The 60,948-nt window shown below is 35.8% G+C and overlaps 2 protein-coding genes across 2 annotated transcripts; both read left to right on the forward strand.

The window, feature by feature from the left end:
• The first annotated feature begins 5,229 nt into the window (after positions 1-5,229).
• On the forward strand, positions 5,230-6,936 carry PGK2 (phosphoglycerate kinase 2). The gene has a single exon (XM_032864569.1). It carries the CDS (start codon positions 5,269-5,271, stop codon positions 6,520-6,522), a length of 1,254 nt encoding a protein of 417 aa, XP_032720460.1. The 5' UTR covers positions 5,230-5,268; the 3' UTR covers positions 6,523-6,936.
• Positions 6,937-32,037: 25,101 nt separating this feature from the next.
• LOC116871747 (cysteine-rich secretory protein 2-like) lies at positions 32,038-59,416 on the forward strand. Its single transcript, XM_032864570.1, has 9 exons — positions 32,038-32,092; positions 32,227-32,263; positions 39,159-39,229; positions 43,599-43,715; positions 44,486-44,573; positions 50,540-50,685; positions 51,142-51,239; positions 54,169-54,257; positions 59,025-59,416. The coding sequence occupies exons 1-9, from the start codon at positions 32,081-32,083 to the stop codon at positions 59,150-59,152; spliced, it is 786 nt and encodes a 261-aa protein (XP_032720461.1). The 5' UTR covers positions 32,038-32,080; the 3' UTR covers positions 59,153-59,416.
• The last annotated feature ends 1,532 nt before the right edge of the window (positions 59,417-60,948 follow it).

Consider the following 60,948-nt stretch of genomic DNA (forward strand, 5'->3'; position numbering starts at 1 on the left):
CCTAGAGAAGCAGTTCAGTACCTGAGCTGGCCATTGCTGCTGTTTAATGTGTCAAGGACCAGAGATGAATACTCTTTCCTGGGTTTTCCTAAGCTGCTTTAATTTCTTTGGTGTGGAAGTTCAGATAAGGTTTGGGTTTTTTGTTTTTGTTTTTGTTTTAAGATTTTATTTATTTACTTATTTAACAGAGAGAGCAAGAGAGCACACAAGCAGGGGAAACAGTAGAGGGAGAGGAAGAAGTCGTCTCCCTGCTGAACAGGGAGCCAAATATGGGACTTGATACCAGGATCCCAGGATCAAGACCTGAGCAGAAGGCAGATGTTTAACCAACTGAACCACCCAGGTGCCCCAAGGGTTGAGGTATTTTTGAGAAGAGAGACATAAAACACAATGCAAAAGAAGGCAGGCACGACCATCAGGTGGACCCCCTGGACTTGATTTCCACATATTTTGGGCCATTCTGAACTGAGGCTCATGGCCACTCTACTACTCTAAGTACCTGTGATGCAGGAGGGGGCTGCGTTTAGAGTAAATGGGTGAGAAACAGGTATGCAGCTGTAGACCTGGGGGACACTGTGGAGACACTGAGCAGTAAATTAGCAATGTGAACCTTCTTTTGTCCTAGGGCAAGACAGATCACTCCTGAATACCATGCTTGATCAAGAGCCTACACCATGAATGAATGGCTAAATGAACAAATGTTTATCCCAAGGTCCTTGGGTGTTGAACACCTCTGTGGCTCCCTACGAGTCACGGTCCCTGTTACAACCAATAGGCTTCTCTGATTTGCTTTCACCCTTCTCTATCAGCTTTCAGCAGCGTAGACTAAAATTTTAGCTCATTTGGTTTCAAAGTTTGCACATCATTTCCTACTGTTAGCTTTTCACCAAACCTGAGCCCCCCACATTCACTCACCTTTAAGAGAAAACATTGCCGGCAAAAATACTATTGAATTTGCCTCTTTTTATAGGATGCTGCTTATATGATCAGAGATACATTTTAAAAAGGAAATAACCTGGAACAGTATTTACAAGTTTGGGAGAGCATGATAATCCCTATTTCCTTTTTTCAGAGACTATTTGTGGAGGAAATATGAAATTGTCATATTATTCAGTTTCAAGGTCAAACGTAATTAAAAGCTCATGTTATAAGTCTAAATATTTCCAGAAAAAGGAATGGACATCATCGGATGAGAACATAGCAACTAACTATTATAAACGGGTAACTTGTGTGCTGGAAAATATATACATTGTTTAAGTGATACAGCATGAGTGACAAAAAGGTGGGAACAACTAAAAGTCTGCCATCTTAATGCGCATGTACTCTTGGCCCACTGAGTTCCTCTCTTTACATATTTGATTTTCTAGGAGGTCACAAAACCATAAAATATCAGTCTTATTTGTAAATTACATTTGTGATATTTATAAATAATACAAATAATAACCTCTACTCTGTTCATAGTACAGAGATTCCCATAAAGTATACCACATTTATCACTTTAAAATTACGTGGCATTTATGCTCAGTGGCATAATATATATTCACATAATTGTGCAACCATCACCTCTAGAAATTATTAGTTTTCCAAGCTCAAACTGTACTCAGAAGACCATTAACTCCTCATTTCCCTGGGCTCCTGGAAATCACATTCTACTTTCTGTATTTATCAGTTTGACTATGCTTCGTACCTCATACAAATGGAAACACACAGTGCTTTTCTATTTGTGACTAGTTTATTTCACACAGCAAATATCTTCAAATCTGTGTTCATCCATGTTGTAGCATGTGTCACAATTCCCTTCCTTTTTATTTCATTATATGTACATACAACATTTTATTTATTCACTTACCTATCAATGGACACTGAGATTGCTTCCATATTTTAGCTATTGTGAATAATGCTACTATAAAAATAGATACAAATATCACTTTGAGATCTTATTTCCAATTATCTTGGATATTTACCCAGAAGAAGAATTACTGGATCACATAGTAGTATATGTTTAATTTTTAGAATACTGTTTTCTTCAGGAGGTGTTTCATTTTGTGTTCCCACCAACACGGTGCAAAAGTTCCATTTACTCTACGTTGATGCCAACACTTCTCCCTCCCTGCCTCTCCCTCCCTCCCTCCCTTCTTTCCTCCCTTCTCTCCCTCTTTCTCCCTTTTATCCTTTCTTCCTTTGGTAGTTCCCCACCTCAGGGGCAAGTGTGGCACTTCATTATAGTTTTGATGCACATTCCCCTAAGGATTAGTGATGTTGAGCATCTTTTTAGGTGCTTATTGACAAAGTGGGTATTCAAGTCCTTTGACTATTTTTGTAAGGTTCTTTTTCTGTTGTTGAGTTTTAGGAGTTCTATTTATATTCTGAATATTTAGGTAAATAGCAGATACATGATTTGAAAATACTGTCTATTTTGTGGGTTACATTTTTACTGTGTTACTGTGTGATAATGTCTTTTGATGAACAAACTTTAATTTTTGTGAAGTCTAGTTTACTTTTCTTCCTTTTTTGTCTATGACTTTGGTGTCGGATCCAAGAAATTATTACCAATTCAGTATCATGATACTTTTGCCCTTATGTTTTCTACTAAGAGTTTTATGGTTTTAAGTTTTTCATTTAGGCCTTTGACCCATTTTGTGGTATTTTTGTGTAGTGTTAGATAAGGATCTAACTTGATTCTCTTGTATGTGGATAGTCTATTTTCCCAGTACATTTATTGAAAAAATTGTCTTTTTCCACATTTAATGGTCTTGATATTCTTATAAAAAATTACTTGATCATACATGTGAGGGTTTATTTCTGGGATCTCTATTCTAATCCATTGGCCTATATGTCTCTCTTTATGCTAGTACCACAGTGTTTAGATAACTATAGCTTTGTGGTAAGTTTGAAAGGAAGTGCAATTCCTACAACTTTATTCTTTTCAAAAATTGTTTTGGCTCTCTGGGGTCCCTCACAATTCCATGTGAATTTAAGGACAGGTTTTTCTTCTTCTGCAAAAACATTCTTGGTATTTTTATACGGATTGCTTTGAGTTTGTAGATAAATTTGGATAGCATTGACATTTTAACAATATTAAAATTTCTAAACTAAGAACACAAAATGTGTTTCTGTTTACATTTATTTATGTCTTTTTAAATTTCTTTCAGCAATGTTTTGTAGTTTTTATTTTATAGGTCTTTGACCTTTTTGGTTAAGTTAATTCTCAAGTATTTTATTCTTATTGATACTATTATAAGTGCAATTACTTTGCAATTTCCTTTTCAGATTATTTATTATTAGTGTATAAAATACAACAGATTTTTGAATGTTGACTTTATATCTTGCCACTTTGCTGAATTCATTTTTTTTTGTTTGATTGAATGGGGTTTTTGGTGCATTATTTAAGGTTTTCTGCATCAAAATGGCATCCTCTATAAAGAGAGGATGATAATTTTTCCTTTCCAATTTGGTAAGTTTTATTTCTTTTTATTGCCTAATTTCTCTAGTTAGAGCTTCCAGTACTACCTTTAATAAAGTGTTATGACAGATATTAGAGAAAAAGCATTCAGTCTTTCATCATTGAGTATGTTTGCTGTGAATTTTTCACATATCACTTTTATAATATTCAGGTGGTTTTCCATCTTTTCCTAGTTTGTTGCATGCTTTTATCATGAAACAGTGATGAATTTTGTCAAATGCTTTTTCTGAATCAACTGAGATAATCATGTTTTTTTTTTCCCTCTTTATGTTAATCTGGTGTATTACATTGATTGATTTTCATATATTGAACCATTCTTGTGTTCCAGGAATAAGTCCCACTTGATCATGGTGTTTAATTCTTGTAATATGCTGCTGAATTCTGTTTGCTAGTATTTGGTTGAGGGTTTTTGCTTCAATATTCATGAGAGATATTGATGTACAGTTTTCTATTTTAAAATTGCCTTCGTCTGATTTTAGTATCAGAGTAATACTGACATTCTAAAATGAGTTAGGAAGTGCTCCCTTCTCTTCATTTTTTTTTTTTAAGTTAGAGAAAAATTCATACTAGTTCTCTTCCAAAGGTTTGGTAGAATGCACCAGTAAAGCCATCAAATCCAGGGCTTTTCTTTATCAGGAAATTTTTGATTACTGATTCTAGCACCTTACTAGTTATAAATCATTGATTTTTTTTTTTTAATTTCTTCATGATTCTCTCTTGGTATGGTTTGTATTTCTAGGAATTTGTCCATTTCACCTAAAATTATTTATAGTGTTCTCTTCTAATCATTTTTCTTTCTATAAAATCAGTAGTCATGTCCTTACTTTCATTTATCTTAGTAATTTGAGTCCTTTTTTTCCCTTTGGCCATTTAGATAAAGGTTTGTCAATTTTGTTATCTTTTCAAAGGATAACTTCTTTTTTTTATTTTGTCCATTGTTTTTTCTATCCTAAATTTCATTTATGTCTGTCTTAATCTTTATTATTTCCTTTCTTCTGCAACCTATGAATTTAGTTTGTTTTTATCTAGTCCCTTGTTAGATTAATTTGATTACTTTGAAATCTTAAAGTTAACTTATTTAACTTATTTAACATATTTAACATTGCATTTTTGTGTCCCATAAATTTAATTGTATTATATGTCTTTTCATTAGCATTTTCTAATTTCTCAGTGGTCTGACAATAGAGTAAGGTAATAAAAACAGATCATTCCTGCTTACCCTAGATTATATTTAAGACAAAGGCTGACACTAAGGCTGACATATAAAAACAGAAGCATACCACATTGCCTTGAATAAACAAGGAGTCATAGAACCATCTCTTTATTGGTACTATAGTTTTTGTATCTCAATATAATTAAGATTTGACCTGGGTGAAGATTTTTTGTTTCGTTTCACTTCATTTTGTTTTAATAATAAGAGGAAGTGTCAAAAAAAATGTGGCAATAGAGAACCTGCAGGAGCCTTCGCCCTCAGAAACATTCTTATTCCACGGTTTCTTCACTTCCCAGCTCTCACTCTAAGCCAGGTACCACTACTCAGGGGTCACGCTCAGCACTGGCAGTTTGAATCTGCAAGGGCCACACGTTCCAAATCCAAATGGACAAGACCATTAACCAATCACAGAGCCAGGTTTCCTTTTCCGGAGTTCAATGATGTCTGCCCTATGGAAGACAGTGATGAGAAGAAAGGGGCGGGCCAAGGGGAAAGACGTTGGAAAGCACCACCTATCCAACCTCCCATCAGCAGTAAAGTGATTCTTCAGCATTGGGATCTAGCTTTCAGTTTCTGTCTTTATATTGTCAAGATGTCTCTTTCTAAGAAGTTAACTTTGGACAAGCTAGATGTTAAAGGCAAGCGAGTCATCATGAGAGTAGATTTTAATGTCCCCATGAAGAAGAACCAGATTACAAATAACCAGAGAATCAAAGCTTCCATCCCAAGCATCAAGTACTGTCTAGATAATGGAGCCAGGTCAGTAGTTCTTATGAGTCATCTAGGTCGACCTGATGGTGTTCCCATGCCAGATAAATACTCACTAGAGCCTGTTGCTGCTGAGCTCAAATCCTTACTGGGCAAGGATGTTCTGTTTCTAAAGGACTGTGTGGGCCCAGAAGTGGAGAAAGCCTGTGCCAACCCAGCTGCTGGTTCAGTTATCCTACTGGAGAACCTGCGCTTTCATGTGGAGGAAGAAGGAAAAGGCCAAGATCCTTCTGGAAATAAGCTTAAAGCTGAACCAGATAAAATAAAAGCCTTCCGAGCATCACTCTCCAAACTAGGGGATGTCTATGTCAATGATGCTTTTGGCACTGCTCACCGGGCCCACAGTTCTATGGTGGGAGTGGATCTGCCCCAGAAGGCATCTGGATTCCTGATGAAAAAAGAGCTGGAATATTTTGCCAAAGCCTTGGAAAATCCAGAAAGACCCTTTCTGGCTATACTTGGTGGAGCCAAAGTAGCAGACAAAATCCAACTTATCCAAAATATGCTGGATAAGGTCAATGAGATGATAATTGGCGGTGGAATGGCTTTTACCTTCCTTAAGGTACTAAACAACATGGAGATTGGTGCATCCCTCTTTGATGAAGAGGGGGCCAAAATTGTCAAAGATATCATGGCGAAAGCCAGTGAGAAAGGTGTGAACATTACCTTTCCTGTTGACTTTGTCACTGCTGACAAATTTGAGGAGAATGCTAAAGTTGGCCACGCCACTGTAGCATCAGGCATACCTGCTGGCTGGATGGCTTTGGACTGTGGTCCTGAGACCAATAAGAAAAATGTTCAAGTTGTGGCCCAAGCCAAGCTAATTGTGTGGAATGGTCCTGTAGGCGTATTTGAATGGGATGCCTTTGCTAAGGGAACAAAAGCTCTTATGGATGAAATTGTGAAAGCCACTTCTAGGGGCTGCATCACTATTATAGGAGGTGGTGACACTGCTACCTGCTGTGCCAAATGGAACACTGAAGATAAAGTCAGCCATGTGAGCACTGGAGGAGGTGCTAGTCTGGAACTCCTGGAAGGTAAAGTCCTTCCTGGAGTGGAAGCCCTCAGCAACCTATAGCTGACAATTTTCTTTTCCACTATTTCCTGTCCGTAGGCTTTAATTCAACTTAGTGCTCTACATTACATCTTGACTTTTGTTAGAGTTTATGCCTACCAAGGCCTAGACAATGACTAAGGGATTAGTTATCAGGAACTCTTATCATCAATACAACAATGCAACTCATTTTAGTTCTGTCATGCATTTGCCTGCTCTCTTCAAGATCTCAGTTGAACTTGTGATTCATAGGTAGGATATACTCTTACATTGCATATTAAAGTGAGTTGAATAAGCTTAATCTCTCTTTTATATTTTACTCCAGATTTGTTATTGTTTTACTACTTGAAACATGGAAAATAAGACAAAACCCAAGTTGTTGGGGAAGGTTGGGATAGAAGCTAACAAACTTTTAAACAATAAAAGTGCTCAAATAAATCAAAAAAATATTTACATTTAAGAATTCCTGGGTAACAAAGCTCTGCTAAAAGGTCATTTCTTACTAAATAAGGAAGAAGAAAAATTAGAGGTATTTATCAAAGTCAAGAATTTAAAAAAGTGGAAAGAAACTAAACCCAAGAAAGGAATTATGTCTGTGTGTGTGTGGATACACAAGAGAATATACATATGTGTCTGTGAGAATATACATATGTGTCTGTAAGAATGGGAGCTACATATCAAATCTGGTTTTTAAATAAAGAAATTATTTTATTTTTAAAGCAGATATTGTTTAATAAATAGGTAATACAACTACTGAATCTTAAAACTGGGTTTTAAAGATAAACAAAAAAATGTAAATAGTCATAAAAAAGAAATATAAAAATTCTTTTATATTAGAAGATAGAATAAGAAAATACTCAGAAATGTAGAAGAAATTAAAATACTTATTGGAACATATTTTGTCTAGTTCTGTAGATAAAAAGCTGCCATAGGCAATGCCGTTAATTTAAGAGCAAAAATGCACAACTAAAAATTACAATAGAGTCTGTTACTAAAAGAAAGTGGAGGGGTCACAAAGACTGAGGGGACAGTAATGGCTTCCGATAGACGGTCACTCTGGCCCCCCCAGTACCCATGTACAAGTATCCATATATCATTCCTAGATAAAGAAAACACCATTTCTCCAAGAGGTATCATCAAAATCCAGTTACTGCATCCCACTCAAAATTGGGTATCTCTGGGTGATGCATAATCTTTCCATGTGGTGCAGTGAAGAGCCCAACAGTCTAGTGAACAGAAAAGTGCAGTCATTTATTTCTCTCCTACCTCTGACAACCATATGCAACATACAATGGTGGGAAAGAAATAGAAAAGCAGCAATTAAAAACCCTGACCTAAAAAAGTCATTAGTTCGTTGCAGTTGTGAAATAAATGATACTGGCTCAGAATTTCAAAAGCCCCTTGAACCAGCAGTGAAAGAACTTCCGTGGTCAGACTGGTTTTGTTCTCTGGGAGGAAGTTTATTATTCATTGTCCTCTTTGGCCCCATGTTTTGTCACCTGGGAAATTTTCCTTGTTTCCTCATCTTCCCCACCATCTGCCAAAACAGTTGTTGGGGAGTTGGACCATATTGGGCTACTGCACAGCTTTCTTGGCTTCCTCTCTGCTGGGGCAGTTTAAGAAATCAAGGATTTCTTCATATATCACACAGTTGAAAACCTCTGAAGGCCAAGCTACTGTCTTTTCAACTTTCTGAAGAATCAAGATCCCTGTGTAGAAGAAGCTCACTCAAAAATGTCTTCTAGTGATGTTTCTTCATCCTCTGACTCTTGCTTATAATTAATTGGTGGCTTTGTTGGGCTTACTTTCCTTTTCTTCATTTTCTTATGACCTTCTAAAAAAGTAGGCAGGAGTGGGAAGGCAACACCTATAACTTGATTATTTATCTGTGACCTCCTCATATTTTTGGCTGATGAGTCTGAATGGGAGGCTTTTGAGTAAAACTATGATAATCTTTCTTTTGTGGTTTGTGAGATTAAGAGAGTTAATTTTTCCAACTCTGAGAAAACTCAGGTGCCTGGTGTATTGGCTAACCTAAAATAGGTTTCAGGCAACAAGGAGATTGTCCAGTATTTCCTGGATATGCTCACTTTTTTAATTGTGGTATTTTGCTTAAAACAGCATGTAACATCCCAAACATACTGATATTTTGCCTCTTTCTAAACACTTTCCCCATAGCTTTAGGCTCTATAGGAATGTGTTCTGCCTACTACAGTACCATAGACAGCAGTTTTACCAAATGCCACAGTAGAAAATTATCAGCACCTTCCAGCTTTCCATGCCACTTTACCCATTTCCTTCCACCTGACATCTAAGCAAATGCCATGTTTTTTGAGTTTTTTTTTTTTTTAAGGCATCTCACAGGTAACAATTTCTACATTAGTTAGTCTCTAGACTAGTGGTCTTCACCAGGGACAACTTTTTTTTTTTTTAAAGATTTTATTTATTTATTTGACAGGCAGAGATCACAAGTAGGCAGAGAAGCAGGCAGAGAGAGAGGAGGAAGCAGGCTCTCTGCTGAGCAAAAAGCCTGATGTGGGGCTCAATCCCAGGATCATGAGATCATGACCTGAGCTGAAGGCAGAGGCTTTAACCCACTGAGCCACCCAGGCGCCCCCATCAGGGATAATTTTTACTTATACAGGGCATTTGCCAAAGAATGGAAACATCTTTGTTAATCACAGCTGAGATGAGAAGAGGTACTATAGGTATCTTGTAGCTATGGATAAGGGTGCTACTAAACAATCTATGACACATAGCACAACCTTCACAACAAGGTACCATCTAGCCCAAAATATTAACAAAAATGTGTCTTTCTTTCTTATGTGACATTCCAGGGTCATTATGGGAAAGTAGCCACATCTTGAGTTTATCCAAGGACTCAGGCTAGCAAAATGGCTCTGTTATCAAGACACCCAGCTTCCATCTCTACAAGCAGGAAGATCAATTCAATCGTTGATATTTTCCAGGCAACTGGGTAGAGAAAGAGGAATCCAGAGCAAGCACCATGTCTTTGAGAAAGAGAACTGGAAGTTCTTATGGCCTGAACTTAGCCAAATGATCATATCTAGCTCATAGGAAACAAGAGCAATGCATTCTTTGACTGAGTGATTATGGGCTTAGTTAAACTATTAACTGGGGTGCCTGGGTGGCTCAGTAGGTTAAGCCTCTGCCTTCAGCTCAGGTCATGATCTCAGGACCCTGGGATTGAGCCCCGAATTGGGCTCTCTGCTCAGCAGGGAGCCTGCTTCCCCCTCTCTTTCTGCCTGTCTTTCTGCCTACTTGTGATCTCTGTCTGTCAAATAAATAAATAAAATCTTAAAAAAAAAAAAACTATTACTAACAAGACAATAAAGGTGAATTTAAGACAGCATCAAACAGAAAGACCTATTAAAAATCTTAAAAGGCACCAAAAGATCTTGGAGATCATGTTTTTGTACATGATTTTTTTTAAAGATTTTATTTATTTATTTGAGTGAGAGAGAGATCACGAGTGGTATGAGGGGCAGGGGGAAAAGCAGACTCTCCATTGAGCAAGGAGCTTGATTCAGGGCTTCATCACATGACTCTGGGATCATGACCTGAGTTAAAGGCAGACCCTTACCCGACTGAGCCACCCAGGTACCCCTTTTGTACCTGATTTAACCTAAGATAAAGAAGAACATTTAGAGAATAAGTACACATCATGGGGAAACAATTATAAAAGAAATTAAAATGAGTTAAGAAGACAATAATATGAGATTGAAAATAAGCAGACAAAAGGTTAAAAAAAAAAGAGGTGACAAATTCAAGTACTGCTAGTACAGAATATCAGATGGTGTTAGAACAGTTAAATAAAATAATTGAAACTGTAGGAGGGAAAAGAATCAGTGCCTTGAAAAACCTGAACTCGGTAAAGACCTACAAGGTAAAAAATAATTGCTTGTGTGTGTGTGAATATATATACACATACTTACATATCACATACATACACATATGACACACACACACACACACACACACACAGACCCAAATATTTTGGGGGTGACGAGGTGGCTCAGTTGGTTAAACATCTGACTCTTGATTTCAGCTCAGGTCATGATCTCAGGGTTGTGAGATTGAGCCCCCATGCTTGGGATCCTCTCCCTCTCCCTTTGCGCCTTCCCCTCATACTCTCTCTCAAAAAATAAATAAATTATATATATTTATATATATATATATATATATAGTTATAATTGAAATTTTATTTTATTAATTTTATTTTATTGTTTAAACTTATTTTTATTTTTTAAAGTTTTTATTCAAATTCCAGATAGTTAACATGCAGTGTAATATTAGTTTCAGGTATAAAAATTTAGTGACTCAACACTTCCATACATCACCCAGTGCTCATCAGAGCAAGTACATTCTTTAATCTCCATCACCTATTTCACCTATTTTTATAGTCACATTTTGTAATTATGTACCTTAAAAATACTTAAAAGTTTTCTACTTATTAAAACCAATTCAAAGTAGAAACTTAAAATTAAGGTGTTACCACAAGATGGTGGTCTATTTAAAGAAGCATGCATACATTTATAGGTCTATAATTAGATAAACAACTAATTGCCCAGAAAATCTTCAGTTCTTAGACCAAGCCATCAGCAAATAAAGCCTCTAGGTATGCTATGGAAAGATGATATGTCCCATCAGGAGGAAAAAGGCAATATAGATTTGTAGTGAAGAATGCCCAGTAGTGGGTTCTCAGAAGCTTGGGATTAAAAATACATCAGGTAGACTAGAGGCCTCAGATGTTTGCTGTTAGAGCAATGTGTGTGCTCAGTGTGTGCTTCCCAGTCAGCAGCAGCAACACCCAGAAACTTGTTAGAAAACTTCTTAGAAATGCAGATTACTGGGGTTTCCTTAAAACCTACTGAATCACAACTGCTGGGGGTTGTTGTCTGCTTTGAGAAGTTCTTCAAAGTGTTTCTTTCAGTTAAAATTTGAGAACCATTGGTATAGAACAAAGATCACTTTAAAAGGAAACAGAAAAATGGGCAAAAGATGTGGACGTTTTACTATAAAGGGAAAAAGAAATGACCAATAAACATGTGAAGGCATTAAAAAAAAAAAGGAAACAGGAATTGTTCTAAGGATAATCATGTCACTATCTAGCTTTAACTATGGCAAATCATTTTCACTTATCTGGACTTTTTCATTTGAAAAATGATATCTATATATAATCTGAGATTATTTCTAGTTCCCAAATTATGTCTCTAAAACCCTGATTGGTATACTTGAGACTATAGGCTACAATTTTTATCTAAGGCTCTTGCCAAATAGGGAAAAGTGGCTAAGAAGCTAATAGACCAATGACATAGAGGTCTAAATTAAAAGAAAACAAACAAACAAACAAAAAAACAAAAAACAAGAACACCAGAACACCAGAACACCAGAACTTTGGCTCTCTGGCTATCCATTCCTTTTGCAATTTGACTCTTACTTCCTATATATGAAAGCCGATGTCCCCAAAACTACAGTGTCTGAGAACTTAAAAATATATAAATAGAATAAGATAGAATGAAATAGATTCAATTACTTTTTACCTTATTAGATTCATTTAGATAAAAGGAAGGTAAATCTGAAGTTTGTGTCTATAGGAGAAAATTGATACTTCAGGAAGAGCTGCACATTTAAGGGTCTGGTTTGTTTTTGTTTGTTTCTTTGAAGCTATCATGTGATTGCTAGTGCAGATAGCAAAAAAAAAATAATAATCATAGTATATTCTTGTACAGTTTAAATTGGTCATTGATCGTTTTTTCAATCAAGAAAATTTTATGTACAATTAAGAAGAAAGTGGATGTATCTGGCTAGGGCCAGATATTACCCTACAAGAAGCTTTACTTCAATATCCCCCAATCCACACAATCAGACGAATGGATCACACCTCTGGGGTGTTTTCTTCTTCATTCAAACTTCTTGATTTACTCTTTTACATTATTGGAATTCTTTGCTTACACATCCATTTCCTCCAGATCTTGAAGGTCAGAGACTACATCTTACTCAAGGCTCTATTCCAGGGTCAGCTCAGTATTTAGCACAAAGCACATAGGAGGTTTCTCTTGGTGATGCTGAGCTTTGTAAATTGAAAGTGTAATTCACATGATATTCAAAGACAAATTATAAAGTAGAAGTTGCACAATGAGAACATAAATGTCCCGATGTGAACAGCTGTGCAGCAGGAACTCTGTTCTCACAACCAGGAAGTTTCTTTTCCTGTCAAAAGAAACTCAATATTCCATTTAACATAACACATTACAGAAAAGAAAGCAAGCTAGTCAGGATACAAGGTAGTCAAGATATGAGTTTATTAAAGAAAACACAGAAAGTAGAATTTCTATATAACAAGTAGGAAGTCTTTATGGAAAGTCACAGGAATTTGATAATGCATATTCTGCAAGCTTTAACAGGGGGAAGACAGACACATTCTTAACTCCTTGTCTACAAAATGGAAATTATATTAAGATAGATCAGGGGTGTGTGTGTGTGTGTGTGTGTGTGTGTGTGCATGTGAAGACTACAGGAGATCGTCTTTCTACAGTGATTGTCTCTCTATAGTGCTCGTCAGTGTTTGACAAAAGTTCTAAACACTTCTATCATTAACAGTAGAAAGGTTAAAATCTATACTGCCAGTAATCTATACTGCCACTTTTAGGATTAAGAACATTTCAGGAGATCAGAGTTCCATTGGAAAGAAGTATTAATATATATAATATATAATAATATAATAATATATAATAAAATAATATGAATATAAATATAAAATATTTAAATATAAAAATAAAATATGAAATAAATATAAATATGGATATAAAATAAAATAATAATATATATGGTTTCAAGGAAACCATATATATTAAATAAATTCAGTCTGGTGCCATAAAACATATCAAGCCCTTTGTTCACCTGTAGTCCTGCACTATCCTTGGCAATGTTTGGACTGCATATGCTCTGGAGTACACTGAAGTCTACTCTCCTTGAGCACCAGGCATCTGCTTAGTGTTTAACACCTGCTTGGACTGTCAAATTTCTAACACATCCTATTCCCTCATAATGAAAAGGGCCACTATATCACTACTGAAGTTCTGACATACACTATCTTTTTTTTTTCTTTTTGGTTTTAGTTCTTTTACCTGATACCTTGAAGGTGTAGTACAACTTCCATTGATCTATAGCCAAGGGAAGAGCAAGGACTACTATAGTTTAGTAGAGAGCTGCTTATGTGATATCTTGCTGTACATTACCCCTTTTTTTTTTTACCTGGTTCTGCATGTATTCCAAATAATTTCTTTGAAGAGGAGACTATGTCTTATTGATTTGGGCATCTGCAACACATAAAACCTTATCTGATACACTGTAGGAGCTCAACAAGTTCTTATTAAATGAACCAATAATTAAATGACAAATTATAACTGCCCTTCCTTTTCACATGGGTTAGTAATAGACTCAATTTATTGAGAACTTACTTTAACCCCTGGACTAAGCACTTCATCAGGGGTAAGTCATTTAATCCTTAGAACTATACCACCAGGTAAAGTCATCCCATTAACAAGTAAAAAATGTTAAGCTGCGAGAGAATGAGCATCTTATCTAGGGTTGAGTACTGGAGACTATAGCCTGTGCTCTAACCATTAGGGGGCACCATCCCATAGGATCCTTATTTAAAAAAAAATATATATATATATTTATTAATTTTTTTAAAAAAAGATTTATTTATTTGAGAGATGTGGGAAGGAGCAGAGGGAGAGAGAAAATCCTGAAGTGGACTCCCCACTGAGCATGGAGCCTGACCTGGGGCTCTGTCCCAGAACCCTGAGATCATGACCTAAACCAAAATCAAGAGTCAGGTGCTCAACTAACCAAGCCACCCGGGTGCCCCTCATAGGGTCTTTTCTCATTCAGGCAGGCTAAAACAATGATCCACAAAGATTTTTAGAGATGTGAGAGAAAAAATTAAGAAGCTATATTCTTGAAACTAATATTGTGTATCAACTATACCTCAATAAAAAATAAAAATAAAGCATAAAAAATAAGTCATATATATAGATACAGATATATGTATCTATATTTTTCTATCTATATTTTGTTTTTCAATATTTCCTATTGGTTTTGATAATAACTGATCATTTTTGTTCATATGGCTCCATTGAGAGAGGTTTTATTTTTTGTTCCAGGGGAAAAAATTACCTTTTGAGATTGCCTTTACCTTTATAATTTTTTGAGAATGGAGGCTTCCACTGTCTGTGAAAAATAAATTTCTCATTAAAATATTCACAGACTAGGCCCCTTGAGGTTAATAATTTCTTTTAAACATCACCACATAAGTGTGAGCAAGGTTTTTAATGTAGAAATACCTGAAACTAATGTAACATTGTGTAGCAAGTATACTTCAGGAAAAAGTGGATTTTTTACAGTATTTATAATATTTAATGCTTGAGTGTAGAAATTCAAGAAAATATAAAATTATCTCTACACCTTCCTTTTGGTGCCTTAATTAAAGAAGGCTTTCCCTGATACCTATAATTTAGATTACCCTTTGGCAGAGTCCTTAGAGGTTCTCCATCTTGAAACAATTCACCATTCAAGACGGGCAAGAGACACTTTGCAGAAACTTAAGGAAGGCAAATTAACACAAAGTTTCAATCAACACAAAATCAGCAAGAATCTGTAGATACAGTCTCAGAAAGATCATTTTTAGGAAAGAGTACACATCTGGCATTGGAGGATTCCCATAAAACTACATGGATCTACACTTCTCTCAAAACTATTCATCTAGTCCTGTTATATTTACTGCATTTTGGAAAACACCATTGTCAGTGGTCCAAACTGATCTATTTCTATTTCATACATGTGATTATATCCACATGTGCATCAGAGAATGTTAACAAACCACTCATTTAGCTTCAAGAATTTAGATTCAGAAATGAATGCAGAATGGGAGAGAAAAAAAACTACTTAGCAAACAGAACAATCTTAGACTTAGTGCTTAGTGAGGAAACTGAAGATCTATAGGACATGAGAAATTAGAATTGTTCCCTCCAAACTGACATAAACTATGCCTATGAATTTTTTGGAGTGCTAAAATGTCCAAAATAAATAACTAGTTGTCCTCTAGGAGTGTGTCCTGTGGCTCTAAGAAGTTCATGATGATTGAGATTTCCTAGGTTGGAAAGAACATTATAACTAGTACAGGCTTGATTACATGTTTAGGAGGACTAAGAATTTAAAATCTAAAGGTGATACTCAGCAGAAAATCTTGCCAACAAGACAGAAATAATTTGAAAGGAGGTGATCAAGAGTTATTATTTTGCAGGAGATACTCCAAAGAGAAATCCACACTTCCACTAACCTACTTGGAGCAGGGTCAAACTGAGAAGGTAAGCCAAACGTAGTTAAATATACTGAGATTCTGCAGACAGAGCCAAGACTACAGTGGGAACAAGATAAAAAATAACTGAGAGGCTTGAATGATACTAAAAATGAATTTAGAGCATTTAGAGCATTTACTCCTAACGTGTCAATATTTGGGTTGTGAACATCTTGGAGGCACCCAGTGGTGTTTCAGAACTCATTCATGCAATCACTTATAATAACATAAGCAATTGTTTCTTAGTTTATATTCCAAACTCTTGATACATGCTTACCCATTACACTATAATGACAGTATTACATGTGTATAAAGTCATTAATGTTGGTGTCATTTCATCTCATTTCTTAGGTATGGAGATACTCTCTATTTTAGCAGTGGACTCCAAGTAGAACTAACTAAAGAAAACACTGTCTTTCTTCCTGAGTCAACCACACTATTTAAGTACTAGTATAATGCTTTTATAGGACCACAGTATTACACACATCTGAAAACATGTTTATGCTAAACTAGGAAGTACCATTTATGCCTCCTTTCCTTCTTTCTGTATGATTTGCATTATATAACTGAGGCTGGAATTCACTAGATGGTATAGTATAATGTCAATTATATAGTTTGAGGCAACGTTTCTGTCTGCAGAAATGCAGAAAAGTATGTGTTTGCACCTCCCACATTTCTATCTAAACAGGAACAAAATATTCTAGAAGAGTAATGCCAGTAGTTCTTTAGAAGATATACCAAACTTGGAAAGTCCCAAAGTAATGGCAAAATTCAGCCAGGTTCACTAAACACATGGGTAAGGCCAGAAAAATTTATAAAAGTGTATTTTTTGCAGAATATGACATACTATTTTACCTCGTCAATAATTAATGATTATGGTTCAAAGAATCACAAGGCTTCCAAGCTCAAAGACATTTTCTACAACTGGGACAAGAATGAGACTAAAGAGAGAATCAAATCAGACAATTATTTGTCTAGATCTTCAGATTGACATATATAAAGAACAGTTTGTGTCATTTATTTCCACAAAGAATTTTCAATAACTGGAAATTATCCTTTTCTAAAAGTAGAATAATTAATATCATGAAGAACATCATATCCTGAAGACAAATCTTCATTATTTTTCTTTTGTGTTTTACCACCAGTTCTTAAAATATTTTCATTTGAATAAAAACAAATTATGCAAATAACATTTTTTTCTGATTTTAAAAATAATGCATAGTTTCTTTATCATGTGCAATGACTACTGTATGCTAATAATATGCTACCAATTAAATAATGTTCAGGAAAGCTCAGGGTTTAAAAGCGAAATATGTAAGGAAATTAATAGACTATCTGTGAGTTAGGCAGCCCTTAGCTGAATCTCTGATTCTACTGTCTACACAGGACCAGAATGAACAAGAAAACTGGGAGATACTTGAACCTTTGTCCCATACCACCTCTTTTAAAATTTTAAAATCATTAGCCCCTGTCAACTTTCTAATAATACAATACAGGCTGTCTTGGTAGAGTTAGAGATCATACTCAATCTTATTTGGATACCATCTCAAGCAAAGTGTCACACAAATTCTCCATAGCCTCATGAATTACTGTTTATTTTTCTAACCTATCCTATGGTCCCCATTACCTCTTCAAGAATAAAGTTTGCAAGGTTGTTTAAAACACCAGAGACTCTGTGAAATGTGTAAACCTGGCAATTCACAGACCTGTACCCTTGGGGCTAATAATACATTATATGTTAATTAAAAAAAAAAAAAAACCCACCAGAGACTGAGAGTGTGCCTGGACATGTGCTGGGATCCCAAGAAAACAGGTAAAAGTACTGGGATTCCTCAATTCCATTCCATAGGTAAAGGGTTGGACAACAACCCAAAGCAGAGAATGGGAACTGGGCCCATACAGGAACTGGTTTGGCTTGAGCACTCTTCCAAAATGGCACTGAAGAGCATTCCAGGCACAGGAAGGAGCCTTAGAATTTTCACTTCAAAACAGAGTGGTCCTCTGAGACTTATGTCATAGCACAGTTATTTTAACAATGCATTTACAAATAATGCTGAGTTCACGTATAAGAAATTCTTACTTTTAATTTCTTCAGTTTGCCAGTCTTTAATTTGTCTTGCTACATAATCATAAATTCATTAAGTTTATTTACCTCTTTCTTTGATCATAAACTGATATATCAGGTTCCTCATTAACTATCCCAACTTTATTTTGTTCTGGTGTCCATCTATACAACTGTTCTTTCATTTCGTATAGTCTTTGTACTGAATGGCTGATGATGTTCTTATTCTTTTAACTCCAAATGTATCCTCAAAAGAGGCTGAGATCATCTGACAATTTCATTAAGCCTTCTGGTATAGCCACACATCAAAATTTTTGTATTAAAATATGTGTAATTTATTATGAATAATTGTATTTTCCTGTTACATTATACATGGGCATTATTAATAACAATCTCCTAAAAAATTATGCCTAGAAATATGGTTGATACTATTTTTAGACATGGGCTGGCAGGGTTCCTGTCCCATGGATATATTTTAATTGGGTCTCAAGGGTGCTCCTGTGGTATAGAGTAACACCCTTGAAAATATCTAAGTCTCCCAGAAGTGTGGGCCCCAGTACTTATTACTCCCCTATGGGCTGCTCTCCAATGCTCAGCCCCATACATGGGGTATAGGTTCCCCCTAAAGAAACACAACTGAACCCATAGGGTGCCTCACGCTCCATGGCAAGGCCTTAGTTCCAGGTGAGCTGCCTGGTGAATAGATAGCTCCCACCTGTCAGTGTAGTATTTTTTTTTTTTTACATGATCAAATGATATTGGGCCAATAGAATGGTGTTTACATGCTGATTTTAGGTGAGCTGAATGGTTTATGTAGAAAGGGGTCCCACACAAAGTATTTTCTCAGGGCTTCACATACTCTAGGGAAACCCTCCCTGAATATGTTATTCCCTGAATTCCTTTTAAAATAATAAAGGAGATGTTAAAAAAAAAGATTTTGTGATAAAAGAGAAGCATTGGGAACAAAGAGAACAAACTTCTAGTTATAAAATAAGTAAGTAAAGGAGATATAATGTACAAAAAAAATAAACAAAATGGGAGCATTGTGTCCAATAGGGTTAAGATCCATTGTATCAGACTATGCATTACTGAAATTTCTGTAGGAAGGTTTTGCCTCTTATTTGTTCAGTCTTTTTTTTCCCAACCCCCAAAGTGGTCAAATTGTGCATTTATTTTTTCTTATCTTATTTTATTTCTTTTCAGTATTCCAGAATTCGCTGTTTATGCACCACACCCAGTGCTCCATGCAATACGTGCCCTCCATAATTCCCACCACCAGGCTCACTGAACCCCCACCCTCTTCCCCTCCAAAACCCTCAGTTTGTTTCTTAGAGTCCAGTCTCTCATGGTTTATCTCCCCCTCCTATTTCTCCCAACTTACTTCTCTTTACCATCTCCCAATGTCCCCTGTGTTTTTCCTTATCCTCCACAAATAAGTGAAACCATATGATAATGACTCTCTCTGCTTGACTTATTTCACTCAGCAGAATCTCCTCCAGTCCAGTCCATGTTGATACAAAAATTGGGTATTCATCCTTTCAGATGGAGGCATAATACTCCATTGTATATATTGACTATATCTTCTTTATCCATTCGTCTGTTGAAGGGCATCTTGGTTCTTTCCACAGTTTGGTGACTGTGGCCATAGCTGCTATGAACATTGGGGTACAGATGGCCCTTCTTTTCACTACATCAGTATCTTTGGGGCAAATACCCAGTAGTGCAATTGCAGGATCATAGGGAGCTCTATTTTTAATTTCTTAAGGACTCTCCACACTGTTTTCCAAAGTGGCTGCACCAACTTGCATTCCCACCAACAGCGTAAGAAGGTTCCCCTTTCTCCACATCCTCTCCAACACTTGTTTACTGTCTTGTTAATTTTGGCCATTCTAACTGGTGTAAGGTGGTGTCTCAATGTGGTTTTGACTTGAATCTCCCTGATGGCTAATGATGATGAACATTTTTTCATATGTCCGTTAGCCATTTGTATGTCTTCTTTGGAGAAGTGTCTGTTTATACATTCTGCCCATTTTTGGACGTGATTGTTTGTTTTGTGTGTGTTGAGTTTGAGGAGTTCTTTATAGATCTTGGATATCAGCCCTTGGTCTTATTAAAGATATCAGGGAAAGTCAGAGCATGAGGAAGAAAGTTTCTGAGTATAAAGTCTCTAAGGAAAACATAATCACTGTTCTTCCCTTCATACCAGGAATCCTAGCAATTCCCTTGCAAATAGAGCCAAATCATGAAATGGGCCAAGAATTCTTTTTACAAGGTACAGGATCGGCATCTGCCAGTGTACTCTATTCTCCTGGTTGAAGACCTAAATATTCAAAATGTAATTATATATTAGTGAAATCCATGAGCAAGATCTGCTTTGGAGCAATGTGAAGAGAAAAAAGCAAACATAACCCGAGTAAAACAAATTATGAAAAGTTACAAACCCACACTGTATAGAATACTTCCAAGTGCAGAAAATTTCTTGTCTCTGTGTAAAGTGACAAGAAGGACTGTGCTTACTCATGTTAAGAAATGGGTTAGAAATCAGATGATAGGTGGCTCCTGGGTAGCTCAATTGGTTAAGCAGCTGCCTTCTGCTCAGGTCATGATCTCAGGGTCCTGAGATGAAGTTCTGTATCAGACTCCCTGCTTAGTGGGGAGTCTGCTTCTCCCTCTCACTCTCCCTCTGTGCCCCCCCAAGTAAATAAATAAATCAGATGATAGTTAATGCCCTTTTTTAAAATGCCTTTTTAATCACTGAAATATGATTTTACTTAAGTTCTGATGTATTTCACAGTGAGACCTTATTCTTTTGCAACTTATAATTGCAAAACAAATCCAGGATCAGTTAGATGCATTCTAACACTTCTGGTTTAGGGCTGGCTGCAACCTCAGAAGAAAAGTGCCAAGAGCCAAGCCATGTTCAACCAAGTGTCCAAAGATTAAAAACAAAGAACTCTTCTTTCATACAATTAATGATGGAAGTCCTGAAAAATTAATCACAGATAAAACTGTCACATATATTGTACTTTTAGTGTTTTCTCAAGAGGAAGGAAAATCTTTATTAAACATATACAATTATACTTATAACAATGATGACAATAATCATAAGAGTTTTCATGTCTTAAACTATGTTCTGAAAAAGATTTACATCTATAGACTAGTTTAATTCTCACAACCACTCCATGAAATATGTACATAATTAACCCCAGTTATAGAAAAAAAAAAAAACAACTAAAGCATGGAGTTAGCAGTTGGTGGTCGAACTGAGAAGAGGCTACACCAGAGTTGCATGGAACGCGGAACATTTGGTGTTCTGCAGCAGGAAAGGAATTTGGATATCCATCTATGAAAATGTGCAGCTGTGATAATTGCCATTCACCTAATGTTGCTGATATTTTACCTATAGATCACACAACTTAAGTCAGGGGACTCCAATATGTCACAGAAGACAAACCATTAAATTTGGAGATGAGAGTATACTTCAACCTCCAACTTCTTCTATTTGTTACTGTATGATATTGAAACTTTATTTTACTTTTCCGAGCCTCCATTTTTTATGAAATAGAGAGAACAACACTTTTCCATCATGGAGGTTCAAAAATTCAGATGATGTATTATGTAGGGTGCTTTGTGAACTGTTAAGTGCTAAAGAAATGTGGAAAATCAATATGTATTTCTGACCTTCTCATCTCATCCACACATTTCCAGTACTTTCAACATCTTTTCGTTTTCTCAAATATGACATTTTTAATACCAGATTTCACTAGTCACTTATCCAACAAATTTATATTCAGCCTGTATGTGCAGAAGAGTCTACAGGAGTCAATAAAGACCTTTCTAAAAAACTAATATTTGAGCTAAAAGCTGAAAGACATGAGGCAGCTAGTCATGAAGCTATGACTAGGGGTTAGGACCAGGCCAGAGCAATCCAGGCAGAGAGCCCAGAAGGCATAAAGTGTCTAGAGTGGAAATGAACTTTTATCCTGAAGTGTTAGGAAGTCTCATGTGGCTGGAGCATCATCGTGAGAGGGAGTGTGATTTTCATGGGAATCACATGTGCTATTAGTAGAAAAGAAGCCTTCTGAGTTCAGGGCTAATGGAGGGAAAGTCTAAAAAAAAAAATTGGATTAGGCAATAAAATGAAGAGGAGCAATGGGTGATTTAAAAGTTGTCTCAGAACTAATCTTGAGAAACATGGCTAGAAAAGTCATGTTCTACTCAATCTTTCCCTAGGCTTGGGGTGGGGATGGAGGTAGTATCCTTCAAGCAGTAAAAGCACATGGATAAATAACTAAGAATAGTTGGAGACCCAACTCAAGGCAGAGAGAAATCTAGAATACAAGAGAACAGCATGTGGTAATTATATCTATAAACTTGTCCAGCAGGCAGAACAGAAGTGTCCTTACCCCAGGTAAGAAGGAAATTTGTCTAGGACAGTATCCCTTGAGTAAATAACATAATCTGAATCCACTCAAAGAGATTAGTATTAATTATTCATATGAGTAGACCTATAATTATAGTTTGTTTTCTAATCCCAGTCTAGGATCCCATTGGCCTAAAAACTTTTGCTTTTGCTTAAGATGAAATGGAATGAGCATAGGTCATTACAATTTTGTATAACTAGGGAGAAAAAATAAAATTTTGGACTAGAATTTATTTAACCTGATCAAGAGTGGATTGCTTTCACTCTGAGTATTCTAGAGACAATTTCTAACCTCAGAAAGGTAGAAATAATAATATAGACAACTGCCATTATTCTATAAGCTTCATATTAAAAGCAGATGAGGTATTTTCCTGAATGAGAGAATCAGAAATTTGGTTTCATAGTCATAAGAACCGGATTCTGCTGAGTCACAGGTGATCTTTAAACACCAGTGAATTATTAAAACTAGCATAGAAAGGTCACATGGCAAAGAGCAAGGAACTGTGCCAGGGGTAGCAAATCCACATAGGTCACTAAATGGATTTCTTTATTCCTTGGGCCTTAATTTAGAGGGATTAACATTTGACAAAGAACCATTTGCTTAAGGAACAATAAACCAGCAGGCCCAAGCAGCCATCAGTTGACCTTTGAGTGAACGTAATGAACTCAGAGAGTTCATTATGAGTGCACAGAAAGATTAGTTAATACTTAGCACGGATTTGCATCCTTCTGGGACACAGATGATGACATTGTATGGTCTTGGAACCAAGCCCCAGGGAAGAACAAACTTTCAATTGTTACAAATCCAAGTCTACTGTGAGGAGGTAAAGCTTTTGGATTTACTGGTCCAAGTAGTATGGCTCTAAACTCCTCAAACTGATGTACAATGTTTTGAGATAATTCTCTTCCTTCTCTGCCATTTGCTTACTAACCCAGTGTTGCCATTCTCCACTCACTTATGTCCTCATTTCTCTTCCTGTGCTTTGCTTTTGTTGGTGGCCTCATTGGGAACATGAATCACCCTCATCTCCAACCCTCCATATCCCTTACTCCTTCAAAGTTCAGCTCAAAATGCATCAAATTCATGAAAACCTCACTGACAAATCTTAACCAAGTTTTTTTAAAAAAAAAGTGTTATTCTTTCCAACAATTATTCTTTATTTATTATTTTTTTTATTTTTTTGTCAATATATGGTGACATATACTACATGCAGTAAAAGAGCTAAGAACTGGAGACAAATATATTTCAAAATCCAAGGGTCAAGATTATTACTGTTTAGAAAGGAAATGAACATTTATATAAAAAGCCACATTTAAAAAAATTATTGAGTTAGAGATATGTACAAAATAAGATGGGAGCATAGGAAACATATTGAAATATGCCTACAGGAGACCTACTGAAGACCATCACACACACAAAAAATTAAGTTAGGATACAAACAATAAGTAAGAGTTTGGGAAGAATCTAAGTAGGGAAGGAGAGTGGTTCACAAAGCAGGTACACAAGCATGAAGACATGGGAGAAGATGTGGCTTTTCAGAGCAGTGAAGCAGACTGGAAGAAGTTGGACCCTCGAGCATATGAGGTATGAAGGAGCCAAATCATGAAGAACTGTATATCATGAAAAGATTGTTCTAAGTGTATCACACAGACACTGACCCATTAGAGCTCTTTGAGTCCATAACAGGGGACCTGGATCCAAGAGGACATTGCCATGCCATGCCAGGCCTGGCCTTGTTTATCACCAGATTGTGGGAATGTCCACATGGGCTCTGAAGGCAGATGTTAAGAAATTTCTGCAGTGGAGCAAGGAGCACTTGAAAGGGTAAGAGGAGTGGCAATTTGCTAACTGGTATTTCAAGTTTTCATTTACAATGGCTAAATAAGGGTTCCGTTTAACACTGTATAATTTCTTGTTCATGTCAATATTATTATGGCATGTATTTTATTTTTTAGTCTGTTTATTATTATAGTTTAAATCGTATAGAAACATAAACAAATTCCAAGCATGATAATAAAATGATCATTTATGCATCATTATTGTGACATCAGATGGGAAGACAGAATGGAAGAAAGATAAACATGGAGAGCAAGAGCAGTTATAAGGCCAACATCATGATCTAGAAGCTAAATGAAGGTTTGATCTAGAAGCTAAATGAGGGCTTGATCTAGAACAGTGGTACTGGGAATGCAGTTGATGAGCTGGGAGTAGCAATAATTTGGAGGGAAAATCTGCTGTTCTAACTCGATATGGGCCAGCATAATATGGAGCTAACAGTCTAGGATACATTTCAAAATTTTTAGTCTGTCCTGGATTTTATATTCAAAACATGTGCCTTAGTATTCCGCTCTTACTAGAACAATAGTACTTCTTGGTCTAAGAAGTCCCTGATATACATAGCTTGCCCTGAACAATAATTTTTAATATTGTCCTCTTTTAGCTTCAAAGTATCATAAATTATATGGCCATTCTAACCAGCTTTAGAAAACTTTTCAAGTGACTCCCTGTATGTATCGCCTTTGAAAGAGTTCCTAAAATGTAAGAATCACTTAGGAAGCTTATCAAAAATGCTGAAATATGAACTCCTCTTCCAGAGATTCTGATTCTGTATGTTGAGGATGAAATAAAGTAAAACAAAACATACAACAGTACACAAATGTATAAGCTTTTTTCAAAAAAAAAAAAAAATCAGTGTCCTTGTTAATTGTGATTCTATCATTAGGAATACTGGATGAATATGTCCAAATGGATTGTCTACTATCTTTTCTCTTTTACCCCGCAGAAGATGGAATAATTTATACCTACAATAGGTGCTCACTGCATCATATATTGCTTTTATTGCTTAGGTATTTGTGCATGTATTGAACAAAATAACCAAGAATTGAAGTGTCCCTGGGGAAATAATTATGACCTGACCATTTGTGTCATGCCACATAGAAAGCTTCAAGGACATTGTAATTATTCTCTTCTTGCAGCTTGGGAAGTTAAGTGAGGACAACAGAAAGAATGACAAGATGGAGAGGGGGGAACTCAAGGAGATGAAGAGATTTAGTGAGTAATGTGTGAATTGCAGACAATTACACATGCATTTTTTTTTTTTAGCCGACTTATAGAAACTGGCTAAAAAACAAAATCCTCCTTGAGAAACTGAAATTACTTTTGTATAATTGTCATGGTAATCTACATGGCTATGACTGTTCATTAAACTGCACCACTACCTGTGGTGACTAGTACCATTGAAAAGAACACAAGATGTCAGGTCACCTGAGGACATTCTGAACATGACCGCTCTTCCTCAGGAAATGTAATGAAGTGACATGTGTCAGAGTCAAAGGACCCAGGCAGGGAAAAAGCAGAATGTGGACTGTCCTTGACTGAAATGATGGAGGAGGCTCTAATGACACCAAGGCAGTGTCAGAGTTTTCAGAAATATTCCAGAGGACCCTGGGAACTATTACTTATTGCAGTGGAAAACCCTCTATCCTAACCAAGCTCTCTGCTTTGAATGACTTGGATATGACATTTAAGAAGGAAAGGATGAGCATAAATGTGGTGTTTTTCAAGCAGAAGTAGCTAAAAGAGCAAACTGTCATGTCAGGATTGTACACATTTTAATATGTACAAAAAGAATGACCTGTGGACAAAAGATTACTGTCTATGGGGGTGCCTTTCACCTTCGAGGGAAAAAATTAATTATCTGTAATTTTAATCTGATGGACTAGTTTCTTATTGTGTAACACTGCCCAATGACATCTACCTTTTCTAATCTGAAATTATAGTTTTTTGAAATACCTACTTTCACACATCTTTTTTCTTAGTGTAATAACCTGAGAGATTAAGAATACTATTCATAGTACAATTCATAGATAAGTGACTTAATAGGCAAAATAAAAAAAAAAAAGCATGGTTTTAAATCCAAACATTTTGACCCAATCACCCCTCAGTGCATCTTTGTCATCCATGCTCCACTACTCTGTCCCCAATGGATGATGAACAGTTGTGCTCTCTTTTAAGGGACTTTCAAACATAAAGGATGTCAAGCATCTATAAGTTAATATATTAGATACTATAGAGGCCCACTTAGCTTTTCTAAGCACTTCTGAAATCTCAAAATACAAAAAGTTTACTATGAAATTAGTAATGTATAATCACGAAAGTCTTTTTAAATTGTTTGGCTGCTATGACCTATGAATTTTTATGAAAAGAAGTATGTGGGGAGCCTGGGTGGCTCAGTGGGTTAAAGCTTCTGCCTTCGGCTCAGGTCATGATCCCAGGGTCCTGGGATCGGGCCCCACGTCCGGCTCTCTGCTCGGCCGGGAGCCTGCTTCTTCCTCTCTCTCTGTCTGCCTCTCTGCCTACTTGTGATCTCCATCTGTCAAATGAATAAATAAAATCTAAAAAAAAAAAAAGAAGTATGCACTCAGCAATGGGAAGCCCATATATGCTAATGAAGAGGATAGAGGATGAACAAGCTATTTTCCTTTCCCCCCTCACTCTCTTAGTCTTCCTGTACACCAGAAAAACCTTCCCTGGTATTTAGGTTGTTTATTTATCTTCCTCAACATCTTCTAAGACAAAGGAAAGAGTCACTACAGAAGATTATTTGCAACATGTCTTTATTTATGAAATAATGTTAATTTTAAAATGCACCTATATCTATGGCCCTCAGTTTCTTAGCAAGGACACAGAGATGATCATTCATTTTCTTAATGGTCTCTAATAGAATTGGGCCGTAAACACTTGAACTTCTTACTAAATTATACTGATTCTTTCCTATGACATCTAAAAGAAGAAATTGTTCTTTTAAATACCCCTGCATTAACTGTTCAACCAAATGAAATGCATTTATGGAAATATTTTATGTGTTCAGTAAATATTTTATGGGGTCAGCAAATATCACAGTTGAAAGAAGATAAAAATGTTTATTTGTTAAGTATTACATGTCAGGGATTGTCTTAAAAGTTTTATGTACAATAATTTTTTTAATCATCAAAGCAGCCTATCATATGAAAATCTACATTTTACAGAAGAGAAAAACTGTGGCTTGGAGAAGATTTCTTTTTTTTTTTTTTTAAGATTTTATTTATTTATTTGACAGATGTAGATCACAAGTAGGCAGAGAGGCAGACAGAGAGAGAGATGGGGAAGCAGGCTCCCTGCTGAGCAGAGAGCCTGCCGCGGGGCTCAATCTCAGGACCTGAGATGATGACCAGAGCCAAAGGCAGAGGCTTTAACCCACTGGGCCACCCAGGTGCCCCTGGAGAAGATTTCTTAAAGATGACAGTTTCCAAAGATTCTGCTTTTAGTCAGTAAACTATAGGTAGTTGTTTACTGGGAAGTGAAAGTCATAGAGAGTTGGGCCAGGAGAGGTCAGCTTTCAGGTAGGAATCCTATTCATCTTTCCAGTGATTAGTTAGTTTCTGTGATCAGCATAGAAATGACAATACAGTTGTCATTGTGACTAAGATGAAAGGAGGGCTGGTCAAGGATGGAGGGAAGCACTGCTTTATTTATTTTATGTTACAGCCAATCCAGTTAGAGCATACTGAGTAAAACCCAAGAATAGAAGATTAATTTTAAGGAGTAAGAAATGCAGTATTCTCTAAACAAGATGTAGTGTTTAATAGCAATGGTCACTAAGATACTCTATTGCAAGTTCCAGCAGAATCATTGGAATGGATTTGAAATAAAGAAATAGGAGCAAATGACTTCTTCTTTTAACATAAAGTTTGTATATGCAAATAAGAACAAGATGAAAGGTACTCACTGATAAAGTTGGACCAACAATGACAATGGTGGATGTCAGTATAGAAAAAGACAAACTAATCATGGCAGATGAGGGAACAAAGGTGGTTGCAAACAAACATTTTGGAAGATTAAGGTAAAACTGCCAATCCAATATAGAAAATGGGTGCACAGATGTTTCCAAGGCGATTTTATCCAAGTGGCTGATTCAGCTATGCTCTCATCTCACCTCACATTTATGTAAAAATAAAATACATTTTAGGAACTAACTGAATACATGGCAGCTGGTTAGCAGGGTTTGATTTTTATTTTATTTTATTTTATTTTATTTTATTTTATGGTGCAATCTATCTTGAGTTCTAAGTTCTCTTATAAAGAACATCTAGAGTAATATTCAATTATGTAACTTAATGATGAACTGTAATTAAATGTTATATCTGTTGAGCAGGAACTAGTCAGTTCTAGTACATTTTAACTACATAACTCATAAAGCTAGCATACACATGAATATGAACAGAAATTACTGAATTACTCACCACATTGTGCAATCTACATACTAACATGAGCACTCAGAAATGCCTGTCAGTGCTACAAATGTGTTATGTGATTTAGTAATTCATATTCCCTCATTTATAAAACTCAGTATTTGGAATCATGAAATTTTGGAGGTAGAGAGAGCCGGAAATTATTAGTCTAACTCTCTTCATTTTTGAGATATAGAAGTAAGTCTGGAACAGTTAAGTAAAACCCTCCACAGATGAACAGAAACAAATGATGATAATTTAGTATGTAATATAGATCATTGTTATATACTGAATTTTATACAAACAAAGTAAAAATTTAATATCATAAGAACTTGGAACTTAAAAATACTAATGAGTTTTGGGTCTTTTATCATTATGTTATGAAAGGCCCTATGTACTTCTATTTACAAAGAAAAAAGACCAATATATTCTCCAAAATAAGGTACAAGAGATTACTACTTATTTTAGATCTCTATAGTTCACAAATGTAAGCTTAGCTTTACTCTTACAGAAGTAATCTTGAAAACTCTAAAGCTATACAGAGAATACTTTGGTTAAGAATTGTCAAAGTATTTCATCATGGTTTTTAGTTGCATTTCCCTGATGGCTGGTTATGTTAAACATTTTTTCATGTGTCTGTGAGCCATTCGTATGTCTTGTTTGGTGAATATCTGTATTGATTGCCAAAAATGTAGATAGATTCTAAGAGTAAAAGGGCTCTAAAGAATAAATATACAATAGTTAAATTTGAAGTGACAATTGTATTTAAAGTCACGTACACAATTTGAACAGTCTTGTGAAAACACCTTGTACACAGAAAGTGTGTCTTTCCCATCAGAAGGAGGATTCCATGGGCACGGACCTCTCTGGGTTTAACCACAGCAACAGATGTGCTGACAGGAATAATTGATTTCCCATTGGTTTGTGAGCTTCCTCTTTCCCCTCCTAGGCTGGTTGGTCACGTGTGGACTTGGACCCTCTTACCTCGCCCAGGTCTGGCCAGAAGCAGCATGAGCAAGGAATTTTTCAATTCATTCTCCTGGGAAATTAGAGAACATCACCTTCAAAAGGACCCTACTGTTGGCAGCAGGATTCCAGTGGCCTTAATTAGTCACAGAGTTGCCTCTGTTAAAACCTCTGGTTACTGTGGGAAGGAGACCTAACTGACAAGTGTAGATAGAACTCAGGAAGCTCTCAGGAAAGAATGCCATCCTTGGTCCCACGCCCTCTACCATGTGACCTTGGACAAGTCCTATAACTCCATGTGCCTTTGTTTCTCATCTGTAAAATGAAGTAACAGGAGCACTCACCACATGTGGTTGTTAAGAGGGCTTCCTGAGTCATTCCACATACAAATTTACGACTATCACCAAAGTTCTAGGAACCTTTTAAACACGGAGAGAGCAGTTTCAAAGTTTGTATTCCAAATGTTTCTATAGCAAAGGGGCAATCCTATGAAGCTTACAAAAACACCACTCTCCCCAAACACAGAGCCACGTGGACAGTTTCTACTGTACCTGAATCTTACATTAAAGAAGGATCCACTTTTGGAGAAAGGAAAGCTATGAAAAAGTTTAGATGATAGATTCCCAAGGCCCAGGTTATGACCTAACAACCCTGGAAGAGAAGGAAACATGGTCAATGATCTGCTTCAACCACGTGTCACCTTGAACCAATCCCTTGTTTTAACATTCCAGAAACTCTTAACCTTGTGGTACCTGAACTTAAATGCATACACCTTACTTATAGTACAGAGGTTATAACAAGCTTTACAAGTACAGTGAACATATTATGACTGTTTATCTCAAATTACTTGGTGAGTCTTGAGAGTGAACAAATCCTGGGCCCAAACAGCCAACTTCTCCACTGGTCCCATTAACTACACATAATACCTGAAGCTACCAGCTCCCCATCAGGAATGCAGCAAAAAGGGAGGATTTTCCCAAAAACCATATTCCTAAACAGTGCTGAACCACTGGGCAGGTGTGGTCCAAGCAGTGAGGAACACTGTGTACACACCTGGTCCAGAAGTCCTGACTTACTTACTGACCCTCTGAACCGTTGCTCAAGACACGCTGGTTGATATTCCTTCTGCTGGGCGCCTTATATCACCACATGCTTTATCAGGACTCCTAATATTATCTGCTAAGAAGAAATCCAGAACCTGAAAATCAGGAAATCAAGAATGAGAGAATGAGGTTTAAAAAATGTTTTGGAGCCAAACCCTACTAAGGAGATGTAAAGAAGTGGGAACACCCACACAGCATCTACATGTAACATACATAGTAACAACTAAATTCGTTTTTTGAAAGCAGCAAGTCTATCCAGTTAGAATCAGAATGCATTGCATTGTCTATTTTAAAGGACTTAAAATTTTCACAGGAAGGAGATAAAATCTTTCTGCCTTAAAATTATCCAAGTCAGAAAAGTACAAACCCAATATGAAAAGTTAGGTTAATGTTCTCATAACTTCATGTTGCAGGACCAAGCCTGAAAGGATGCCAAAGTAGGTGCAATGTGCTTTAGAACACAGTAAAATGGGGTCATGTGTGTGCCTCAGTCAGTTAAGCATCTGCCTTCGGCCCAGGTCATGATCCCAGGGTCCTGGTATCCAGCCCTGCATCCGGCTCTCTGCTTGTTTGGGAACTTGTGTCTCTCTTTCCTCCTGGGTTATGCTCGCTCTCTCTCTCTCTCACTGTCTAACTCTGTCTCTCTTTTGCAAATAAATAAATTAAAATCTTTAAAAAAAAAAAGAAAAAGAAAGAAAGGAACACAGTAAAACAGGCCTGTGTGAGATACACCCTCCACCCCTGCCTGCATTCCTTAAATCAAGGTTTCTAGGTTATTCTTTCCATTAGAAAATGGACCAAATTCCAATATAAACAAATACATTTAGAAGTCTAAAAATAAGTACAGTAAATTCAACATTAATTTTAGATACCCTGTACAAATCAAGTCCTGTTACAATAAAGAATGACCACACAGCATGCACACTGAACCAAAGCTAGTTTTACTTGCAGAAATGCATGCATACAAACAAGTGTCTACATTTAGTTTCTGTGAGATTTCCCACAGTACTGGTCACGTCAGAGCTCCCAGTAAGTAAATGTGTCAATTTATGGACTCATTCTGCATCCTGGGAAATATCCAGAAGAAAGGCGTTTGCTTTAAATGAGGAAAATCTTTCCCAGCTCCACAGGAGGAAAAGCTCTGCACCCAGTCTTCTACCTGCCTTCATCTGGATGCAGGAAACATTAAATATGCTCCACCCAAGGTCTGCAGAGAATTCAGTTCTAGGAACCAAAGGAGTACTTGAGAATAAATGCACAGCAAAGGGGACATCTAAGGACATCACTTGAGTTGAAGAAAAGTCATTAAAAAAAAAAAAAAAACATGTGGAGAGTCACAAGATATTGCCAAAACTGCAGTTAGTCAATCAGCAATGAGACTATTGGTATGACAAATCTTGTTTCAGACCTGTTGACTTAGATTTACTTGCACAACCATAATTGGCCAAAAACAGGAAATAAGGGTAATATATATATGCTGCTCTGACCTTCTATCTCTCCACCCTCCTTCTTCCTACAGATAAAGCCGATGCTTCACCTGGCTCTGAGAATCAACAGTAAGTAATGTATTTTTTAAGGTGAACATTTTATCGTCCAAATATTATTTATGCTTTTTTGGTGGCAAATGATATATTGTATAAGAATCTATGATTTTCAAAACTCTGTTAATAACCTTTACTGAAAGTAATGAACTTAACTTTTATACTCTTTTTTAGGCTCAGAAAGTAACATGTAGCTCTACTATTCCAAACACACTTTTAACTAATTTAATATCTAAATTAAATTTCACTTTTCATTGTAAAATAAGTATATAATTTCCATATCTATGACTTTTGCAAACAATTATACTAGAACTGCCTTTAATAGAAAAATGAAAAACTAAGGATATATGTGTCACGTATTTCCATTTTAATAATTTTACAATATTCACATATATAGCTATATGTAGATACAGACATTATTAAAATAAGGAGCAAAAACTATTGCTAATAATTTTCAATCTATCAAAACAAAATGATAGCACAGACCTAGAGATAAAAAAATAATTCCATTAGCAATTATCAGCATAATAAAATTTCCCTCATGAAATTCACTCAAACCAAAAACTTCTAAGAAGACTTAGAAGTTTTCTGATCAAAAGTTAATCTACACAAGCAGCTACATTTATATGAAGATTTGAATATAATTATCTACTGAGGATATTTTATATAAGGAAGGAATTGCCACAAAGAACTTTTTTTTTTTTGGCAAATAAGAAGTGATACCTAGTGACGACATACAAGGAGTTATTTACCCTGCAGAGGGAGGATTTGACTTTCAAAATATTTTATTAATGTTCTTCTCTATGGCTAACTGCCATCCAAGGAGCTTAGGGAGGAATATACTGTGCCAGAAAAGATCTGGTGCTGTGTGTTTTGCCAGTTAAAACCAAAGCCTACATTTGCTTGAATGACTCACCCTCTGGAGGATCATCAAAGGAAATTAAAGCAATGACAAGCTGCAAAGCGAGGAACTACTCCATAATGTCGGGTAGGAAGGTCAGTTTGTGCCCCTGAACTGAGGTCAGATTTGTAAAGGGAAGAAGTAAATTAGGAGGAAGAGTGTCCGATCTTGAGGTCTAAATTAGATAGTGCTAATAATTCTAATAATGCCATTTGGTAATTTCAAGTAAGGAGCAGAAAATCATATGTAGAAATGAAAAAAAAAAAACAAAAACTTGCTTTTGGGAACTGTCAAGGTGGCTACTATGATTTAGGTATTTTTTCAGATGTCCTAGGTGGTGAAGTCTAGAAGTTTGGCAAACTCTGTATAGTGTCATCGGCTGCTTCCTGTAGTATAGAAAAGTGGTTGAGATGAAAGAAAGTGACCAGAAGGAAGATTAATATGACATATAAGGTTGAAAAGATTGTATCGAATACTTTTCTGTGCTGATTGATACATAAATGTCTGACTACCCATAATGCACACATTATACACATTGTGTTGATGCTTTTATTTTTCAAAGATTTTATTAATTAATTAAATAATTTATTTATTGAGAGAGTGGGAGGAGGGGGTGAGGGAGAGGGAGAGACTCTCAAGCAGACTCCCGGCTGAGCCCAGAGCTGATGGGGGTGGGGGAATGGGTTGGATCCTACTACCCTGAGGTCATGACCCCAGCCAAATTCAAGTGTAGGACAGTTAATTGACTGAGCCACCCAGGTGTCCCTGTGCTGATGTCTTTAATGGTATTTTTTCTGGTCTAATTGTCTGAAACATTTCCATCCCCTCCTTTCTGGAGCTAGGGCTTTAAAGCCAAACTGTCTGGGTTTATCCCCGGGTTCTTCTGCATGCAACCACATGACATTGCATTATTAAAAATCTGATATTGGGACTGCAGATCTGTAAACTGGGGTATTGAGTGATATTATGTACTCTCTAGATTGTTAGGAGTTTTAATGAGCCCGTAAAGAGTGACACAGTGCTTCACACAAAACCCAGAATCACCATATGAATGCATTATTGTATGGCTCACTTAAGGGCAAAGGAATATGGCCCTGAAAATTTGCATATAAAGCATTTTATCTATTTATGAATTTAATTCCTCTCCTTCTACATTCACCTTTATTGGTAATGCTTAAGAAGGTTCTGGCTTTAATTTTCTCCGCATAACAAGGTAATTTTCCCAGAACCATATCCTAGACAATCTGTTCTTCCTCTAATGCTTTTTTATGCTACCTTGTTTGGTCTACGTCTTAAATTTTCTATTTACCTTCATTGACCCATTTTTTCCATTTCTAATATAATATTCAAATTTTGTCTATACATGTTTGAAGCCTATTTTAATAACTAATATGAAAAGATACCCAAATTAATCCTTCTTATAAAAAGTATATTAGTTATTCATGGGCCAATCAGAATTTTTATTGGGATTATAAAGATTTTTTATATTAATTTAATTAGGATTGATATCTGTATTATATTAACACATACTATTTAAAAGCATGAAAATCTCTCAATTTATGCAGATTTACTTTTATGCCCCTTTCTGGGGTTTTAAAATTGTTTCCCCAAAAGATTTTTTATTCCTGGTTATTTCATAAAATACAGTTTTTGTACTATTGTGAGTTGTATGTTTTCTTTTTAATTTTATGTTCTACTTGAGTGTTGTTAATATATGACAATGTTATTTTTATTGGTTGATATTACATCTTGCAAACTTTTGATTATGATGTATTCTCTAGGTAAATGGCCATATCATTTTTAAATAATGCCAATATTAGCTCTTCCTTTACAAGACTTACAAATGTGTGGGTTTTTTTGTACCGCTTTGATCAGGACCTCTCCAATATGATGTTAAACAGTACTAGTGACATTGCTCACTCTTTTTTTAGTCTCAATATTAAATGAATTCACCTAGAGTTTCTCCAATAACTGTATTTGCTAGAGATATTTGGTTATATTTCCATTATCAAATTAATAATCTCTACCTTCCTTCTTCTTATTTTTAACTATAATAGGAGTTAAATTTCACAACATATTTTGTCACATGATTTTTATTTAGTACACTAATGTGATGAATTGGACCAATACCTTTTCTAATTTGAATTATTCTTTTTTAAATTTTTGAATTATTCTTACAGCTCTGATATAAAATTTATTTGATCATAAAAATCTTTGTTTCCATAAAACAGACTTCTCAGGCAAGGTATGCCTGTATAATTTTTGTAAATATATGTTTTATTAATTAGTAAGTTAATTAATGATGTCATTAGAGAGAACAACTTATTTATTTCCAAGTGAGTGTTTCAAACTTATGGTGGCCCTAACATTAATGTAAAGAAGCAGCAATATGCTTTAATTTAATTGTATATGTAAGTTTATGCTTCAGAAAGACACAATTTCCCCTGCTGTCTGTAATTAGCAGTAAACCATCAACACTTATAATTGTAAATCTTTGAAATGTCTTTGACTTTTCTCTAGTCACACTTATGAGTAATTACTGATCTCTTGAAAAAGAGAAAATTATGAATGGCAGAGCAGAAAAACTATATAAAAGAAGAGAGTTGGTGACATGCATGTAGCAAAATAACTCTTTTTAGGGAAATTATTTAGAAAGAATCAAAGTTTGTTCCTAAGGAAATAAAAGAGGAGACATATAACAATACACATTTAGAAATTGTCTACATGTAAGTAAATGACAGGAAAAGGCAGTTACTTTCCTAATTCATCCTAATGCTTTCTCTGTAACTCTACCAAATGGATGTGCAAATAAAACATATCCTATGTACACTTGTTATTTAGGGAGTCCCCTGAGGGAGAGACATGAGGTAGAACTAAATGTATTGCTCTTACAGCTGATAACAGGTTTTTATCATATTTACTGTATCTGAAATATTTACTTCCAGAGCCTTGCTTTATCCTGGGTCCTTCCCTGTCCTTCTCCAAAGTCGCAGAATAGATCAAGGCAAAAGAAGATAAAACTTTACATTTTACTTTTTCACAAATAGGAAAATCCAACAAGCTCACAGTGTGGGCACTAGAATGATGGCTCCCCTAATGATACGCCAAGACGGAGGATGGGCAGGAATCTTGTCATATTCACTTGACCATGCTCAATAATATCAAGCATGCTATCATGGATAAAGTGTGGAAAACCCAATGGATGCCTATTAAAGGAAAGAACAGTACCTGACTGACACTGAATTACAAAAAAAAAAGGGAGGATCCTTTTTTCTCTTTTGCTCTCACATTTTCTAGGAGGCCCACTTGAGGCCATGACAGAGTTATGTGCATGCCCAAGGAGACTAGTATAGGAGAGAGTCCCCTGGAGACTTTGCAAGCTCCTATCACTCCATCACTGAGCAAGTACAGAGTGAGATGTCTTTAGTCATAGCTACTCACAATGCAGTTCAGAAAAAAATCAAATGTAAAGAAATTGAGGGAAATAAGACCATGAACATGAATCAGAAAAATTGAATAAAATCAAAATTTACTGGGTGGGCTTTAAATGTTCCTACCCAGAGACAAGGTTAGTGTTTTGGGAGTTAGCTATGACTTTCTTTGGAGAGGGGACTCAGAAATGTTCACAGTCTTGAAGGATGTGTCTAAAATCCAGGTTAAGGATTAACATGATCAAAGGCATCATAAAGGGCATATACTCAAAGGATAATGAGGTTATTAATGAGGAGCCCATCCTGACTAGAGTTATGGGGGAAAAAAAGATTATCTAATGAATAATGTACCAGGTTGTGTTCCCCAGGTAACAAAATCTGAGACACAGGAAGTTGAAGAATATGGGATGAATTCCCTAGGAAGGATGGAAAGAGAACCAAGGTACTTTAACGTGAGGTGAAGCTGTGGTATAGTCTTATGGGAGGCTTCAGTCAATCAGCTGAAGTGCTGAGAGATTTCTGCTGTCAACGCTCCCAGCTGAGGGCACAAGCATCCCAAATGGTAATACTAATGTTAATGCTAAGACAGTATGTCTTGTGTATGTATATGGTGATTTTTAAAATATTTTCAAATTGCTCTAACATTACTTATCTCATTCTCAAGAACTGTATGAAGTGATCCTATGTCACCATAGTCTAACTTGATAAAGATTTTCAATTTCATATAGCTAGCTGAAGAGGAGCTGGGTAAAATAGAATTAATGACAACAAAAAAAACACAGGCTTCTTAACACTATAATGCACTCTTCCCATTCTCACATACCAGATGCCAAGGTTAGGTGTTCAAGTTTGTTCAGTATGGAACCAGGTATTTCTGAGAAACAAAAATGCCTTCTGTGGACACTAGGTTTATGTATTTGTTTTATACAGAATTAAGTTAATTTTTCCTTCCATATTCTTTCATTTCTGTCTTCAGTTTTTCATTTTATTCTCCCACCTCTTCCTCTGTTCTAAAAATTACAGTATAACAAAATCAACTTTTTATTGTTATAAATGATATTATAATTATATAGAAGAGTTTAAATTTCCAAAGCATTGTAGAAATTCCTGCATAATTTGTATCCCTTATGGGACCCTTATAGGAATGTTGCCAATTTTGTGATTTTCATTCCAATTGTTTCCCTTCCTATTCTAGTTATTAAATGGACAAAAATACCTCATTAAGATCCCAATAAAATTCTCCATTATATCAAAATTACATATATAAAGGCTATCTTTTCAATATTTTCAACACAAAATGGATATTCTAAGGAAATATTATTTGAGCTAAGTTTTATGAGCTTTATTTTATATTTGAGAAATAACAGAAAAAGATTGACTTAATTGTTAATATTGTGTTTTTTTCTAGTTTTTTCTAATTTCTTATTTGGTCAAATGTGTTTAGTAATCTACTAAATGTGTTTAATAAACCAGCTATTTAATAGCCATGAAAATATTTATAACAATGTAAGCCTTTTGTCAAGGCAGTACATTCATTAAATTCTTTCATTCTTACCTGGAACTCCATGCCCTAAAATGTATAATACAATTTGGTGGGAACTGCATTTTGAGGTTAAGAGAAACTTGGGTTCTGTCCTAGCCATATGCTATCGAGCAATAATACTGTCAGGAGGTGACTTAATACCTCTGTGCCTCTGTTCTTCTCTTATACAATCACCATAATGCCTAAACTTTTGGCTACACCAGGTTGCAAAAAAGCAACTAATACATATGACAAAATCAGAGGCACTTTCCCAAGAGTTGATCATCTTTTTGTATATCTCCCAACACATGAGGGTTGTCAGTATCACTATGCAATAAAATTTCTTTTGTTATCTTAAAACTCATGGCAGGAAAGAAATGGCAAGTGATCATTAGTGATTTGAAGAGATCTTAATGAAGGTATATTTATAAAGGATTAAGAAGGGTTTAAGGAAACCACTAAGACCTAATACAATAGTACCCCTGTATTACTAACAGTTGGGAGCTATTACTTCTGAGTGCGCAGTGTGAAGAAGCCATTCCTAGAACCAAGAGTAGCTACATAGGCAAGAGTGGACCTAGGGTGAAATGGACAGTATATACTTGACATTTATATGTGTACGTAGAAGGCTTCAATCAAGTACTTCCTTTTGTTCTTTAGATCCCTATTGGAGGGTTGTTTCTGGGTGAATTCATTATCATTCAGTGGCATCATGTAACAAATCTCCTCTGGCAGGGTGCCTGGGTGGCTCAGTGTGTTAAGCCACTGCCTTCGGCTCAGGTCATGATCTCAGGGTCCTGGGATTGAGTCCCGCATCGGGCTCTCTGCTCAGCAGGGAGCCTGCTTCCCTCTCTCTCTCTGCCTGCTTCTCTGTTTACTTGTGATCTCTCTCTGTCAAATAAAAAAAAAAAAAATCTCCTCTGGCTATATTACTAATGAATTTGGAACAATTGAAATCACTACCTTGTTTTGTTTTGTTTTCCCCCTGTATTCCTCAGAAGTTCATACACTAAACAGTCCAATGCGGTCTTTGTTCCCTTTGTTTTGTTTTCCCAGCGATGGTCTTATTCCTGGAGTTGCTGTTCCTGGCTGTTGTGCTGCTTCCATTCTTTCCTGCAAATGGACAGGTATGGTCAAGGTTGAAATATATTCAGAATAATTGAAGCAAACTATACATAGAAAGCTATTAGATCAATTTCCATAAGTGAAAAGGAATAGAGAGTCAGGTACATGACAAAGTACTCACTGGATGCTCAGGTACATAACACAATTAAGTCTAAAGCTGTGGTGACCAATCTTGTAGCCTCTAGCCACATGAGGGTGTTGAACACTGGAAATACAGATATTTCAGAACTGAGATCTGCATATATGCATTGCAGAATTCAAGACTTTGTAAAGAAGGAAGGTAAGATATTTCATTAGTAATTTTAATATTGATTGCATGATGAAAACATATTTTGAATCTATTAGATAAATAAGTATATCATAAATATCAATTCAATCTGTTTATTTTTTTCTTTTTCAAAGTGGCCACTCAGAAATTAGAATTATGTTTGATGCTATCATTATATTTCTATCACCTTGTCTAGAGTTGTTTTCTGATTTCCTTTTATTTAATTCATTACAATGTGATCCTCATAGAAAATTAATAATATATTTCTATAATTTAAAATTAGAAAAACTCCTTCACATATATCACATTTATTTTCATAGTTATTGTATAAGAATAATTATACCTATTTTTTAAATTAAAAAAATAAACTTTGGTAAGGGGATTAAGTATTTGGATTTTTTCATGGTCTTACAATTAGTATATAAAGAATAAGATGATCTAATTATTTCTAATATGCTGCTTCACTTTAATAATCTTAAGAACAAGATTAACCTTTCTCTTAAATGTTTGGTGGGTAGGTGTCTATATAAAGTGTCTATCTTCTGATCAGAAAAACCCTGAATGTGAAGTTTGATCATTGCTGTCTGTTCCCTTATTCTTCCTTAACTCTGAGCTAACAAGAATAGCTAAGACTCCACAGATCAGACTTTAGACTAGGCCAATACTCAGGTGGTATTCAGAAATATAGTCATTATGTTATTATAATTAACTTTCAATCTGAAGACAATTTATGCATCACTTACATCTTCATTCACAAAGTTTGCCACCTTCCCAATCTCTTTCCTAGAGATTTTTTAAAAAGATTTTTATTTATTTATTTGACAGAGAGAGAGAGAATACAAGCAGTGGGAGGGGTAGAGGGAGAGGGAGAAACTGAGCAGGAAGCTAACTTCAGGAGAGATCAATCCTAGGACCTTGGGATCATGATCTGAGCCAAAGGCAGACACTTAGACTGAGCCACACAGGTGGCCCCTAAAGATTTTTCTTCATGGTCCTTTCCAATCCCCTGTTATCTGTCTTGTCCGTCTCCTGGTCTTCATTTATAAAATTATTTAAAATATAGATATATTTTTCTCTTTTGCACTGCCAAATATTTGCTAATCAGATTCTCTACATACCTTCTGCCCTGTATGTTTTTTTTCTGCACCTTCTTTTTCTTCTTTTAAAGATTTTATTTATTTGTTTGACAGAGAGAGAGAGATCACAAGGAAGCAGAGAGGAAGGCAGAGAAGCAGGGGAAGCAAGCTCCCTGCTGAGCAGAGAGCACGATGGATGGGGGGCTCCAACCCAGGACTCTGGGATCATGACCTGAGCTGAAGGCAGAGGCTTAACTCACTGAGCCACCCAGATGCCCCAATTTTCTGCACTTTCTTTTTTTAAAATTATTTTTATTAACATATGATGTATTATTTGTCCCAGGGATACAGGTCTGTGATTCATCAAGCTTACACATTTCACAGGACTCACCATAGTCCATACGCTCGTCAGTGTCCATAACCCAAACACCCTATCCCTACTCCTTCCACCCCCCAGCAACCCTCAGTTTGTTTTGTGAGAGTCTCTTGTGGTTTGTCTCCCTCCCAATCCTATCTTGTATCATTTTTTTCCTTCCCTTCCCCCCACAACCCCCTGCCCTGCCTCTCAAATTCCTCATATCAGAGAGATCATATGATAATTGTCTTTCTCTGATTGACTTATTTTGCTCAGCATAATACCCTCTAGTTCCATCCATGTCATTGCAAATGGCAAGATTTCATTTCTTTTGATGGCTGTGTAGTATTACATTGTGTATATATACCACATCTTCTTTATCCATTCATCTGTTGATGGACATCTAGATGCTTTCCATAGTTTCACTATTGTGGACATTGCTGCTATAAACACTCAGGAACGTGTGCCTCTTCGGATCACTAAATTTGTTTCTTTAGGGTAAATACCCAGTAGTGTGATTGCTGGGTCATATGGTGGCTCTATTTTCAACTTTTTGAGGAACTTCCATACTGTTTTCCAGAGTGGCTGCACCAGCTTCTGCACCTTTTAATAGAAAACACTATTCATCCTTTATAACTTCAATCCAGACCATCTTTTACAAAGCTTTCCTAACCTGAATCAAGAATTGATCCCTTGTTTTTTATGTATCTAGCAGAATCCACCTATCACTTCAGTTATCATGTGGTATTATAATTATTATTCATGTCATATAGTCTATTGAAATAAATTCTTTTTTTAGATTTTTTTCTAATCATTTTAGAGAGAGAGAGAGTGACAGTGCAGAGCAGGGATGGGCAGAGAGAGAGGGAGAAAGAATCAAAATAAATTCTTTAGGAATAGATATCGGTATTCCTGGGTGGCTTAGTCAGTTAAGCATCTGTGTTCAGGTCAGGTCATGATCCCAGGGTTCTGAAATTGAGTTCCGTGTTGGATTCCTTGCCCAGTCGGGAGTTTGCTTCTCCCTCTGGCTGCTGTTCTCCCTGCTTGTGCTGTCTCTCTGACATAGTAAATAAATAAAATCTTCTTTTTTTTTTTATAAAGGATAGATACCTTATTAGATCCATTTAATGCTCAACACTTTTCATATTCCCTGTCACCCAATAAAAACTTTCTTGAAACTCATTTAAAAACAATAGACATGTCTTCAGTAGGATTTGTATCTACAAAATAAGATAGGGTAAGAAGGAGGAAATAATTACTTCTTTCTCAGGGACCAAATTTTGGAGTGTTTTGAAATGAAATTCTATTAAGCACATTTTTGAGGGTCAATGGGAAATACGCAAGGATATTATTTTATGCTTTAGTGTAAAGCAGAGATGGGCCACTGCTAATATTTCACATGTGTATCCTTTCTAGCTTAAGAGTTAGTAGCTGGGAATGTGCCAGATCTGTGAGTACAATGAAATTCAAATAAAAAAAAAATTCACTATTGGTCTCTGTCCTTAGGAACATACAAGCAAGTAGGAGAAATGAAGGGCCCTGTCTGTTTAGACTTAGACTTTAAATTCTTGGTTATGTTCATATCACATAACACTCATGTGTAATTTTAAGTTATCAAATATCTTAGACTTTGTGAAAACAGATGAGATCCGGCGCATTCAGAGTGGTATGGCCGTAGACAATCTTGAGGGAAAAGTTCACATATCCTACCCTACCTCCAGGCTAGACACCTCCCCCCACCACATGCACAATGATAAAATATACCGAAATTTCGGCAGCTGATTTTTTTAAAGGTTTTATTTATTTATTCGAGAGAGAGAGAGATCACAAGTAGGCAGAGAGGCAATCAGAGAGAGAGGGGGAAGCAGACTCCCCACTGTGCAGAAAGCCCAATGTGGGGCTCAATCCCAGGACCCTGAGATCATGACCTGAGCCAAAGGCAGAGGCTTAACCCACTGAGTCACCCAGATGCCCCCAGCAGCTGATTTAATAGTTTATGCTGTTACTAAAAAAGGAACAGAGTCAGCAGTGGCCCATTAATTGGGTGATTTTGTTCCTTCTAAATGACCTTGGAATTCTTTAATACTTCAAAATTACCTTTTGAGTGACCCCATGAAATCAGATCAGAATAAAATAGATCTTTAAATCTACCATAATAGGAGGAATAATTTTATGATTACTAAATACACTTTGAACCTGAGCATCCCTTCCCTAAATACATCATTCCTCTAAATACAGATCATATCAGGTCAAAGTTTCCTTAACATCTAGGATGAATCTTGAGGTCTACTCTCATCCCATCTGCTGCAGCCTGTGAATTTGAATGACTATCTTAATGTTTCTGTGTGTTCCTTTATGATTATAAAATATTATCTCTCATATGGCTAGAAAAGATACAGTAAGAATTCCCTTGAAACTAGAAATTGGCATTGGGGGCCTCAGAGGAGATTTCAATTTGTCATGCCATGAACTCCATCTTCATTCTCAAAACTTCAAATTACTTCTTTCCTACTTGTCATAGCTTCGGTTCAGGTTCATTGGCAATGCTTAACAACTAATATTGACTTGAATGCTTTCTAAAATGATCTTGGCTCCCTCGAGTTCACTTATGAACTCTTAAATGCAATTTTAACAAATGTTAAAAAGATAACCTTAATTTTATCTCCCTTTAGGATCTATCCTTTAAAACTTTGTTAACCACTCAAAAGCGAGTCCAAGAAAAGATTGTAAATAAACACAATGAACTAAGGAAATCGGTCTCTCCACCTGCCAGCAACATGCTAAAGATGGTAAGAGGTAATGATAAAGGCTAGTGGTGTGAATCAGCAGTGATTAGAGCAGGCAGGTGGTAACTGGCATCTCTTAAGAACTTTGTGCTTACAAAGTTTTGCTTCCATTCTGCTATTTCATTTGAACTGTATTATGGGCAGGGCAAAAATTAATTTTTCTTTATAATGGTTAAGTAATTGTCAAGTTTAAAGGGCTATTAAGTCAGGAAGGCAAAATTAGAAGACAGATTTTCAGACATCAAATGTGAAGCCATTGCACTTTTTGTCACTGTCTGTCCTATCTACTTTCTTTCGAAATCAGTGTCATTTGGAGTAAATAATAGTCCACTTTCCAAGACACAATCTATAAATGCTAGATGTCTCCCATTTGAATGCGGTGGGCTATAAGTGGAATTGGGAGTAATCTGGGTCAGTTTATTACTATTGAAATATAATTTAAAGACTTCACATATTGGTGAGTATTTAGACTAGAACTATTACTAAAAATCCTAGGTGTGGCTCCTGTACTGTCATAAATTGTCAGATATTGTATTAGATGTTTCTCTGAGTAGACACATCATTTATGAACTTCTTTTCATGTGGAAATGGGCATTGGAGCAGATAAACACACACATACCTCCCTAAGAAAAAGATCTCATCATACTGATGACAATTAATATAGCTATAGAAGTTTTAAAGTAGTGCAAATCAACCTACCAATCAGATTATAAAGCATATGTTTCATTGGAATTGAAGCTTAGGTGTTTTTTTTTTTTTCTTTTGGCATTTAGGAATGGAGCACAGAAGCAGCAGCAAATGCCCAAAAGTGGGCAAACAAGTGCACTTTAGAACACAGCGTGCCAGAGGACCGAAAAACCAGTATGTAAATGAGTAAATATTTGTTGAATAAATGAACAAATAAAATAACATTGGAAAAATCAAATAGAATGGAACATTCTGGGATGTTGTAAGAAGACTTAGTAAATAAATGTTGCTTATACTGCTTGTTTTAAAATCGAACTATCTATAGAGGGAGGGAGAATTATAAGTATTTTAGGCTTCTTGACTGTTTACATTATGCAAATAATTTCTGAAGCAATACTTCATTTGTTCCTCTCAACGAGCTCATGAGTTAATGAGTCATGTAGCATCATTTCTCCAGCTTCAAAGCTTAGGGACATGGGAGAAAAGACCAAGGAGCACATCCTGAAGTAGTGTCATGTACTGGAAAGTTAACCAGGCTTATTGATTTCTTTTTTTAAATCTTTTATTTAAATGCAATTTAATTAACATATACTGTATTATTAATTTCAGAGGTAGAATTCAGTGATTCATTGGTTGCATACAAACCCAGTGCTCATTATATCAGGTGCCCTCCTTAATGCCCATCACCCAGTTACCCCAACCCCCCACCACTTCTCTGCCAGCAACCCTGAGTTTGTTTCTTATAGTCAAGAGTCTCTTATGGTTTGCCACCCTCTTTGTTTTCACCTTATTTTATTTTTCCTTCCCTTTACCTATGTTTGCCTGTTTTGTTTCTTAAATTCCACATATGAGTGTTTGAATGATTGAATGAAATGAAAAGAATGAAATCTTGTTTTTTACAATGATGTGGATGGAACTAGAAGGTATTATGCTAGGTGAAATAACTCTGTCAGAGAAAGACAGGCTTATTGATTTCTAACCCACTGCCCTTTTGCAAATTGATCTGCTTGGTGTTTGAATATCTCCTTATTTTGTATTCATAAATAGACTGAATTATGAGACTAGTTCCTGAATTCTGTTGTAAAAACACTTAAACTTTTAATATCATCATGAATATTTTGTGTATGTTCATTCAGTTTTTACTCTTTGATAATAGTCAAGTAGTTTGCATAGACTATGTACCAAGAATATTTTATATTCTCTTCAAGCATCATCTAGACATTATATTTCAAGCCACCAAAATGTAAATACTAAGTGAGAGCTGAAAAGAGGCAAATGTTTCTGAGCTGCAAGATATTTCATTATTTTTTATTACTTTTATTGTAGCAACAATGCTTTTTTTAAAAAAATTCTATTGTAGTTGAGAATACTTAACATGAGACCTACACTTTTGACCAATTTTTAAAAATACTATATGGAACAATGTTGTACAACAGATACCTAGAACTTATTTACCTTGCTTACCTGAAATTCATTGATTAGTAAGTCCGATTTCTCCTTTCCCTCGTCCTCAGCCACCACCATTGAACTCTGATTCTGTGAATTTGACTCTTAGATATTTCATATAAATGGACTCGTGAAGTAATCTCTCTGGTGACTGGTATATTTCCCTTAGCATCATGTCCTCAAATTTCAGCCATGTTATCACATGTTGCAAAACTTCCTCCTTTCTTTTAAAGATGAATGATATTCCATTGTGTGTGTGTGTGTGTGTGTGTGTGTGTGTGTGTGTGCATGTGTGATCATGTCATCCATTCACTTGTCCATGGACATATAGGTTGTTTCCAAATGTTGCCTATTTTGACTACTGCTGCAGTGAACGTGAGGGTGTCAATATCTCTTTAAGATGCTGATTTCAATTCTTTTGGATAAATATTCAGAAGTTGTATTGCTGGATCATTTTGTAGTTCTACTTTTAATTTTTTTGAGGAAACTCCATACTGTTTTCCACAGTAGCTACACGTATTTTTTCATTCTCACCAACAGTGTACATGATTCTGATTTCTCTACGTCCTCACCATCACACTTGTCTCTTTTTTCTTTATTTCATAATAGACATCACAATAGGTGTAAGGTGATATCTCATTGTGACTTTGATGTACATTTCTCTGATGATTAATAATGTTGAGCGTCTTTTTATGTCATGGCTGGCCACCTGTAGGTCTTTGGAAAAATACCTGTTCATGTCTTCTGCTCAAAAAATAAGCAGAAGATTTGAACAGGCATTTTTCCAAAGACCTACAGGTGGCCAGCCATGACATAAAAAGACGCTCAACATCACTCGTCATGGAAATGCAGTCAAAACAACAGTGAGGTGTATCATCTCACACCTACCAGAATGGCTAAAATAAAAAACACAATAAACAACTGTTGGAGAGGATGTGGGAAAAAATTAACCCTCATGCACCATTCATAGGAGTACAAACTGATGCCACCACTGTGGAAGAGAGTATGGAGGTTCTTCAAAAAGTTAAAAATAGTACTATCTTGCAATCCAGTAATTGTGCTACTGGGTATCAGTATCAAAATATCAAAATATCAAAAACACTAATTCAAAGGGATACATGCACCCCTATGTTTATAGCAGCATTATTTTATAATAGCCAAATTATGGAAGCAACCCACGTGTCCATTGATAGGACAGAATGAATAAAGATGTATATATACACATGCAAACATATGATACAGTATTATTCAGCCATAAAAAAAAAGAAATTTTGCCATTTGGAACAACATGGATGGAGCTAGAGAGTATAATGCTAAGCAAAATCAGTCAGAGAAAGACAAATACTGTATGATTTCACTCATATTTGGAATTTAAGGAACAAAATAAATAAGCAAAGGAAAAGAAGAGAGACAAATCAAGAAAACAGCTCAACTATAAGAGAACAAACTGATGGCTACCAGAGGGAAAGTGGGTGGGAGGATGAGTGAAATAGGTGATGGGGATTAAGGAGTGCATTTGTGATGAGCACAGAGTGATGTAGAAAATTGTTGAATCACTGTAGTGTAAACCTGAAATTAATATAACATTGTATGTTAACTACGTTGGAAATAATAAAATTAAATAATAAAAATAAATAAAAGTAAAATACTAAATAAAAAGTGGTAAATAAAAAATAGAAAAAAGAAACAAAAAAACTGCCCATTTTAAAATAGGGTTAATTTTTGCTATTGGGTTGTATGAGTTCTTTTTGTACTTTGAAAATTAACTCCTTATCAATTATATGCTATGTAAATGTTTTCACCCATTCCATAGGTTACCTTTTCATTTTCTTGATTTTTTTCTTTTGTTGTGCAGAAACTGTTTAGTTTTATTCAGGCCTACTTAATTTATTTTTGCTTTCATTGCTTGTATGTTTAGTGTCCTATCCAGGAAAGAATTGCTAAGAACAATGTCAAAGAAGTTTTTCCCTATATTTTCTTCGAGGAGGTTGACAGTTTCAAGTCCTACATTTAAATCTCTAACCTGTTTTGAGTTAATTTTTGTGAGTTCTATAAAATAGAGGTCTTCTGAATGTATCTGTCCAATTTTCTCATCACCTCTTATTGAAGAAGGTATTTTTTGCCCATTGAGAAGAACCAATGTTGTTAAAATGTCCATGTTACCCAAGGCCATTTATGTACCTATTGTTCAAGTTGTACATCTTCCTTGAAGAAAGATATATTCAAGTTCATTGTGATCAGAAAAGATCTGTAGTCAGTTCCTCAGGCAGCCCCCCAAAAAAGATTGATCTTCAGGCATTTCATTCAACTCTTTTCCTATTCAGGAAGAGGCTGAAAATTGTTGTTGTTGTTGTTGTTGTTTTTTTATCTGCTCATTCTGTGCTGAACTGGGAAGGGAAACTGAGGCAACTGTGAACCCAAATCTCTATCTTTTCTCATTTGCCCCAGGCAGCTAGATTATGCTAGACCTTATTAGCATTCTCAGAGTGCAAGGACAGTTTTTGGCAGTCTTTGGGGTAGCCTCTGGAAAATTTATGGCATTGAATGCATAGACCAAATCTGCCCCACTCTAGGGAGAAACAGGCAGCAGTGGTGTTAGTTGGCTTGTTCTATACTGAACTGGAGAGAAGAGCTATGGCATCTACCAATCCAAACTACCATCTCTGCTCTCCCTCAGGGAGCAACACTGTGCAAAAAACTTCAGAGCTCCAAGACTGGCAAGACAGATGCCAGTTCTTTGGGCAGCATTAGAGAAATTAGAGGACTGGACCCACCAATCAACTCTTTGCTTTCTCAGGAGGAAGCTGAGAACTAAGATTATTCATTTGCTTGCTCTGTGCTGAGCCAAGGGGAGGAGATATGGTACCTACCAGCTCAAGCCATCATCTCCATTTTCTCCAGGGGGTAGCCTGTGCCTGACTGTCAAAGCTCTAAAACCATCAAGACAGAAGCAAGCCATCTGGGGAGTTTCCTTAGGGAAGGTTGGGATGTTGGACACTGGAATCAACTCCTTCCTTCCCCCTGGGAGAAGTTGGGAGCTAGGGGACCTCTTCCTGATCATAAGGAGGCACTGTTCTGAGGGTAGGCATTCTAGCAAAGGGTGTCCCAGTTTCCCTACAGATTTCAGTGAGTCTGCATTCATATTCTCCCATAGTCTAGGAGTCTTTCAGTTAGTTTTCCCACAAAAGGCAATTTATTTGGAAATTGTTACTGGATCAGTGTGTTAGGGAAATGAGAGTCCAGGGGTCCCTACTCCCCCATCTTGCTGATGTCACCTTCTACAAGGCTCTTCTTGGCTAATTCTCTGAGGAAGATTTGGCCTTATGACATTCTGATTTAGTGATTAAGAGAGACTCCAAAAGCTTTGAAATCTGCCATCCCTCCTGATGTCAGTTGCCTGTTAATTGGGGCTCTTATAGACTGCCTGTAGAACTCTTTTTGGAAGGTCACAGAAAAATCCTAATTATAAACATTTAGACAAAATCCAATATGTGAAAAATCTCTGATGAGAGTGGACAAGAGGTGGAGAAAAAGAATGAAAGTTGGTCACTGCTTTTTGAGAATTTACAGTATAAAGCTGAGAGCATAGGCATCATTACAATGTGGAGAAGTAGCCTTCTTTTTTTTTAAATAATATTTTTGAGTAATAAGATTTTTAATAATATTTTTTATTTTTGAATAATAAGGTCTTTGTAACCTATGCAAACTTTTGCATGTTGATGCCTGTCTCTGCATCCTAGACCAATCTATTTTTTTTCTTTTTTTTTTTAAGATTTATTTATTTTAGGGACACCTGGGTAGCTCATTTGGTTAAGGGTCTACCTTCAGCTCAGGTCATGATCCCAGCATCCTGGGATCAAATCTGGCATCGGGCTCCCTGCTCAACAGGCAGCTTACTACTCCCTCTGCCTGCAGTTCCCCCTGCTTGTGCTCCCACTCTCTCTCACAAATAAATAAATAAAATCTTTTTAAAAAATTTATTTATTTTAGAGAGAGAGAGATAGAGTATGAGCTGGAGGAGGGGCAGAGGGGGAGAGAGAGGGAGAGAGAGAGAGTAAGAGAACCCCAAGCAGACTCCCTGCTGAGTGGGGAGCCTGATGCAGGGCTTGACCTCATGATCTGAGATCATGACCTGAGCTGAAATAAAAAATAGACCTCTTAAGCTACTAGGTTACCCAGATGTCCCTAGACAGATCTGTCTTCCATTCGGCTTTAGAGCTGAGAAGGACGGAAGCCCTTTTAATTATGTATTACAATTATAAATATAGACATTGTGTTTGAAGGGCAACATCCTTGCTTGCATGTAGTTGATTTCTTTTTTTTAATATTTTTATATTATGTTAGTCATCATAGAGTACATCATTCATTTTTTATATAGTGTTCCATGATTCATTATTTGCATATAACACCCAGTGTACATTGCAACATGTGCCCTCTTTAATACCCATCACTGGGCTACCTCATCTCCATACCCTGTTCCCCTATGAAACCCTCAGATTGTTTCCTGGAGTCCATAGTGTCTTATGGTTCATCTCCCCCTCTGATTCTCCGCCCCCCCCTTCAGTTTTCCTTTCCTTCCCCTCTGGTCTTCCATGCTATTCCTTATGTTCCACATATGAGTGAAACCATGTAGTTGATTTCTTTTGCCATTGCATGTTTTATTGCTTCCTCAAGAATAATCCATTTATCTTTAGGTACAAAATGTGGTGAGAATCTCTTTATGTCAAGTTACCCTGCTTCCTGGTCAGATGCAATCCAAAACTGGTATGATGAGCACCATGATTTTGTCTATGGTGTAGGACCTAAGAGTTCCAATGCAGTTGTTGGGCATTACACCCAGGTAAGACAAACAAATGAAAATACTTTTTGGACCACAAATGCTCTAACATGAAAGCATCTCTAAATTATGACCAAGTCCAATGTTCAATTTGGGTAAGAGCATGAATAGATATGATAGTCCTGGCATTGGCTGGTACTTCATCTAGAGTTGTCTTCTTTTCCCATCACTTGCAAAACTCTTGGTAAGGAAGCATACTCCATATTTTCTCAAAATTAGAAATGGATAAAATAGTGAAGATATGTTAAGATTTAATATTTTAAAATTTACAATTTTCTTCAATAACTGAATTAAATATTTTCAAAAGGAACAAACTATGATAATATCAAATATTTTCAAAAGGAACTTGGCTATAAACTATGATAGTATCATTTTTTCAGTGTTACAGTTGCTACTATTTTTTGCAGTATTTTCCCTCTTCTTTAATGTACTCTCCTATATTCCTTTTTGAAATTGTAGGTTGTTTGGTATTCTTCTTACCATGTTGGATGTGGTGTTGCCTATTGTCCCAATCAAAAGACTCTAAAATACTACTATGTTTGCCAATATTGTCCTGCGTAAGTATATATTTTAGAGTTTCATGCAATAATCCTATGTGCAATTTAATATTTTTTAAATTCTTGTATAGTAGACAAACTAGAATATAAAACATTTAAGTAATGAAAAGGAATAAATGATTTTTTCATCTTTTTTTAAAATGATGCATAGTTCATATACAATGTCATATTATTTTAGGTGTATGACATAATACCATGTCTATACTTTATGCTATGCTCACCACAACTGTGGCTATCACCAGTCACCATATAATGCTATTATAACTATATAATATTATTGACTATAATCCCTATGCTCTACTTTTTATTCCCATGACTTAATTTTTCCATAACTGTAAGCCTGTACTTCCCACTCCCCTTCAACTATTTTTTTAAAGATTTTTTATTTATTTCTCACAGAGAAAGAGAGAGATCACAAGAAGGCAGAGAGGCAGGCAGAAAGAGAGGGGGAAGCAAGCTACCCACTGAGCAGAGAGCTCAATGTGGGGCTCAATCCCAGGAGCTTGAGATCATGACCTGAGCCAAAGGCAGAGGCTTTAACCCACTGAGCCACACATGTGCCTCTCCCCTTCAACTATTTTGCCTACCCCCTCATTGTCACCCCTCTGTCAAACATCAGTTTGTTCTTGTACTTGGGGTATATTTGTGCTTTTTATTTTTTTTATTATTATTATTTTTAGAATCCCTATATAAGTGAAATCATATGGTGTTTGTTTTTATCTGTCCAACTTATTTCACTTAGCATAATACCTTCTGGGTCCATCCAGAAGGAATACATCTTTGGAAATGCCTTTTAAGTTGAGATACATTCAACTTCTCAGGGAAGAGACCAGGTTCTCAATTCCAGGTATAAAATCTGAAACCCTCTTTTCTCATTTACAAAGTGGCATCATTTCTATCAGTTGCCTTTCCCTTGAGCCCACAGCTATTCTATGAGCAACACTCTAGATTTGATATCATCGGTTCTCACTAACTTCACACTTTAGAAGGGTGACAGCTTGATGGTTAAGAAGTGATGGTAGTGGAGTGGCAAGTAGGGGATGGCAGATTGAGATTTTAGCTTCTCCTGCTAAAATATCCTTTGTCCCATTTATCTAAAAAATCACCCACATTATTACCTCACAGATTATTCATTCTTTTGCAGCTCAGAGGTTTTTCAAGAGATCCTTAATGTACTTCAGGGTCCAGAAGAGAACAAAATCTTGTCTTTATTTTTCAGAAGTTTTCATAAAATCTCTATAATGAACTATCCTTTAAGGTCTTGACCTATAGCAGGAAATATGTTATTTGATCAAGGATTATGTCTGAACTTACCCACAATAAATTCTTTGAATATACTGAAGATCTAATCTCAATATCTCTGTTAACATTAATTTCTTTTAATGTTTGACGTTTCTTGCCAATGGAGACAGGAGGACCCCTAGAACCAAGGCTCCTACAGGATTTATTTGAGACTGTAGATAACCTGAGCATATGGATCTCCAGGGTGAGAAGTATGACCTCCAATACCATTTTCTTGCAAGCACTTATTAAGGTTTACTAGAAAGAATTGAGAGGTCCAGGCACCTGGGTGGCTCAGTGGGTTAAAGCCTCTGCCTTCAGCTCAGGTCATGGTCCCGGGATCCTGGAATCAAGCTTCCTCCTCTCTCTCTCTGCCTGCCTCTCTGCCTGCTGGTGATCTCTGTCTGTCAAATAAATTAAAAATAAATAAATAAATAAAAACAAATTTAAAATAAATAAATAAGTAAATAAAAGAAAAGAAAAGAAAAAGAATTGAAAGGTCCTAGGAGAATGCACCTATCACTGGCTGGCTCTAAGAGAGGAGGATCTGGAGCCAGTCATCTGAAGTGAGAGTTGGAGTGAATAATGAGGAAAAGCGGGAATGAGAGAAATTCCAGAACATGTTTGTGCCTTATTTCACATTTTTCCAGGGACTCACACATGGTTATTATATTCTGTGCAGGGAGTGAGATTCAGGTGCATGGCTTTGTATTTTTGGCCCACTTAGTACTATTGAGACTTTGACTCTCTTGAATAATATTCATCAATGAGATGTAGGTTAGTTATTGTAAGACCAATATACCTTACTGATTAGTGTTAATAAAACTGTTTTTTCTACCATTCCCATTTTTCATAAGCATTAAAATCTCACACACAAATCCTCTACACATTCAAAAACCTTTAAGCATCCCTACAACCAAAAACACACATCAAAAACTACTTTAAAATTATTACTTCCATCTTTTTGTTAGTGTTTTATTTATTTGAGAGAGTGATTGAGAGAGAACAAGAAGTAGGGAGGGACAAGCAGATTCCCCACAGTGCAGGGAGTCCGATATGGGGCTTGACCCCAGGACCTTGGGATCATGACCCGAGCCAAAGGTAGCGGCTTAACCCACTGAGCCACCCAGGCGCCCCTCAATACCACCATCTTGAAGGCAAAATTATCCAGGGGCTTTGCCTTCCTTAACTCATATTATAGAAATTATCATTTTTAATATAAAATTATATGTAACTTTAAGCATTTACATTCTGCAACCTTTTTGCTCCCAAGTTGTTCTGTCTCTCTAAAGGATAGGTTTTATCACTATCCAGCACCTTGGGGTTCACTAATTTAGCAATCTGACCAAATCTTTTGGGGAAGAAAGAATGTCATGTTAAAATGGACTCTGAATATTTTGGACCCTATTAATCCCATTTCAGTTGTTCAGGCTGTGAAATTATGGTCAAGGACATGAGTGAATGTGTAAGTTATTTTCTTTAACACTGATACCTGAGTATATGTTGAGAATTTTAGTTTTTCAGTTATTTGATATGATGAAAAACATTGACCAAATATTAAGGTATATATGATGATAGATGCTACCCTGGAAGTATAAACTAAACTGAAAAATGAAAAATGTTTGACATTTTGTCTTTCAAATTTCAGTGGTAATCTTATTAGCAAGATACATACCCCTTACCTGAAAGGAAAAACTTGTGCCAGCTGTCCTTATCACTGTGTCAATGGACTATGCAGTAAGTTTGATGTCATTTGTTTGTTAATATATATAATAAAATAACCTGACTCTTTTTTTCTCTATGGGTATGTCTTATCTTTTTAATTATTTATTTAAAGTCAATTTAATTAACATTATATTATTTGCTTCAGGGGTAGAAGTTAGTGACTCATCAGTTACATATAGTAACCAGTGCTCATTACACCAAGTGCCCTCCTTAATGCCCAAAATCTAGTTACCCCATCTTTGCACCCACCTCCCTTCCAGAAACCTTCAGTTTGTTTTCTAGAGTTTAGCGTCTCTTATGGTTTGCCTCCCTGTCTGTTTTCAACTTATTTTATTTTTCCTTCCTTTCCCTTATGTTCATCTGTTTTGTTTCTTAAATTCCACATATGAGTGAAATCATATAGTGTCTGTCTTTCTTTGATTGACTTATCTTACCTAGCATAATTCCCTCTAGTTCCAACCATGTTGTTGCAAATGGCAAGATTTTGTTCTTTTTGATGGCTGGGTTATATTCTAATATGTATATCTATATACATATATGTATATAGATATATATGCCACATCTTCTTTGTCAGTTCATCTACCAGTGGACTTCTGGGCTCTTTCCATAGCTTGACTTTTGTGGATATTGCTACTCTGAACATTGTGGTTCATGTGCTCCATCGAATAGCTATGTTTGTAGACTTTGGATAAATGCCTAGTAGTGCTATTTCTGGGTCATTGGGTAGCTCTATTTTTAATTTTTGAGGAACCTCTACATTGTCTTCCAGAGTTTGCATTCCCATCAACAGTGAAAAAGAGTTCCCGCCAACATCAGCTGTTTCCTGATTTGTTCATTCTAGCCATTCTGACCTGTGTGAGGTGATATCTCATTATAGTTTTGATTTGTATTTCCCTGATGCCAAGTGATGTGGAACATTTTTCATATGTCTGTTGGCCATTTCTATGTATTCTTTGGGTAACTATCTGTTCATTTGTTCTGCCCTTTCTTGACTGGGTTTTTGATTTTGAGGTGTTGAATTTGATAAGTTCTTTATAGATGTTGATACTAACCCTTTATCTGATAAGATATATTTTGCAAATATCTTCTCCCATTCCATCAGTTGTCTTTTAGTTTTGCTGACTGTTTCCTTTGTTGTTCAAAAACTTTTGATCTTGATGAAGTCCCAATACTTCATTTTTGCTTTTGTTTCTTTTGGCTTTGGAGATGTGTTTAGCAGGAAATTGCCATGGCCGAGGTCGAAGAGGTTGTTGCCTATGTTCTTCTCTAGAATTTTGATGAATTCCTGTCTCAAATTTAGGTCTTTCATCCATTTTTTTAAAAGATTTTATTTATTTATTTGACAGACAGAAATCACAAGTAGGCAGAGAGGCAGGCAGAGAGAGAGGAGGAAGCAGGCTCCCCACTGAGCAGAGAGCCCGATGAGGGGCTCGATCCCAGGACCCTGAGATCATGACCTGAGCTGAAGGCAGAGGCTTCAACCCACTGAGCCACACAGGAGCCCTTCTTTCATCCATTTTTGAGTCTATTTTTGTGTATGGTATTAGAAAGTGGTCCAGTTTCATTCTTCTGCATGTGGTTGTTCAGTTTCCCCAACAACATTTTTTGAAGAGACTGTCTTTTTTTCCATTGGATATTCTTTCCTGCTTTGTCAAAGATCAGTTGACCGTAGAGTTGAGGGTCCATTTCTGAGGTCTCTGTTATGTTCCATTGATCTATGTGTCTGTTTTTGTGCCAGTTCCATACTGTCTTGATGACAACAGCTTTGTAATAAGACTTAAAGTCTGCCATTGTGAGGCCATCAGCTTTGGTTTTCTTTTTCAACATTTTTTTTGGCTATTTGGGTCTTTCCCTGTCTCATACAAATTTTAGGATTATTTGTTCCAGCTCTGCGAACAATGTTGATAGTATTTTCATAGGGATTGCATTGAATGTGTAGATTGCTCTGGGCAGCATAGACATTTTAACAATATTTGTTCTTCCAGTCCATGACCATGGGATGTTTTTCCATGTCTTTGTGTCTTCCTCAATTTCTTTCATAAGTGTTCTCTAGTTTTCAGAGTACAGAGCTTTTACCTTTTGATTAGGTTTATTCTTAAATGTCTTATGTTTTTTTGGTCCAGTTGAATGGGATGAATTCCTTGATTTCTCTTTCTTCTGCCTCATTTTTAGTGCTTAGAAATAGGAATAATAAATCAACAAAATCAATATTTTATATACTGCCAATTTGCTGAATTCCTGTATCAATTCTAACAAATTTTTGTGGTGTGTTTTGGACTGTCTACATAGAGCATCATCTAACGAACGTGGATACAAAAATTCTCACCAAGACCTTAGCTAATAGCATCCAACAGTACATTAAAAAGTGAGACCAAGTGAGATTTATTCCTTAGCTGCAAGGAGGGTTCAACATCTGCACGTCAATCAGTGTGATACATCACATTAATTAAAGAAAGGATAAAAACCATATGCTCTCAGTAGATGCAGAAAAAGCTTTGACAAAATACAGTATTGTTACTTGATAAAAACTCTCTACAGGATAGGGATAGAAGGAACATACCTCAATATCATAAAAGCCATAGACTTCTTTTTTAATTTTTTTTAAGAATTAGGAAAGCTTCTGATTGTAACCAACTTAAACAAAGTCTTCATGCAAAAGACAAAAATAAAAGTATGTAATAGCTGTGTCTAATTAAAATTTTTACACAGTATCTATGTATTATTTGCAATGAAATTCCTGATACCATGTGTAACCTAAAGAAACATTTACCATCAATGTATATGCACTTGTTATATATGGGCATATATAAAAATATTTCTGTGGAAATAATTCATTACAATTAAATATTTTTTTCTATCAAAGTTAATGCAATTACATCAAAAGTGGGATTTTATAAAGAGAAAATATGTACAAGATATAACAGTGTGAGAACAGACACAGTTCAGTTCAGACACCAGTCTTTATATAATGAATGAGTTTATCATACTAAATTCTTTATTTCCCCCCAGTATGCTTAGAATAATCAAGTTTAATTTTTTTTCAAGTTTAATTTAATAAACACTCACACTTGTGTTTGCTAGTAATTTTTACATACTTTTAAAATGACAATCAAATCTGCATATAGCATTATTAGCTCACAGAAGCTTCAAAATATTATAGCAATAGAGTAAATGTAGTGTCATATATTTCATGTTTAGTGTTATGGATTTAAATACAAAGAATTAGCATTTTTGTTTAGTTGTGATATGTTATCAAAATTATTAAGCCTGGTGGTGGGTATTATGGAGGGCACGTATTGCATGGAATACTGGGTGTGGTGCATAAACAATGAATTTTGGAACACTGAAAAAAAAATTTAATTTAATTTAATTTAAAAAAGAAAAAACCTCATAAGCCACCAAAAGTGAATAAATCAAGTGTGAATGCAATGTTAAAATACATATCTGTATAAAATTCAATGAATTAAATAATTAAAATTAAATATGATAATATAAATAAAACTAAGGCTGACCTCAAACACAATAAAGTATATTTAAATTGAAAAAAAATTATCATGAACAATGCAGCTAACCCATTAACTGAAATTTTTACCTTTCAAATGCATTCACTAGATTGATCTGTACCATTTTTTCTGAGTGAATTGTATAGCTCTAATTCAGAATATTGAATGATATCAAAGCTATACATCCATTAAAGAAGAAAATATTTACTCTTCTGTTGAATAATATTTGTTAAAGGGTTTGGAATTTATCCTGTTAGCAATAAGCAATCAACTGAAAGATTTTTCAACAGAAAAGTAATGAGATCAGAATTGTGTTTTATGAAAATCTGGCAGTAGTGAATGGAAGCCAGCTTGGAGATTGTTGAAAACGGGGGTTCAAAAAAACAAATGGATGTTTTTACTGCATTAGGACAGAAGTAATGAAGAGAAATGGACAGTAATGAGCAATAGGAAGGAAGTAGCAAAACCAGTGTTTGTTTCTTGTGTTTGATAAATGCTGATAAAAAGTAAAAAGCAGTGAGTTCATGTTGATTCCCAGTTCCTGGTTTGAATTATTTAGTAACTAGGAATTTCATTTCTCTGATATAGGGGAAATTGAGTTGGGAGTTGGGGAGTGACTCCAAAGAAATGCCACACTTGGGAGTAGAATGATGAATTTAGTTTGAGAGCTATTGAATTTGTGGCCAATGAGGAACTTTGAAGTAGAAATGTCTGATAATCATAGTGAAATTCCTTCTTGTTTTTACATTTACATTTTCTCATAATGATTTCTTACTCTTGAAAGAAAGACTAGTGTCACTAGAGTCTGGATAGAGCAACAGTGTCTAGTAAAATCTTTTGCAATAAAGGAAATATTCAATATTTTCACTGTCCTGTAAAGTAACCTCTAGAAAAATTGATTATTGAGTGCTTGACATGTAACAAGTATCACCAGTGGCCTGAAAATTTATTTTTTAATGTTATGTAATTTTAATTAATTTAAGTTTAAACAACCACATGGCTAGAGGCTATAATTTTGGACAGTGTAATTGTAGAGAAACTCATTTAAGTTTATTTTACTTTATTTTCTGAGAAAAGAAAATATGTCAATTCATTTTAGAAACATTCCAGAAAGCTCAAATTTTAAAAGAAGTGATGGATTAATGTGTCCCTTTGCATTGTAGTGTTATACCAACTTGTTTGCTCAATTGTCTTCTCCCCATTTACATTGAATTTATCGTTCGCATTGCTGCTTGGAGGAAAACAATAATGAACTGACTAATTATTTTTATTCCAGCCAACAGTTGTGAACATGAAGATGAATTTTCTAACTGTGATGTTTTGAAGAAAAACAATAGCTGTGGCCATTATTTTGTCAAGAAAAATTGTAAGGCCTCCTGTGAATGTGAAGACAAAATTTACTAAATGCCAATACAGACTGAGCAAGGCTAAGAGAAGGAGAACCGCATCATCTACTTAGATTTGACATTAGCACAGATGTAAGCATGTTAGCTACAAATTTTATTCCAAATAATAAGTCTTTTTCTCTTGGATCTACTTTTTATTTTACAGAAATCTCTTTCATACAAAGGATTAAAAAATAACATAATCCATGATTATCTGTTGCTCATGTAAAAATCATGAGCAATAAGGAAATTCTGAGAAAGCATTACAGGCCAGAAGAGACTAAGAAAACATGAGAACTAAATGGAGTGTGGTCTCCTGGATCAGATCCTTGAACACAAAAAGGTCATTAGTGGAAAAAATGGTGAGATCTGAATAGAGTCTGAATTGGTTTTGATAGTAACACCCATTACTTAGCCTTGACAAATGTACCAGAGTAATGCAAGATGGTGATTAGGGGAAACTAAAGCTGGGTGAAGGGTATATGGGAATTCTCTGTACTATCTTAGCAAAGTTTCTGTAAATCTAAAAATACTCCAAAATAAAAAATGCATTTAAAACAACAACATCACCTTTTTTTTTTTTTTCTTGGTTCTATAATGCTTGGAAAATTTTTCTCCTGATTATCTGGTTATTCTTTCTCAGCCACTCCCCTACCCAGTGTCAATTCGTTATTCCATTGCTAAATATTTGATTTTATCTTTTTCATAGACCTTTCAGATATACCAATAATTGGATTGTCATATTAGATTCACATCCTTATCCAGTGTTAGGATTCACAAATTATTTCAAGGACAGGTATAGTCATGGGGTAAAGGGAAAGCAAGGAGAGGTTCAAGACCACCAATGTAGCTCCTGGATGTTATTTTTGGAGCATATTTCCCATCCTCTAAAGAGAAATGCTTCTTAATTAGTCTACTTTCAAAACCTTTCTGTCAACTTCTTAAGTATTTAGATAATATTCATACTTTTATACCAATCTTCAAGAAGTCGAATGATATTTTTATATGCTCCTTTCTAATCCCACTTCATTCCACTCTCTTTTAGTTCTTATGCTCCAATAATGATCAACAACCTTATTTAATTCTCTCAAGTTCCTTAAGGTTTACCTTACCTATGGGCATTTGTGTTTGCTATTAGCTCTGTCTGGACAAGTCATCCTTTTATTACTTGCTAGAATAAATTCTTCACATTTAATACCATTTTATCCAAGAGATTCCTCTGTGCATTTAATCTGAAGAATTTGCCCCATTCTCTCTCATAGCTCCTTGTATTTTCTTTTATAATACTCTTCACAATGTAATGCATTTCATTCCTGCATTCAATAAATATTTATTGAAAAATGTCTCAGGTGTTTAATTAGGGACCTTGAAATAGGGTGATTAACAAAAGAGAACAAGTTCTGAACTCCATGGAGTTCACACTTTCATAAGGGAAATAGGAAGGAAGTTATTTTGCAAATAAATATTTAAGATAATAGTGGAAGCAGTAAGTGCTATGAACTAAAATGGGCAACAGAATAGAGAATAGTGAGGATAGACTGGGAAAATGTTAGTAAGAATGTTAGGTACATCCTCTCTAAGTATGGGTTAGAATCACAGTAAAAGTTAAGAGAACAATGGATAAGATGATTTAAAGGAGAAAACAGAGAATAGTGAATACAAAGTTATTGAGGTAGGAATAAAGTTGGCATATTTGAGGAAAGGCAAGAACCATAGAATGACTGGAGGAGAATGAGTAAGGTAAAGATCATTTTGAAAGCAGGCCAGAGAGTTCAGCAGAGACTTAGTCACATGCTGTGCTCTAGGGTACATAAA

This window comes from Lontra canadensis, unplaced genomic scaffold, assembly GCF_010015895.1.
Source record: "Lontra canadensis isolate GAN:19392208 unplaced genomic scaffold, GSC_riverotter_1.0 scaffold27, whole genome shotgun sequence".
Classification (NCBI taxonomy): domain Eukaryota; kingdom Metazoa; phylum Chordata; class Mammalia; order Carnivora; family Mustelidae; genus Lontra; species Lontra canadensis.

Excerpts from the sequence above, each read along its gene's own strand:
- PGK2 (XM_032864569.1), top strand. The coding sequence starts at position 5,269 with ATGTCTCTTTCTAAGAAGTTAACTTTGGACAAGCTAGATGTTAAAGGC.
- LOC116871747 (XM_032864570.1), top strand. Across the intron at positions 39,230-43,598 it reads TCTTTCCTGCAAATGGACAG|GATCTATCCTTTAAAACTTT; the intron begins GTATGGTCAAGG and ends ATCTCCCTTTAG. Across the intron at positions 50,686-51,141 it reads TTGTTGGGCATTACACCCAG|GTTGTTTGGTATTCTTCTTA; the intron begins GTAAGACAAACA and ends TTGAAATTGTAG.